Source organism: Primulina eburnea, chromosome 8 (assembly GCF_022965805.1).
Source record: "Primulina eburnea isolate SZY01 chromosome 8, ASM2296580v1, whole genome shotgun sequence".
Taxonomy (NCBI): Eukaryota; Viridiplantae; Streptophyta; class Magnoliopsida; order Lamiales; family Gesneriaceae; genus Primulina; species Primulina eburnea.
The window spans coordinates 36,443,136-36,515,224 of NC_133108.1; the positions used below are offsets into that span (position 1 = coordinate 36,443,136).

Below are 72,089 nucleotides of genomic sequence, written 5' to 3' on the forward strand. Positions count from 1 at the left end.
TCCTCTGCAGGTACTTCTGTGGAGAGGCCTCTGGTTCTCCCCAATATTTTTGGGGATAACATCAGTTCAGACTTGTTGAGGGTGATTGGGAGTTTCCTCCGTCCTGATGAGGTGGCACATCTTCAGGGGATGCACCCTAATATGCTTCTGAGCGAGGGAGCAGTCCGGACTTTCTCGGTAAGTACATTATTTTAGCTTTTTCTTTAGTATACACTCTTGAACTCTTTTATTCTCAGGGCTTACAAATGTTACTGCATGGGCATGAACGGGTGGCGAAGATGGCCAAGGGAGCTCATGCCCAAACCAAAGCTGTCCAGGAAACGTACGGAAAACTTCAGGAGGAAGTTGGCCGTATGAAAGAAGTCCACGAGAATGTTTTTGCCCGGGAGAGGGCCGTATGGCAGCAACAGATGGATCTGCTCCGGGCTGAATTATCTGATGCCCGCGCAGAGGCGCAGACGGCCAGGGCAGAGGCAGAATCCTCCCGGGCTCGTGCTGAGGATTTCGAGGCGCTAGCTGCTGAGGCTAGAGAGGGGGTGTTGGCGGCCAGAGAAGATGCAGAGTACCACCGGGTCCGGGCTGAGGACTTTCAGGCAGCTGTGACACTTTTGAAGAATACCCAAGCAGAACAACTGTCACACTTCCTGAAGTCTTCTGATTTCAAGAAAATGCTGGCCAGAAAAGCCTTCCCGTACTTCGAACAAGGTTTCAACAAGTGTTTGGAGCAGTTCGAGGAAGCCGGTCTGGTTCCAGCCGATAGTGAAGATTTCCCGGATTTGGAGAAGGCTGCTGCGTCCCTCCCAGATGATGATAAGGAAGATACAGATAGACAGACCCCCCCGCAAAATAAAGAACCTATTTTGCTTTCTTGTAATCTTTTTTCCTTTGAACTATATATGCTTGTTTTTTCCTCCGATTTTGCTTTCTTTCATGGTAAATTTTTGTGATTTCGATTGCTAAATGGGATATAGTTTCTCTGGGCTGGGGTGCAGGTCCTTCGGGCCAGGGTACGTGGCTCCTGCATTCTTTAATCCAAAAGGCATTACGACATAACAAAAAGTTCCTCCAGAAGTAATGAAACTAGCTTTGTCTTGATCTTCTGAAGCTAAAGGGATCTGATGATATCCCTGATACGTATCCAAAAAGCTTAAGAGTTCACACCCAGAGGTGGAATCGACTAGCTGATCGATCCGAGGGAGCGGGTAACAATCCTTCGGGCAAGCTTTATTCAAATCTCTGAAGTCAACGCACATTCTCCATTTCCCCGTAGACTTTGGGACGAGAACAACGTTCGATAGCCAAGAAGGGAAATGGACTTCCCTAATGTGCCCGGCCCTCAGCAATTCCTCACCTGTTTTTCAATTATTTTATCTTTTTCCGGGCCGAAATGTCGCTTTTTCTGCTTAACCGGCCGGGACCCCGGGAGGATGTTCAATTTATGCTCGGCTACTTGGGGCGAGATCCCGGACAATTCCTGTTGAGACCAAGCAAAGATATCGGCATTAGTTTTCAAACATTGCAAGAGTTTTACCCGGGTAGTCGCGCAGATGTCCCGGGCTATCCGGATGTTCTTTCCTGGCTCAATCTCCACCGCTTCCTGCTCTTCTTCCGCCACAAAGTGCACTTCCCTTTCCTGGGCCTCCTCCTGGCGTTCTTTTCCTTTCCCTTCCCTCCTTGCTTTCTTCTGATCAATCCGGACTGTTTCTCCATAGCATCTTCGAGAAGAGGGCTGATCGCCTTTAACTTCTCCGACTTGTCCTTTCACTGGGAATTTGATCTTTTGGTGGTACGTCGAGGCCACTGCTCTCATTTCATTAATGGCTGGTCTCCCTAGGATGACATTGTACGAAGATGGGGTGTCCACTACTGTGAAAGCAGTTATTACAGTTTTTCTCAAATCTCCAGTGCCCAGGGTCAGGGGTAGAGCAATTTCCCCTTCTGGATACACGGCGTGACCAGCAAACCCGAACAGGGCAGTTTCCACGGCTTCCAGCTGGTATTCATGCAGGTCCATTTGAATGAGGGCATCTTTGAAAATAACATTGACAGAGCTCCCATTATCCACGAAAACTCTTAATACATCATAGTTGGCGACGCGGGCCTGAATTACCAGAACATCATTGTGAAGTAAACTCACCCCTTGGAGATCTTCTGGTCCAAAACTTATAACCGGTTCGTCTCTTCTTCCACCATCAATTTCTAGGCACTCCCTCCTACCCTTCGCCTTCCTGGCCCGGTTAGAGTCACCATCAGTAGATCCTCCCGAAATCATTTTGATTACTCCTCGACTCGGAGAGGGATCCTCTTAGGTCGTTGATGCTCCCTTAAGGGGTGTAACATCAGACCAACTGGTGGAATGGTTTTGTCATTTGGGAAGACATTTTCATTTTCATCTCATTCGTAATCAATTGCAGAATCATCAGATTGGTAGATATAGTATAATTCAAAATTCACCTCCATATTTGACTACCCTATAACATGAGGAGAACATGTTAATATAATCTAGCGCGTACTATCCAATATGACATAAGTTTTGAAATGATACGTCCCACCCTGAATTAACTAAATAGTCAGTAAATTGATGGGAACAGTAAAGGAAAGCCTAAATAAAGATTACAAGTTAGTTTTTCTAGCGAGCATTAGTATAACATAGAGGAGACAATTAAAAGAACCGAGCTACCTCAATTCAAGCCACATATTTGTATCTGCAAATAACTTTACACCTCATTACCCTATCACGCACATAAAAACCAGGCATAACCATGATTTTAACCCGACTTGGACCTTGTGATCTTTGCCTGTCTGCAAAGATATTGTCCATGTAATGAGGGTCAAACGGCCTATTTTCAGTGACCCTGAGAATGCCCAAAGGAGGATTGAATGAAAACGCAAGCAAATGGAGCAACCAAACACACTTAGCAGCAACAAAAAATGCTTGCAGAAGCTGCTCGGGCCACGGCCTAGTCCACCCTAGAGTTGCAATTATGCCACTCATTTTATCGTCGCAGAACTTGCTAAATTCGTCACTATAATACTTCGTTCCTTTCCTCAATACCTCATTCCAACTTAGATTTCGTAGTGCAACAAAAGATTGGAACTGAGCTTGGCAATCTTGACAAGGGTCCAAGATCTTAGGCGCTCCGTTTTTTTGGAAAATACAGTTCTCAAAATCTTGGTAGAGTGATTGATTTATGATAGCCTCGATATGGTATAACACCGGTTTAGAGTACTTGGAATTGAAAGAGAGTTTGTGTGGTTGAAGATGCATGTTCATGTTATCGATCAATGAGTGGTCTGTTTCTTCGATTTGTCCAACAAGAATCTTGCAGAACTGCTTCATTGACAATCTTGTCTCTGATACAATCTGTAGGAATCCCTCTTCCATCACTTCTTCACTAACTGGCATGAAATTTTTTGCATTTTCATCACCGGGTTTCCCTCTTTTCGGAAGATTTATAAGCTTTTCTTGCCTCAAGGCCTTCTTCAGTTCTTCGCAATATGTCTCCAAGTACTCCATTTTCTGGCTTAAATCCACTAAAGATCCCTTAATTTTTGCAACTTCGATTAAGCCTGAATCTCGGGTTTCTTTAGCTTCCTCCAGTTCTTTCTTCAACATCTCAGTAGAAACAATCTCCGAGTCTTTACCACTTTCAGAAACTTCCACCGGCTTTGGTCGAGCAGGTGAACTTTCATTCTTGTTCTTCTTCTTCTTTGTACTAGAAAAAAGCCATGGAAACTTCAGAACCCTGTTTCTTGGAGGTGAATAAAAAGATGTTCTTGAACCTGATTCACTACTTATCAAACCAGGGTTGCATCTATTGCAAGATGATACTGATTTAAGCTCTCCTGCACTATTCCTTCTAGATTTGCTGGAATGAAGCCCGGGTGATTCTTCTAGAGCAGTAACATTATTTGCACAAGAACCTATGCCCGAATTTTGATCTTCTGCGGAGAATTTGGGTCCCTCTAAGCTTATGAATTCGGAGAGCAACCCTTTTCTTGGTTTTGGATTTGGAATTCGATTGAAATTTTCTGTACCTAAGGTATGCTCATCCCAACTTTCTGTGTGATTTTGTTTTTCCAGCAGATGATATGGATATCCTGGTAAAGGTTCATCTTCATAACTCTGATAAGAATTCATATTGAAGAACATTTTTGTGAATAAATGGAAGATATAGCAACTGAAAATGGCCTGATGGCCCTAAGCTGTTGACAATCACGCAAACCCAATTTCGAATTTAAATAATAATATCTGCAAAAGAAGTTTCATCCCAAGAACCATCCACCCAACTAAAATTATCGGCTATATGGAGAAAAGGGTAGCAAAAATAAACAAAGAAACAAAACTTACTGGAGTAAAAACAGGGTAATCTTGTGCGGAGAATGGCGGAGCAAGGCAAGAAACAGGGGAAGAAGCCGCGTTGAATCTCATCTTATTTCCCTGCGTCAGAACAGCATGAAGCGCTCGAAGCTCCACAGCTTTGGCAAACGCCGCTTGAATATCTTGTCTACTTACGTCATTCCCATCCCCACTTTCACTGCACCCTATTTTACTGTGCTCTGTATGAACATCCGCCATTAACAGAGGAACATATAGATAATGAAATCTAACGGTTGGATTTGGTAGTATGCAGTACAGAGAAGTAGATCATGTGATATAATATTCAGTAAAGGACTGTGGGGAGCCAACTAAAATATGGAAGAAGATGAAACAAAGAGGGATTTTGTCTGTGTTCTCAGTGAAGTTATATGGAACGAGAGACTGAGTGTGCATGTGAACCGGGAGAATTGGGAGTCAGTCCCGATCCAAACCCATTTTGCCTTAACTCCCTGGAGAGATAAAAACAATTTTAAAACCCAAAAATACCCTTAACCCTATTTAAATGTTAATTGATCCCGCGCTTTCGCAAAATGGTATCAGAGCATGGTTGATTTATTTCAAACACAAATTTTATTATTACTAGTAACTAATTGTATGAGAAGGAGAATTTCGAAAAAATTATGAATCCGAACTTTGGTTCGAGAAAAATAATTTACAAGGAATATTCCAATATTCTGGAATATAAACAAGGTCATCTAACTATTGTTAGATATCAGAACCAGAAAGGGAAGCATCAGCACCCTCAGGTAAAATCTCAGGTAAAGTTATGATTCAGAACAATAAGTTTCTGGAGATAGTACCCGATTCCTCTAAGCTCTCGTCAGATCTTAGAGAGATCCAGAACCTTTGGATCTGAAGGTTCTTAGAGAGATCTAGAACCTTTGGAGATGGTACTGAACCTTTGTTACATCAACAAGGTAAGATCAGAGTGGTGTCAAAACCTTTAACTGAAGAAGAAAAGATGATCAATCTAATTAAGTCTGTCTCAGAAAAGAAATTGATCTGATGACGACTTTAGAAAGGATTGGTTTGGAGGATCTACAAGAGCTTGCGGAATCTTTCGCAAATCTCAAAGTAGTAGATCTAAAGATGAACACAGCAGTAGGTGAAACACCACCTGCTATAACCTAGTCATCTTCTCAGGAACCATCAAGGGAAAGTATGGGATCTCATAATGTAAATATGAGAGAATCTCAAACTGATTTCCATACTGGTGGAGGATCACACCCAGCGAGAACAAGGGCAAGGAGAAATCAAATTCCTATTTGTATTCATTGCAATCAAATTATTGAATCCAAATGTTAATGGAAAACACTTGCAAGAAAAAAAATATTTAAACTCGACCAAAATGTAAATAAAAGGTTCTCTGATACATACCTTAAAATTAAATGTAAATCAAAAGTGATCGCGCAAAATATAAATCTTTTAGTTAATATATAAACTTTTAGTATTTTAACTTTGTCCCCACTTAATTAAATGACATTTTGCTCTTCGTTTTCTTGTTGCGGGAAAAAGCCAAGTTATGTCCCCATTGACTACAAATTATTCGACCATGAAATTAATGTTTTTATTTTGATAATTATAAATAATTTGAATACTTAATTTTTTTTGTATTGAAAAGTTGTAAGATTGGATGGAAATTTATTTAAGTAACAAAATAAAGCTTTTAGTTTCTTATTTATATTTCCGAATCAAGAAACACACACAATCCGGAGTTCAATTTTTAAAATATGATTTCAATTAGATGATAATGACATCTAAATATAAAATGTTGATTGTAGATTTGTATTCATAGGATTATTTAAAAAAAAAACTAGAAATATTTTGATAAGAATAAAAAAAAATTATTCTCTCGTTCACTAGAAAACATACATAATAAATGTATCGAAATATTCCTTCTTCTTCACTCAGTTATCCGGTTCTGGGAGAATTGAGAATCAGTACCCAAACCAAACTCAATTTGGCTTCAACTCCCTGGTGAGAGAAGATTTGTTAATATATACCAAAACTACCCTTATACTACCCTTATTCCTTATTTAATTTTGAATTGATCCCCGCGCTTCTCAAATGGTATCAGAGCATGGTTGATTTATTTCAAACACAAATTTTATTATTACTAGTAACTAATTGTATGAGAAGGAGAATTTTGAAAAAATTATGAATCCGAACTACGGTTCGAGAAAAATAATATACAAGGAATATTCCAAAATTTTGGAATATAAACAAGTGCATCTAACTATTGTTAGATCTCAGAAGCCGGAAGGGAAGCATCAGCACCCTCAGGTAAAGTTATGATTTAGAACAATAATTTTCTGGAGATAGTACCCGATTCCTCTAAGCTATCGTCAGATCTTAGAGAGATCCAGAAAACGGTACAAAGTTATGGTACTTTGCTATATTATGTACCACAACGAGTTGAGAAAATCCTAGAGAAACAAGAAGAAATTCTTGTGACCTTAAAGGATATTCAAACAAGAATTCAGAAACTAGAACAACAACCAAGTTCTAGTAGACGAACTTCAGGAGGATGGTTACCACCCTCATTTGGTACCGAACCTTTGTTACATCAACAAGGGAAGGCCAGAGTGGTGTCAAAACCTTTGACTGAAGAAGAAAAGATGATCAATCTAATTAAGTCTGTTTCAGAAAAGAAATTGATCTGATAACAACTTTAGAAAGAATTGGTTTGGAAGATCTACAAGAGCTTGCGGAATCTTTCGCAAATCTCAAAGTTGTAGATCTAAAAATGAATACAGCAGTAGGTGAAACACCCCCTGCTATAACCTGGTCATCTTCTCAGGAACTACCAAGGGAAAGTATGGGATCTCATAATGTAAATATGAAAGAATCTCAAACTGATTTCCATACTGGTGGAGGATCACACCCAGCGGGAACAAGGACAAGGAGAAATCAAATTCCTTTGCCCCAATCCCCCTATGAGAAAACTGTTTTGGATCCTATACATCCTTATGGGGTTATGCTTAACATTGATGTATTAGACTTCAAAAATAGAGAAGAACTCATAGACGATTGGACATCTGCTATGAGAATTGCAGCAGGAACACTCGATCTCAACAAAGAATGATTCATTAAACTTTTGGAAATGAGTCTTATGAGATCAGTAAAAATTGCTTGGGATATGACTTCATCAGACATGAAAGAGTCCGTCCTAACCGGTGAATCTCTTAGTGAGATCGCTGGAAAGATGGCTACCCTATTTAAAGCACACTTTATAGGGGTAGACTATTTCAACAGTCAAGATACGGAGAAGAAAAAGAAATATACTCAAGCTCTGTATAGTCTTGAATTATATGATATATGTTTGGTAGATGAATACATTATGTTATTCACCAAATATAGATGGAATTCAGGAGTCGACGAAGATATAGCTATGCAGCTTTTCTTCGCAAAAATGCCAAGTCTTTGGAGAGAAATGCTCATAAGGGAATATGTACCTGGAAATCAAGATACGTTGGCAAGAAGAACCTCTTTCCTTCAAGGAAAACTGGCAGAATGGTGTCACATGGCAGCATTACAAAAGAATTACAAACGATTAAGGGGTATCAACAAAAGAACTCTTTTGTGTTGTAAGGAAAATGATCTTCCAACAATTATTGGAAGTAAACCACAAAAGCATAAAAGGAAAAGTTTCAGGACTCATCCTTATGATCGAAGGGGGAGAAGTTCTTGGAAACCAAGAACTGTATGGTTTAGACAGAAAGCCAGATCTTATAAATCTGGAAAAAGAAGCGGACCATCGAGGAGTAGGATATCATCCCAAGCATCGAGTTCATCTCGAAGCACGGAAGAACACCTACAAAGAAAACTTTCAGAAGAGCTCATACTCGAGCCAATGAAAGTTTCAAGGATTGTAATTGCTGGAAATGTGGAGCAAGAGGTCATATCTCGACCAATTGTCCAGAAAATGAAAAAAGAGGTATTAAACGCTTCGATCCTACTCCGGATATTGAAGAAGCAGTTTATTACCAAGATCTTATTCAAGTATACCGATTTGAGGACATTGCCTCAGATGAAAGTATATATGAAGAAGAAGAAGTCTTAAGTCAGGAAGAATCTGATGGAACAGAATCGGAATCTGACTGAAGACGAGGTGTTTCGCCACGAAACCAATGAAGATCTGTCTGGATTTTTTAGCCAGACAACAATATCTCATAACATGGTTCAAAGAATCATGAGGAAAAATCCGAGTTTACAGAGATATCAAGGTTTCTCTGCAGGACAGGTAGAAAAGTTCTTAGGAAATCTTGGCCTAAGAAATAGAAAGCATCATCTAATCTATAAAGTTTCTAGAAGGGAAATGGCAATCCCGATGGAACTTACAGGAAATAGAATGGAGATGCAGTTAATTCCTTCTGAAGAAATTAAGGAAGAATTACAAAAACTCAAGATAGAGGTAGCAAGGACTATGTCCTCGATTCATATTGGAGCAATCCAAATTATGATAAAGGCTACTTTCAAAGAAGGGATAGATTCACCTATTGACATCGCTATATGCGATAAAAGAATCGGGAATCTACAAGATTCAGTACTGGGAACAATCTCAGGAAACCTCTGTGCAGGAAAAATTGTAGGAGTCATTTATCCAAGGATAGCCTACAATCTGGCAGATCGAGATTTCAACCGAGCCTTGACATTGCATCAGAACTTCAAGGAAAAAAGGTTGATGAAAAAAGGTAATAGACCATATTCTATTACCTATCAAATTTCATATGCTCTATCTAATACACATCATTCTGAATTGTTTATTAGAAACGAGTTTATAGAAATCCCTGAGATATTCGGAAAAGTTGCCCAGGCAATTTATCCAGAAAGAGTCGAGTTTCCTTTAATACAGGAAACAGATATCTAGATCCAAGACAAACCGATTTTGCAGAGGAATCAAAGTCTTAGATTGAAATCAAGAAGACTATCTTTTCAAGGAGATAGAATTACCAGTTATAGATGGGATAAAAAGCCTATCATCGAAACCCAACAGGAGCTAAAGAGTTTTTCCACAAACTTAGATGCCCGGAAGGGTGGAAAGAGGTAGAAATAGTATTTGATATTACAAAACAAAGGAATCAATTTCCTTGTAATACCATATACTATTTGGAACAACCTACGATAGGAACTTACCAAGGACTGATTAATATCGGAGAATTGGAAGTCCATATCCAAGAGATTCCAGGGAAAGAATCAGATCGACTGATTCTTGGACTAGAGTTTCTCGAGGAACATAAATCTTGGAAACGTCTAGAGTATGGAATGGAGTTTATGGCAGAGGATAAAATGTGGAAAGTCCAATGACAACAAGTCCATTCTCCATATACATTCCAATAGGATTGTTATATGAACAATATAATGCAGAATATTTTGCAGCTTATATTGATTCAGGTGCTGGAATCTGTACAGCAAAAAGAGGAGTTTTTCCAGACAATTTGGAAGAAGAATTACCCAAGATTGCTGGAAGAGATTTTTCCAGAAGAATCTTAATTCTATGTAAAGGAATTAAGATGACTGAAATCATGATTGGCGGAGCAGGTCAAACACCTTGGTACAAGGTAAAGACACCACCAATTTATTTTCATGATACAGGAGCTGACATATTGCTAGGAAATAATTTCCTACAGATGTTCAAGTCCTATACACAAGAAAATGAGACTAGGAGATTAGTGTTCACAACACCATGTGTTCACAAAATCATAGTCCAGAGACTTAGAGAGGCATTTTACAGAAAATTGCCAATCCAGTTTCGCATCAAGCGTGGTTATTCAGGAAAACTTCTGAACCCAAAAATGAAGGATTCTAGACGATTTGGAGAAACAATGCTCCAGTTAAGAGCAGATAAGGAACTCCAACCAGAAGATATAGAATTCCTCCAGATAACTCTACAAACAAATGAAGTAGAGTTTGAATCTAAGGTATCACTGGAAGATGTCAAGAAGAGGATCAAAGAAAATTATAATGAAGATCCCTTGGCATGGTGGGACAAAAATCAACTCAAGGCTTGCCTTAAGATTAAGGAAGGCAAAGAGTATGAATTTGTCCGTTGTAAACCTATCCCAATGAACATCATTGATCAAAGGGATATGCAGATTATAATCAAGGAACATTTGGACCTTGGTTTGATCAAAGCAGGTATGTCACCATATAGTAGTCCAGGTTTTCTGGTAAGAAATCATGGTGAGATTAAACGAGGAAAACCCAGGTTGATTATTAATTATCAAGAAATTAATAAAATTCTGGAGTTTGATGGGTATTTTATACCTAGTAGAGAACACTTGATTAGTTGCATTCGTAATGCCAAGATATTCTCTAAATTTGACTGTAAGTCCGGATTCTATCAAATTCGGATGCAGGAAGAAAGTAAGAAATTCACAGCTTTCTCCACACCTCAAGGACATTATATTTGGGAAATGTGAGAGCCCAGCCCGTTAGCCCAAGCCCAGCCCATTTAGTAATTAATATATTAAAAAAAAAATAGATATAAAATAATGTAAAAAGAAAAAGAAAAAGAAGATCAGAAGCGCTTTCTCCTTCCCGTAACTTCCGCCAGCTTCGTTTTTCATTTTTCTTCAATTTCGAAACTTTGACCTTCGATTTTAGCCGCTCCGGTCGCCGAAAAATTCAAGTAAATATACGGTTTGAAAGCTCTCGACGAGGGCTACGTTTTGGTACCCATATTGAAAGGTTTCTCGACCCGTTTCGAAAACCCGTATTCTCTTTCTCCGTCGAATTGCCGCCCGTACGTCGCCGGAATTCGGAAATTGACTGAGGGCTTTTGTTCCCTATGTCATAAGCTTCGTTTTGGTATATATATTGAGGTACAAATCATGATTCCAGCAAGGTGGTTGTATTTTTTTTGGGTTAAATTTGGTACCAATATTGATAATTGTTATATTATTGATTGTAGGTACGAGAATTGAGCCGATTTGAGGTATCTATCAGATTTTCGGAATTTATTTGGGATTAATTTCGAAAATTCAGAAATTTAAAATTGGGTTTTCGAATTTTAGTGTTCAATAATTAGGTGTTTCGATACTGTAGAATAGTCGTATATGAATTTGGAAATATGAAAGCCTAAATTATGGATTTTCGGAATTTTAGGCTAAATTAGTGAATATTGGAATAATAAATTGAAGTTGATATGAAATGTATTATTTGCCACAGGATTGGATTATTCAGAAATCCTTAAGAAATTCAGTGGTAAATTAAGGGTTCAGTTGAGGTACGCATGAACTGTTTTATTATGACGTCTATAGTGATGTGAAATGACGTTAAGTATTATGTATGAGTTGTGGCGTGCTTTATGTGCTTTTGTGAATAACGTGATTGCATTCACGCATTTATTTGAGTTGATCTCATTAGTGCATAGCATTTCGAGCCTTGACTCCGTTGATTGCTATTGTTACTGATCTATCGAGTTGTAGCGTCATCGATGGAGCGGGTGGGTAGGATTAGCACTCCTGATGACTTGCATGAGGACTGAGCGGGTCGCACCCGTACCCTCGATGCTACGTGCATGGATGAGCGGCGGCATGTTATTACGTTGCTGCAGTCCTGGCACGGGTGGCCACTGTTACTATTGTTGATGCGATTCATTTGGACTCCATTTTGGTATCCATTATTTCGTTGCTACCGACACGCATTGCATTACATTGCATTGCATCGCATTTTACTTGACTTTATTTCATGTCAGTTATATTTGTCGTAATATTACTGGTTCGTCGTACTGGGGCCCGACCCCTCGTTTCTTTTTATGCTGTGGTTGTTTTTGATGCCATAGCAGGTTATTCAGGAGGATTTGACGCGTCTGGTGGAGCGTCAGGTAGTGGTGCCCAGTCGTCGAGTCGTGGTTGAGAGTTCCCAGATATATATATATACACTATATTATGGAGTCATACATTTACCGGGGAGATGCCCCGTGTAGCTGTACTATTATTTTTACGATGTTTTGAATTGATAGTTGTGTGATCGAGCCTTGCCGGCTCTGCATGTGTTTAGTCCTGGCCAGTGCGGCTATAGGTTTGTGAATTGATGTTATGACTTTATTTCGAGTATATAAATGTTGTTGTGATATTTTGATATTTTTGGGATGTCCTATTTGCGAATAGGTCATGCCGAAATTTCTGTAGGCCCAAAATGAGAAAATTTTAATCGCTTTCGCTGTTTACATTAATAAATCCTGGTTGTTTGGTCATTAAATATTAATCAGGAGCACGGGCCCCCACAAGTATTACCAATGAGATTGCCTAATTCACCCCAGATATTTCAAAGAAAGATGGATAATCTTTTTAAAGATTATTTTAAGTTTATGTTTGTTTATATTGATGATGTTTTAATAGCATCTAAAGATATGAATGAACATGTTAAACATTTAGAGATTTTCTCTAATGTTCGCAAGAAAGAAGGATTGGTTTTATCTGAAAAGAAAGCAGTCATTGCCACAAGGAAGATTGAATTCCTCGGAATTGAAATCGATGAATCAGGAATAATTCTGCAAGAACACATAGTGGAAAAGGTGCAGAATTTACCAGAGAATCTCGAAGACAAGAAGCAAATTCAAAGTTTCTTAGGAGTCGTTAATTTTGCTGGGATATTTATCAAAAACCTAGCAAAACACAGAAAGGTGTTCAGTCCATTGTTGAAAAAATATGCTAGATTTATATGGACAGACGAACACACAAAAGGACTTATCCATTTAAAGAAGGTTTGCAAAAATCTTCCGAAAATGGCTATTCCCCAAGATGAAGATGATCTGGTATTATATACTGATGCCAGTGATCATTGGTGGGTTGCAGTATTAACAAAGCTCACACCAGATGGAGAACAACCATGCAGATATTGTAGTGGGTTATTCTCAGATGCAGAAGCCATAAGATGGCATATCAACGAAAAAGAATTTTACGCAGTAAAGAGAGCTTTTGAAAAATGACCATTATTTTTACTTGCAAAGAAATTTACTTTGAAAGTTGATAATACACAAGTAAAAGCTTTTTTAAGGAATAGAATTGAGTCTAAACCTGATAAGGCTAGATTATTACGATGACAAGCACTATGTCAGAATTATATTTTTGATATTGTGATAATTAAATCTCATGAAAATATTCTTGCAGATTTTTTAACAAGAGATGGACAGCATTGACATAGATGCTATTATCAAGATGCAGAGGCATTTGAGGGAACACCTTGAAATACTTCAAACCGAGTTCAACAAGTTAGCTGTTAACGCATAAGTTGCGGGAAGGCTACAACAAGCTGATAAGAGAATTGCCTCTGATCGAATTACAGGGTGTTTACAGGCATATACTCAGTTATGGTCTGTAATGCAAAGGCCTATCCTCCAAGAGATTGAGAAACCACTGGTTTCCCAGATGGAGAGTTTTCGAGTACAGGACTCCATACCTGTAGCGGGGGATTCAAATACCCCTTGCACAAGTGTTAAGTCGGGATCATCACGAGATGAGTCGGCTGAAACAAAAATTGAAACTCCTGATACTTATCTTGAGTCTTCAAGTCAACCCTTCACCTCGGTTATTGAAGAGGGAGAGATCAACCTTAGGCCGCGTATTGACAAAGGCAAATCTAAGGTTGGTACTAATGAAGTTACAATTTCTCCATTTCAGGTTTACCAACAGAACTGGGAGAAATTAAAAACAAGAATTGGCATTAACCCAGCTACCAATAGGGTTGATGTGTCAGGAAAATATCCAAGGGTATGGATGAAGCCAAATTCATATCCAAAAGAGGTTAAAGCATGGTATGAATTCGGGGCTATTGCCTCAGTTTATACTACATCACCCAGCTTTCCAGAAATCTCAGGTCTACCAAAGTGGATCCAGGAAGCTGTTCACGAGACTTGAGAAAACAATGATTATTTGTCCAGAGGAGATGTTTTGGAGCTATACTTCTTTAGTGCAGCACCAGAACCAGCAGGAAAAGGCTCCCATGAAGCCTTTCATTTCATCAAGTTAAGGAGGCCGGATACAAATGTTCAAAAATTTATCAAGGACCCTCCAACAAAAGAAACACCCCTGGTTGCTTCAATTTCTGAAGATGATATGTCTACCAGAAGAGCTTGGGGTCTATGGGTCTGTCTCCCTGAGATGGACAAAGTCAAGATTCCGTTCAAATTTTATAATCATTCAGTGAACGGATCATTCCTGTTAAATACCATGACAGGAAAAACTACAAATTTTGCAGAAGATTTATTCGAGAAAAAGAGAAATCTTTTGTGGAACAGCAAGCTGCCGGCCAGTAAAGAGACTCGCCGAAAATTCTGTAACATGGCACATATAGGAAGATGGTCAGAAAACATCTGCCTTGAATGCCAAAACCAAAAGGAACCTGAATTCGGTAAAGGATTCAAGCCGAGATCTGATCGGAAACACTTTACCGACACAAGTACAAGTGGGGATGGACCACAATCACGTTTTCCTCGAGGACAGCGAAAGCCAAAGATTCCTCGACAAAATTAATAATGGACATGTGACTCACCCACTAGCTAAAAGAAGGACCACCATGTGAAAATTCATGTGAGTGGAAGGACAGGACCACCAATAATCGGTGGAAAAGGACAAGGATCATTGAATACCTAATTTATAGGATCCAATGAACAAAATCAAGACAACTGGTCCCGAAATCTTATCTATAAATAAGAACGAATGAAACCAGTTAATACACCAGAATCAAAACTTGAAAATGTATCGTGCATATTTGAAAGTTTTGAAAAAGAGATTAACACACAAGGGGAAACAAGCTGAAGCTCTAAAATCCATAATCAAAATGTACCAAGAAGATGGAAAAGAGATCTCAGCTGATATTTTTCAAACTCATCGTCAATGGTATCTTCAAGAGATAAAAGAAGATGAGAAACTGATGTCTAGATTAATAATCTAGAAAATGACAAGACAAGAAGGGACCACTCAACCACTACATGGTCCATATGAAAGCTGTAAAGACTTATGAAGATTTGAAGTCCGGGTTTCAAATCCGAAGGAGCCTTCTATAAATAAGGCAGGAGGAAGGAAGTGAAGATCATCGAACATTTTCCTCATTTCTTTCATAATAAAGGTGTAATATTTTTCTTTCAAGTTTATGTGTGTAGTAAGTTCAGCTACTGTTACTAGCTAAACAAGTTTCTCCTCCTCTACAGGAGGTTACTATGTATTAATAAATGTTTGGTGTTTGAATAAAAGAGATCTTTGCTCTTAGTCCCTCTCATGCATTATTTTCAAAATTTTATTTTTTACTGTACGCTCTAAGGTAGGAAACGAATTAGAGTTGTGCTAAGTGTTGTTGAAGGAATCTGCTTAGTAACCATCGGTTGCGATCGTGTGGTTGGACTGTGAGGAGCAGTTCGTAAAATACGGTGTATATAACCCGGTGGCACTCCGGTCAAAAAAAATATAAGATTTAGTTTGTTTTACGGAAGCATGATGGGCCATTATTTAAAAGAAAATCAATTATTTAAAATAAAGAATTAAGGGTATTTGGGGAAATGGGGAGTAAAAAGAAAGATGGTGGGGCTTTAGGTACTGAACAACAATTTCCCCTAAATTTTAGGGAGATATAAGATTATTAGATTAATTTCTCTATTTAATTTTTTATTTAGTTTTTTCAATTAATGGTATTATATGGAAAATATAGTTTAGGGAAAATAATTATGGCACTATATTAAAACAATAGAACCCAAAGATAGTGGAAAAAAACTTGTCACAAGTCTCACGGGTGGTATTTTGTGAAATCGATATCTTATTTGGGTAATCCATGAAAAAATATTACATTGATGCTAAGAGTATTACTTTTTATTGTAAATATCGATAAAATTGACCCGTCTCACAGATAAAGATTCGTGAGACCGTCTCATAATGGACCTACTCAAGATAGTTATTATTTTAGCTTCTAACATTTTAAAAAATCTACCTTTTATAATATAATATAATATAATAAGACATAGCTTGATACATGAGATAAGAGAGAGATTGATAAATAATCCTCCTTATCCCATGTTTGGTACCTTTTTAAAAAGCTCATGATAATATGATGAGCCCATGATAAATAAATTTTTAGAAAGATAAAATATCCCTAATAGAATGTGTGATAATTTTAATTTAATGATAAAATACACTACAAATGACTTAAATGCCCTCAATTTATAAATGATTTTTTTATAAGTCTATGCTAGTAGGTAGAAATTAAAATCAAAGAAATATTTTATTTACTTTTATATATTATATAATATGATAATTATATAAATGAATTCGAGATAATTATATAAATAATTTTTATAAATCTCAATAAAATTATTAATATCATTCGATTAACCTTAAAAATTGATATTTGACTTGACTCATAAATTCAAGGACTCAATTATCATATTATATAATATATAAAATTAGGTAAAAATAATTAAATCATGCAAGTACTATCGGCATATTAACAGATAAAAAATATGAACTCAAGCAACAACTTTGAAATTATAAAATTTATTATGATAAGGTTAATTTTGTCATTACAATCTAATATATAAATTTAATCACTGTTATTAAAATCATACCAAATATTAAATATAATATCCTACATCTTATTTATCCTTAACTTATCTTTATACCAAACTATACCTAAATGTACAAAGCGCGTTAAAATTTTAATTAGAAGTAGTTGTAAAAAATGCAAAAGAGACAAATTCTCCTAATATCGATACACAGGTTTAAACCTATATAATATCAGTATACTATATTATCTACTCTTGTTTATTTTAAAATGTAATATTTTAAAGAATTAGTTTATTTATATATTTTAATATAATTTAGAGGATTCTTTTTCGCGTGTTTGAAGTGACGTCTTTTCTTTAACAGAAAATGTTTGCGTCATTTCAATAAAGCAGTGATGACTTTAAACATTATTATTTTTTAAATAATAATGTTTTTGGAAATTTCATTTAAAGACACATAATGCATGCATTGTATTACTAGTTTTATTATCGAATAATAAATATGAAAATCATTTGAGAGCACAAACAAAAGTATTCTAATTAAAATGGTAATGGGATTGGAGCTTTGAGGAAGCCATTTCGATCAAGAAAAGAATAAAAGTGTAAAAAAGAACTAAAATCACCATCTCACTTTTATTTATTTTTAGTATCTCCTTCACTTTTTCAATTTTCTAGAAATATTTACGTAGATTCCAAAGGCAATTACTTTAGAATTTAGATGACAGAATTATGGGCGAGTTTGCTTTAAATCTTTAAAACCAAACTTAATTTTGTATTCAGTCTCTATCAGAAAAATATGTATTTATACTATTGGGTTCAAAAGTTCTGCACCCCTTAGGTTCACATGTAATTCACGGATGAAATTGGTACAAAAGATTGAAATATAGTACTGATATATAATATTTGATACCAATTGTTTTATATCTGGTATAAAAAAAAATATTTTGACTATAAAATTAGAATAGTTTTATTAATATCAAAATTTGCGACTGACGTTTGATAACTCAACAAGATCTGAAACAATTAGTACTCAAATATCATATATTAATATAATGTTTTCAATATTTTGTACCGATTTTTATCTGAAATACGAAATATGTCATTAATACTAGTACATGTTATACACGTTTGAATACTCATTAATCATATATTAGTACCAGATTTGAAATAATTGATACTCAAATATTATATATTAATATCATATTTTTAATTCTTTGTATCAATTTTTATCCGAGAAAAAACATGTGGGTCCAGATAGTGCAGAAACATTATTTTTGTAGATCAGGGAATATAAACATATAATTTTTCTGACAGAGACCGAATGAACATTTATGTTTGGGTGTGGATATATATACTGCCTTTTCCCTTAAAATTTTGTATTTTCCACTTAAAAAAACACATTTGCTTAAATAAAAGTTATTGACTTATTTTCCACTTGAAAAAAAACATTTGCTTAAATAAAAGTTATTCACTCATCTGATATAAATGTTCTAAGTTTATAATACTTGTCCTACTCAAAACAAAAACAAAAAAAAACTATTATTTTTCATTGATCAAATCTTTGAAGTAAAATTAATTAGGTAACTTAACGTCCCACTCATATCTTATATTCCAAATTGATGTACTTAATGAGTAATGTAGTTTCAAAAAATCTTAACATTCAAATAATCTCGCGACTTTTTGATTGTTAAGACAGGTCGATCCGATCCATATTTGAGTGAAAAATAATATTTTTTCATGATTTGAATAAGAGATCTGTCTCATAAAATTGACTCGTGAGACAAGAAAGTTAGACATCAGTCATGCTAAATTACATTCTGGATGCATAATCAAATCGTATTTTTATCGTTAGTATCCAATTTCAAATTCGTAATTATCAATGGACTTGATATGAGGAATTTGATCCTAAAAATAATAATATTCTGGTCTTAAGTTGAACTTGGGCTTTCCCAAATTTAAGAAAATGTATGTGACTAACCAAAATTTGAACTCACGCTTTAATTCAAACCCGAATTCAAATGAGCTCTAAATTATTTAATAAGTTTAGCCCAATTTATTTTCTTGTCGGGTCGGGCAAATCGAGCATGGGCTAGCTCGACCCAATTGGGAGTCTTAATTCCTAACAACAAAGGAGTTCTCCGACAATAATACCGACACAAAGCTTGTGTCGGGTCGAACTCAAGTCGAGCCATATTCGAGCATGCATGGCTCATTCATCACGCGCCACTCGTTTAGCAAGTGTTTGGTTTCTTTCTAAATCCTGTTATTTGCACCAAAAGGTGAAATCGCTCACCTTAGGCGCCCCTTACCTCCGGCCCGACAGGATTGTGAGAGGAGGTAAATCATGGTGACTTAGCCAACCAGCAGCAGCTAGACCTTATGCTACGCCGCGCACAAGGAGCTCCCCTCATTAGAGGGAATTTAACTCTCACACTGCCGCTTGCGAGACTCGGTCCCTGGTCATTGCTCCAAGATTACCAACTGAGCTAAGCCCATACGGGCTAAATCCTGTTAATTTCTTCTATTTGAACACGAAATCTTGTCCTAAATTGAGATTCTGGATGCACTTGGCCAAGAGTCATCACGAAATTTAAATCACCATTTAACTATATAAAAAAAGTGATGCCCGCGATTCATAATCATCAATAATGATAATCAATTATCCGTTGCTCAAACATTACCAGATCAAAAAACTTTATATATGACCAATCTCAGAACAATAGCTTCGAATACAGATGGTCCGAATCGAAAAACATATTTTTCTGGTTCGACTACCATGCCATTAGTTCAGATTCAGTTGGGGAGAAATCTTCGATGCTACAGCGATTAATAACGTCTCTTAGAGCCATCACCACCTGTAGTGAGAGCATGATCAGTCAAGAAGGTAACCAGCTAAAGCATTTGTAAAAAATTTCTTGTCATGATAGTTTTTGTTCATTACAACTGAGACTAATTTCTTACCTTCTTTATCGAGTATCTGCTCTTGGGATCCCAATTTAGACATTTTTCGGCCACACGAATTATCCAATATAGCTGGTAAAGATCCACAGAATCTTGCAGGATTGGATCAATCAGTTCCATGTATTTCTTTTTCCTTACCAATGGTCTAGCCTAAATTAAAATAAATAATTTCCATATGTTAGTTAGTCCATCCTTCCTTCCTTCCATCCATCCATCCATTCTTTTTTTGGGTATAAATAGGTCTTAGAATAAAGATTTTGCATGATGATATTCAAATAAAATCCTATATTCATTACCCATCTCAAGAAAGTTTGCCCATCAGTATCTTCAATAGTCTTTCTACCGGTTATCAGCTCCAAAAGAACGACACCGAAAGAAAATACATCAGCTTTACTCAAGTCTATCCCGGTTTCTTGAAATTCTGGTGCCAGGTATTCGAAAGTTTTTAACACCGTTGTCTCAGAGGACTGGCCCAAGGCTTCATATTGGTTTATGGCGAGTCCGTAGTAAGAAATCTGATATATATATCAAACGATCAATGGCCTTATAAGAGGTGCATTCATCCTGAAATAAATAATAATTTTAACTGTTGGGGTGCAACAGCAGCCTCCTCCGCCGTCGATAGTTGCTTATCTGCCTTTGTGTATGATGATCAAAATATGTTGTCCAAGGTGTTGTGCAGTGTAAAATATTCGATTTATACTGTCATCACCAACTACAAATATAACAGTAGATACTGTGTCTTTTTATTACTCATTTGCATTTCTGTGTGATAATAATATTTCTATACGAATTTATGTTTACCAGTGGTTGAAAATCATGAGTAACGAGGATGTTACTAGGCCTCATGCTTCCATAAATTCTTGCTCTGTTCAAAGCTTCTAAACCTTTTGCTGCTCCAAGGGCAATATCTAGTCTTCTTTCCCATGTAAATTTCTTACTCTTTTCTGCACAAAAGACCGTATACTAATAAGCTCCCAAAATCATATAGTTCAATGAATTAGAAAAAATAAGGGTTCTTCCATTCACCCGATAGATGTCTGTTGAGAGAGCCATTGCAAACAAACTCGTAAACCAGAAACCTCTGGCGCCCTTCAGTACACAATCCTAGGAACAAAGTCACGTTTTCGTGTCGGATATCTTGGAGAGTCCGAACCTCTGTAATAAACTCAGCATCTTTAATTGTTGCTGAAGGGTGCTCCCAGATCAAAACTTTGCTCTGATCGTTCAACAGTCCTAGGTAGATTTTCCGTCCATGGTCGGACAACAAATTTTCAGGGCAAAATCCATTAGTCGCGAGCTGCAACTCTGCGTAAGTGAACCGTTTCTTTATTCCATTCAAAGGGTTTCGGTTCACACACAACGAACAGAGGCTCCCTGGTGATCGTTTTTCCCCATCCGTTAGACTTAGAATCAAAATGAATAACCAGAATTTTATGCATGAAAAGCTGAGGCCATAACCACTTACTGGATTCCGGATTTGAGGTTGACTCCAGCACTAGGCCTGGGGGCAACGCGCTAGCTTCGTTTTCTTGAGGCTCTCTGATAACTTTAATAGTGCCATTAGATTTCATCTTAGAGATTCCACAAGACAGGTTTTTCACAAAGTAATTCCATTCTTTCTTAACTTTCCTGGAATTGACAGGTTCAGAAATCATCTAACGGATTTTAGGTCCAATCTTTCTCAAGTTCGATTCGATCAAGTTCAAAAGAATGATGGATAGAAACCTGTGAAGAATCACATTTGTTGCCTGAACACTCTTGACATATTCTACAGCAATCTCTTTCAGCAAGCCCGCAACCACCTTTATCTCGAACTCTATCTATTTGTGGCAGATTCAAGAATTTAGTCAGGATGTTACCATGTATAAATATTTTGTTATTATCAGGACAAAAAAATAAACTAGACCATCAATCACCTGTAACGATTTGGCCATTCTAAGTATCTGTTTATGCTCGTCGCAGCTAATATACTGATCAAATTTCTTCTGAATTTCTTCTCCAAGGTCCTCTTTGTGCTTATTTATTGTCGCACTCGAATGTAACCGAGTTTTATTTTCTGCACAAGAATATGAAAAATATTAGTTACATAGAATGCTAAAATATGAATCCAATAATCAAATCCTTTTTTCACCACAAGTACGAAATCTTTACTCAGTAATTTTCCACAGAACATAGGATGAAATATCGAGTCGTCTCTAAAAGCCTCAATTATTCCAAGAAGCATGACTTTGTCACCACACTTGAGTTCCAAGCCGTGCAGAACATTTTTTACTGTACTAAGTTCCCTTGACGCATCTTGAATTACTACAACCTTTTGTACGTTACTCGACATTGTTCTTGCGACGAATGAAGTATACTGCAACAGATGAGGCTGTTATCCAAGATTATGCCGAAAAAACAGAAGCGAGATTAGCAATAACGCAATAGTTCAGGAAGTCTCAACCTCAATATTCCTGGAATGCAACTCTTGTTGGGATTTGTCCAATTTGAGGGAATTTATGCAGCTTCCTATGCATTTACATCTTTATTTCTTGAACTCGAAACTAAGTAAATATGGAACAATGCCTTGTATTTGTGTTTTGTAATCTGATATTCTCTATATTACGAGTAAAAAAGGGACAAAAAATGTGCTTTGTTTCCTAAGAAATATTCTTTAAAGCAAGAAAATATTTGCTTTCTCGATGCGATTTGACTCTATTTTCTGTTGCATGTCTTAGTGTGTCTTGTTCTGATTGCTCTATGCTTGGTTTTACAATTAATCGCGCATATTCGATGAGTCGGGACAAGAACATTTAATGTTCGCCACATTCTTCTTGTACAATGTCACGTTTTTCTGCTGTTAGTTTATTGTCGTTTGGGGAAGTTTCCTAGTTCATTGTCCTTTTTAACGGTGCCCAAGTTTGGCTTTTGGTTGATTTCTCAAACTTATCCATCTTATAATTATATATCAAATTTTCATTTTAAAATTGGAACAAATGTAGTGTTGGGAAATCGTGTTCTCGTACTCAAGATGTATAATTAATATATAATGTATTTATTAATCTTTAATAATACATGATATAATAATATCATATACACATATTTTATATCACCATATAAAATATATACATGTATATGTATATTATATTAAATTAAATAACAATTATTTAATTTATAAACTAACTCCTTGATTAATTTATTCTAGACTCCTCTAGAATATATTTATGACAATTTGTGTATGTTAATAGTCATCACTACTAGCACAATCATTTAATTAGTAAATTCACAAAAATTTAATAAATAAATGATTTCGAATGCATTATATCCTTGATCGACGAATCGAGAGCGCCGATGTATCAAAGATACAAATTTTCATATAATGAAAATAAAAAATTTCAAAGATCAAAATTTTTATTTACCAAATTTTGAAAATAAATTGTGATTTGGTTATCAAATAATTCAATTCCATTCATTTCTCTTCTCTTTTGAGATAAATAATATGAATCAAATAAACATACCATTCCAAATTTGATCCTCTTTCATTTTTGCCTTATTTAATTTCAGCCAACCAATGATGGCCTTGTAATCACGATAAGACATTGTTGTAACCGGCCTCGCCTAAAATGCCATTATCAAATTTGGCCTAATATAAAGTCGTTGTTATTATTATTATTATTGTTATTTTATCCAAGTAGATTTTTATTTATGCAAGTTCCAAATATTTTCTTTAAACATTTTTGCTTCTATAAGATCAAATACTGATCATTTTGCCAAAAAACTATATTGATAGTTACGGTATAACTTGAATCTTTTAAAGATTACAATATATCAAACACCATGTTTCGATTGCAATAACTAGCAGAAATAATTTTTGAACCAAACAATTTCTCTATCGATAATTGTACTTCTTGTCATCAATGCGAATCGAACTCGTGAACTTAACTTCGATACAATTATAGGGCTGAATGCTTGTCGTTTTACCAAAAATATTTTTAACATTAATGCAGTTCAAACACCACGTTTCGATTGTTCTAACCAGCAAAAACAATTATCGTTGTCCGCCATTAATTTCTCGTTAGGTTGCTTCACAACTCCTTTTAATATAATTTCTCTAAAAGATTTTCTCGTCTCTCTCATTTCTTAATCGTTTTTCTCTGTGTTTCTATAAAAAAATTTCCTCTACATATATATAGAGCCCGGTAAATCATTCTTGTTTCTTAAATTGTATTTGGGAATAGTTCGAGTTTTGGTTCAAGCTGTTTTCCTTGCTTTTTCGTAGTCATCAAAATACCGCTCAATTTCATATTTTACTGTCTCAAAGGAGCGTGGAGATAAATTATTATGTGCGCCAATGGTTCGTGCTGATATGGGAGATGGGGGCGTAGCTGTTTTATATAAATATATTGATATTAAAAGATTTATCGTACATGTGTGTTTTATTGTCATATATTTATGTGTATTTTTCAAGTTATTAAGTTTTACCTTGGTTATTTGTTACTTTTTTCTTTTTTCTTTTGCATGCATGAACTCATAAATATAATTACAAGAGTAGTATCAAAATTAAAGATTGCACTTAGAGTCGACAAATTCATAATAGTATAATTAATTTATTAAGTTGTAGAATGGATTGAGATGGAGAAATGTTAATAAAATATGTACATTCGGCAACCTAGTCCAATATAAGTTCCTGTCGTTTGAAATATAACATACTTTGATGCTCGGAAATTTCAGGGTTTTGTTGATGCTTTGGTTGTGTTTCCCCTCAGCCTTTGGCCACTATTTATAGGTGAAAATGATCAGTTGAATAAGCAGCTATTACCACTCAAAAAATTTGTGTTAATGAACGTTAAATCAGCTGTTACAACTCCTCCAAACCAGCTGCATGTGTCCCATTTAAATTTTCGAATTTGAAGCTTGCATGCTTCTATTTTTTTTTCTCTGTTATAAGGCTGCTGAACAATGGGTCAAATGGTCTTTAATCATATTTTATTGTACTGTTACAACTTGACCAATTCAATTTTGAATAATGGTGATTAAATGGAGAGAGCAAATTCTGGAAATTTATTCGAAAAGTGGATCTTATGTGAGACTATCTCACGGATCTTACTATGTGAGATAGGTCAACCCTACGGATATTCACAATAAAAATTAATACTTTTTCATGGATAATCCTAATAAGAAATCCGTCTCACAAATACGACCTGTGAGATCACACAAGTTTTTGCCTTATTCGAAATGCATGAATGCAAGACTGAATTGATTCGAGTTTTCACAAATTCTGCATAATCCAGTGAACAAAGAGTCTAGAATATTTTTAACTGAGAATTATGCTTTCTAATTTAAAAGACACACACTGAATGAAAGTTTATCCTTGTTATTGGCTTAGAATCGGTGCTAGACATTTGATATAAAATCAAAAGATATACACCCGTTTTAATAGAAATCGTCGTGCAAGCCTGTGCACTGTCATACTAATATTTTGAAATCTGGAATTGATCGTGTGAGAACTCAATTTGTGGGTATGTAATAATTTATTTAATTATATACATGTATAAGATTGTATTTTGGAAATTTTGGTATTATTGTAATAATAAATTCAAAAATATTAAATAATACATGATATTCAGAATTTCAAGACAATAAATATATTAAATTTGAAATTCAATGCACATATTCAAGAATTTCAAAATTTAGGGATATAATATCAATCAAATTTGGAAGAAAATATAACTTTTACCCAACAAAGAAGTTACTAAAATCAATGGAGTCTAATTACATCATAAACATTTACAAGAAAGCTATCTACGTTCAGCCACCCAGTCCAATATAAATTTCAAAAATTATATAAACTTGGGGACCAAGTTTTCGAAATTGGCAATATGTATGGTGGGAACATATGGAAATACACAAACCCACATTCTTGAAAATCACACCAAAATTTTACTCTCTCCCGAAGTCTTGTCAAATTTTTGAGTCAAAGTTCTACCAAGCATCAAAGTGTGAGAACCCGAATTTTCAGCAGCATTATTCAGTAGCAATGAAAAATTTCAGTAGAAGCTAAAAATTCCAGCAGCAGTCAATAATTCAGAAGATGATATTTTTCCAGCAGACACAATTCCAGCAGACAGAATTCCAGCATATAGAATCCAGCAGCGCAAGATTCCAGCAGACAGTTACTGATTCAGCTTAGACTTGTAACTGAAGCATTAACATGGAATAAAGGCTGTTAATGGCAGATTATGGCCATTAATTGAGAGTCTAACAGTCAGAAACATTGCCTATAAATATCATCCTCAAACACCTGAATTGGTTTACCAAAATCTTGAGTTGTCACTTGAAATATTTGAGCTAAGAGAGTGCTGATTTTCGAGCAGCAGAAACCAGTAGCAAGAACAAGCAGACTTCAGATTTCAACCGAAATACTTTTAGCAAATTACGGTAAGTGGGCTTATGTATAAATATCTTGAAATCCGTTTGATAATTCTGTTTTAAAGTTCAGTTTCTGTATGATTTCTGATATATGATTTTGAAGCACTGAAACTCCCTAGTGAACTAATGGTAGGAATATATATTCTGAACATTTTTGAATTCTGATTCTGATTCTGGCCTCACCCCTTAGAGGAGAGAACATATAGGGGACTGATATCAGTTTAGCCATGAAATTCACTAACATGTTCAGTGCTTACTAATTCTGAATTCTGTTCTGAAACCTGCAAATTCTGAATTCCGATTTCTGTTATGAAATACGAGTTTTCAGTATATTATTGTATTTCTGTTTCTGTTGAAAACGATTTCGAAAACTGGGAGTTATTCCCGCCCCTGCTTACTGAGTGACAATCATATCACTCACCCACCAAACCCATCTCAGATAAGAACGAGGAAGAGTCGATAGGAGAAGAGGAGCAACGTCAGTTTTGGGGCTGGTGATGAAGATCATTGTTCTTAGTTCTGATTTATGTTTTATATTCCGTCAGACATTGTAATTTTATGGTTTTACATTTCCGCTATAAAACATTTATCCTTGAGTTGTAACAGACAACGATTATTATGAATAAAAGACTGGTTTTCTGAAATTCTGTACTTCTGAGGCTTGTTGTTTTCGAATGAATATTTGAGAGCAACGCCGGTGTCAACTAACCCCCGTCTCGGGGCGTGACATTGAAGTGGTATCAGAGCATAACCGGGTTTCATAATCTGGGGAGGAGGAACTAGAAATAATAAGTTCTTATAGACTTCTGAGAATAAGTTCTGAAGGTTACTAAAATAGACTACTGAAAATAAGCTACTGTAATAGACTACTGAAACGAGTTTTTTTTTTTTAAAAAAAAAAAAATTCAGTAGGCCAAAACCAGTAGACGAAAAACAGTAGGATAAGACCAGTAGTCTGAAACCCGAACCAGTAGAAGGAAACCAGTAGATCTGAATGCAGAAGACTGGGTCAGTAGACTCGGAATGCAGCAGACAATGCTGGAAAAGCAGCAGACTGAATGCAATAGCATCAGAATTGCAGTAGCAAGTGTATTACAGCAAGGGAATGCAGTAGACCTTGCAAATGGCATAGAAGTTGAGGTGTTTTTCGTGCAAACTTCAAACGGCCATAACTTTTGATCCAGGAGGAGTTTTTACCATTAAAAGTAGGCGTTGGAAAGCTCTCGACGAGGAGAACCTAACCTAGAACCATTCATCGTTCTAGCACCACCGACGAAGCCCAAAATCCATCGTTTAGATAGGGATATCATCATTTCCGTAAAATTTTCCAACTTTTCGAAACTTTGAGGAATTTTCATTTCCAAATGGCTTAGTATTTTTGCACCTAACTTGGTACCATTCATATTCTTGATGTGAACGATTTTTAGTAAATTTTTCACGCCATTCTGAGACCGAAAATTTTTGAGCTATTTTTCTGCTATTGAATGTTATAGGCTTACTGACTCTATTCATTCCAGTATTTGTCTATAACTCGACCTATATTCTTGAGATCATTTCTGAACCTTTACCCTTATGCTTTTGGATGTAGGATATGGCGGACCAAAGTAGCTACATTAAGAGCTTAGAAAGGAAACTAGAAAAGCTCAAGGGGAATAACTACTGTTTAAAGTTGGACAAAGATGAGTTAGAGCGTCGAGCAGAGCACTTAGAGGGTGATGTTCAACGTTATGCTCACTATCTGCATGAAGCAGAAGAGAGGAATAGGAAGATTCAAGAGGAGTTTGAAATATCCCAAGAGACTGTGGCAGAGTTCATCGAGCTACGTGATACACTTGTTGACAAGATCCAAATACTCAAGGATCAGAATCACCAACTTGTGCACCAGCATAATCAGTATAGTGAGCAGACTGATGCTCAAATTCATGAGTTGCAGAGTACTGTTGAAGTTCTTAGCGACCAGAATGCAGTTCTGCATGGTCATATAGAACATCTACAAACAGTAATAGCCAACCAAGATGAACCTGAAGAAGAACCAGAAGAGGAAGAAGAAGTTGGAGAGGATCTTATGGATTTGGGATTAGGAGAAGTAGTAGATTAGTTTATCAGTAGTTGTTTTCTTTGTAATAACACTTGTTCCATTTATCTTCTTGTTAACAATTTCGATATTTCGTTGTAATTGCAATTTCTTGGGAAATCAATAAAATCTCTTTCGATCAATTGGTTTCATATTTAATTCTCGGGCAATTACATAAACATTGTGTTTCTTTTGTTTAGTCTCTATTCTGCCATCAATCTTAGAACTTTCATAACTGTAGGAAATGGACGGAAGACCAGTTAGAAACAATCGCAATCCTCGTTACGGCAACCGCAACAATAACCGCAACGATGAGGAAGCACAACAACAACAACCACCTCAACCACCACCAGCAGTTGGCCTCAGTCAGGCCGATTTGATGGCCATAGCCACGATCGTGGCAACTACGCTGCAAGGGTTTGTCAACCCAAATGCTAATCAACCACCGCCACCACCTCCAGCTCAGAATGGAACGAAGCAGCACTATGAGGCTCTCCAAAGAGCAAGAGTCCCTAACTTCGATGGAAGCACCGATCCAGAAGTGGGACATAATTGGATGAAAGAGGTAGAAAACCATCTTCGACTACTTGAGGTTCCCCAAAGGGTCAGAGTAGAGGTGATTACACCTTTCCTTGTGGATAAAGCTGCCAAATTGTGGGAAGGAGTCTCACCAGCTATGATAGAGGCGGGACCTATCACTTGGCAAAGGTTCCGAGAAGCATTCCTGAGGCAGTACTTTCCAACAGCAGTTCGAGTGCAAAAACTGTCAGAATTTGAAAGCTTGGTTCAAGAACCAAACATGACAGTGGTGGAGTATTCATCCAAGTTCCACTCATTGGGAACTTACTCCCCAACCATAATGGGAGACGAGGCCTTGAAGATGCATCGCTTCAAGAAGGGATTGAACAGCCGTATTCAATCTGCCCTTGCCGTTATCGAGCCCAATAGTTTTGATGAATTGATGGGAGCCGCCATCAGGGCTGAGAATGACATCAAGAGGCCTGAAGGCGAGAACAAACTCAAACGTCCTCAGCCAAGCCAGTACCAATCGGGCCAGCAATTCAAGAGGCCTAGGTTTTCGAGCAACCAATTTACCAGTACTCCATCCAAAGGAACCACTTCTTCTCAATCAAACAAAGAAGGAGTCAAGTGCCAAACTTGCGGATTCACACACACTGGTGAATGTCGTAGGAATTCTGGAGCTTGTTTCCGTTGTGGAAAGATGGACCATCGCATTGCTCAATGTCCTATGCCAGATCCAAGGAATAATCCAGCAGGTGGAACAACTCCAAATAAACCAAAGGAGAACAAGCCCAATGCTCGAGTCTATGCTATCACTCAAGAAGAGGCGGACAACTCGAATGATGTCGTAGCTGGTACCATTCTAATCGATAATATACCTGCCTATGTGTTATTTGATTGTGGTGCTACGCATTCATTCATGTCTAAGAGATTTGCCAAGAGGTTAGGAGCTAAGCCTGATAACTTAGAAGAACCATATAGAGTAGCAACTCCTGCCAATCGAATTTTAGAAACTCGCACTCTATATCGGAATATTGGTGTTCTCATAGAAGATCAGAATTTCAAGGCAAACCTGATTCAACTAAACATGGTGGAATTCGACGTATTTCTTGGAATGGATTGGTTAGCCAAGAATCATGCCGTAGTAGACTGTCATGGAAAGACGGTAACTATCCAAACTCCACACCAAGAGAAACTGTTATTTCATGGCAAGACCAAAGAACGAAAGACTCTTCTTTCTGCTTCTCAAGCTTGGGCAGCCATGAAAAGTGGAGAAGAAGTTTACCTAGCTATGCTAAGCGAGGTAAAGAAAGAAACCACACTCACGCTTGAAGAGATTCCAGTAGTACAAGAATTTCCAGATGTCTTTCCAGAAGAACTCCCTGGCGAACTTCCTGATCGCGAAGTGGAATTTGACATTAACCTAGTGCCCAATGCTACACCAATCTCAAAAGCACCATACCGAATGGCTCCAGCAGAGTTAAAAGAACTCAAAGAGCAACTTCAAGAGTTGTTGGACAAGAACCAAATCCGACCAAGCGCATCTCCGTGGGGAGCTCCTGTCCTATTTGTAAAGAAGAAGGACGGAAGCATGAGGATGTGTATCGATTACAGAGAGCTGAACAAGATCACAATAAAAAACAAGTATCCGCTTCCACGGATAGATGACTTGTTTGACCAACTCAAAGGAGCTTCAGTCTTTTCCAAGCTCGATTTAAGGTCAGGCTATCACCAACTCAAGGTTAAGACAGACGACATTCCGAAGACAGCCTTCAGAACAAGGTATGGACACTATGAGTTCACAGTGATGCCGTTCGGATTAACAAACGCTCCGGCAGTATTCATGGATCTCATGAACAGAGTGTTTAAACCATTTTTAGACAAGTTTGTTGTGGTATTCATCGACGATATTCTAGTATATTCGTCAAGTGAAGAAGACCACAAAGAACATCTTCGTCTTACCCTACAGAAGTTGAGAGAAAAAGAACTATACGCTAAGTTCAAGAAATGCGAATTCTGGCTAGAGAGCGTCGCATTCTTGGGACACATAATATCAGCAGCAGGAGTATCTGTGGACCCTAAGAAAGTGGAGGCAATCTCGGATTGGCCTACACCAAAGAATGTGACAGAGGTACGAAGCTTCTTGGGACTAGCAGGCTATTACTGAAAATTTGTTGAAGGATTTTCCTCAATAGCCATACCTCTCACCAAGCTCACACAGAAGAACTCTAAGTTTCAATGGAGTGAAAAATGTGAGTAAAGCTTCGAGACCTTGAAGAAGAAGCTTACATCCACACCAGAGCTAGTATTACTTATGGAAGGTAAGGACTACACCGTCTATAGTGATGCATCCAAAGAAGGTTTAGGATGTGTACTCATGCAAGAGGGAAGGGTGATTGCATACGCGTCAAGACAGTTGAAGCCGTATGAACAGAATTACCCAACACATGACCTTGAATTAGCTGCAGTGGTGTTCGCACTAAAGATTTGGAGACATTATCTTTATGGAGCCAAGTGTGAGATTTTTACCGATCACCAAAGTCTCAAATATTTGTTCACTCAAAAGGAACTAAATATGAGACAAAGACGATGGATCGAACTCATGAAGGATTACGACTTGACAATAAGCTACCATCCAGGCAAAGCCAACAAAGTAGCAGATGCTTTAAGTCGAAAGAATATGAGTAAGGTGAACCTGACATCACTTTCAGCACAACCATGTCTTCGAGAGACAATCAAGATGAGTCAAGATAGAGATCCCGCTTTGGTGAAACTAAAAGAGCAAGTTAAAGAAGGGAAATCACCAGATTTCGAGACGGATAACAAAGGAACATTGTGGATGAAAGGACGATTGTGCGTACCAGACATCGATAATCTTCGACAAGAAGTAATATGAGGCACATAAGTCGAAATTTTCAGTCCATCCGGGCAGTACCAAGATGTACAGAGATTTGAAGAAAATTTTTTGGTGGAGTGGAATGAAGAAAGACGTGGCAATATTTGTTTCCAAGTGTCACGTGTGTCAGCAAGTCAAGGCAGAGCACCAAAGACCTGGTGGACTTCTTCAACCATTAGAAATCCCGGAATGGAAATGGGAACATATTTCCATGGATTTTGTAGTTGGTTTACCAAAGTCGAGACAAAGTCATGACGGAATATGGGTAATCGTGGATAGACTCACAAAATCTGCACATTTCTTACATGTCCGCATGAATTATGATTTGGACAAGCTAGCCACATTGTACATGAATGAGATCGTACGATTGCATGGAGTTCCAGCTAGCATACTGTCAGACAGAGATCCTAGATTTACATCCCGATTTTGGAAGAGCTTTCAACAAGCTATGGGGACTAAGGTTACTCTTAGCACGGCCTACCATCCGCAGACTGATGGCCAAACTGAGAGGACAATACAAACTCTAGGAGATATGCTGAGAGCATGTGCCTTGGACTTCAGTGGTAATTGGAGCGAACATCTGCCCTTAATCGAGTTCGCATACAATAATAGTTACCACAGCAGCATTGAAATGACACCATACGAAGCTCTGTATGGACGAAAATGTCGATCACCACTGTATTGGGATGAAGTAGGAGAAAAAGCCATGGTTGGACCTAAACTGATCCAAGAAACAGTGGATAAAGTTGCTATGATCAAAGAGCGACTAAAAGCTACACAAGATCGACAGAAAAGTTGGGCTGACTTGAAAAGAAGACCTGTTGAATTCGAAGTTGGAGAGAAGGCATATGTGAAAGTGTCACCCATGAAGGGTGTAATCCGATTCAATAAGGCTGGGAAATTGAATCCTAGATACGTCGGACCATTTGAAATTCTTGAGAAAGTGGGAACGCTTGCTTATAGATTAGCACTTCCACCCGACATGTCAAGAATTCATAATGTATTCCACGTATCGCAGCTGAGGAGATATATTCCTGATCCAAGTCACATACTGGAAGCTGGACCACTTCTGGTTGAGAGCAATCTAAATGAAGAGCTGAAGTATGAAGAAATTTCGATTCGAATTGTGGATTTCAAAGACCAAGTACTGAGACGAAGAACTATTCCATATGTCAAAGTACAATGGTCCAATCACACCGAAAGAGAAGCTACTTGGGAATTGGAAGAAAAGATGCGAGCTCAATACCCTCATATCTTTGAGAATCATGTATAGCCAAGTTTCGAGGACGAAACTTCTCATAAGGAGGGAGGGATGTGAGAACCCGAATTTCCAGCAGCATTATTCAGTAGCAATGGAAAATTTCAGTAGAAGCTAACAATTCTAGCAGCAGTCAATAATTCAGAAGATGATATTTTTCCAGCAGACACAATTCCAGCAGACATAATTCCAGCATATAGAATCCAGCAGCAGAAGAATTCAGCAGCGCAAGATTCCAGTAGACAGTTACTGATTCAGCTTAGACTTGTAACTGAAGCCTTAACATGGAATAAAGGCTGTTAATGGCAGATTATGGCCATTAATTGAGAGTCTAACAGTCAGAAACATTGCCTATAAATATCACCCTCAAACACCTGAATTGGTTTACCAAAATCTTGAGTTGTCACTTGAAATATTTGAGCTAAGAGAGTGCTGATTTTCGAGCAGCAGAAACCAGTAGCAAGAACAAGCAGACTTCAGATTTCAACCGAAATACTTTTAGCAAATTACGGTAAGTGGGCTTATGTATAAATATCTTGAAATCCGTTTGATAATTCTGTTTTAAAGTTCAGTTTCTGTATGATTTCTGATATATGATTTTGATGCACTGAAACTCCCTAGTGAACTAATGGTAGGAATATATATTCTGAACATTTCTGAATTCTGATTCTGGCCTCACCCCTTAGAGGAGAGAACATATAGGGGACTGATATCAGTTTAGCCATGAAATTCACTAACATGTTCAGTGCTTACTAATTCTGAATTCTGTTCTGAAACCTGCAAATTCTGAATTCTGATTTCTGTTATGAAATACGAGTTTTCAGTATATTATTGTATTTCTGTTTCTGTTGAAAACGATTTCGAAAACTGGGAGTTATTCCCGCCCCTGCTTACTGAGTGACAATCATATCAATCACCCACCAAACCCATCTCAGATAAGAACGAGGAAGAGTCGATAGGAGAAGAGGAGCAACGTCAGTTTTGGGGCTGGTGATGAAGATCATTGTTCTTAGTTCTGATTTATGTTTTATATTCCGTCAGACATTGTAATTTTATGGTTTTACATTTCCGCTGTAAAACATTTATCCTTGAGTTGTAACAAACAACGATTATTATGAATAAAAGACTGGTTTTCTGAAATTTTGTACTTCTGAGGCTTGTTGTTTTCGAATGAATATTTGAGAGCAACGCCGGTGTCAACTAACCCCCGTCTCGGGGCGTGACACAAAGTGCTGCCCATATGCTGTCTGAATACCTGCATCGGTTCTTCAAGGATTTCGAACCCAGCCATCCCTCTACACTTTTTTTTAAGTTTGAGGTAAGTGGGCTTGTTTTAAAACTATAAATTTATTTGATGGCTTAGTTCATTTTTGAAATTTTCAATCGAGAATTATTGTTAGTCTTCTTCCCCTTCTTGTGATATGATACCTAATGTTTTGGCACTGTTAGAATTCCACTGGATATGTGTTTGAATCCCAATATATGATAAGTTTATAGTATTTACATAGTGAGTTTGTAACCGTTACATGGTCTCACCCTTTTAGAGGTGTAAAATTTAGAAATTGATATCAGCAAACATTGTAAAGGAGAGAAATCTTAATACTGTAGGACCAAATGCTTACCGCTTTACCAAAAGTTATAGCTGGTGATAATGGTGCAATTCAAATATTTTAAACCGTATTATAGCAGTTCAAACACCACGGTTCGATTGCTCTACCAAGTAGGGACAATTATTGCACTCAACAATATTCCTCCCAATAATTTCACTCCTTGCACTGTGATCTTGGCTCTGATACCAATTGTAGGACTGAATGCTTACCGTTTTACCAAAAGCTATAGCTGGTGATAATGGCGCAATTCAAATCTTTTAAACAACACGACAGTTCAAGCACCATAGTTCGATCGCTCTACCAAGCATGAACAATTATTGCATTCAATAAGTACCTATGCCAATTTAATGCCATGTCTATGCTCATGATATATGTTATACGAACTATGTTGTACATGATATGTTGTTTTTCCAAAATCATGTATGTTATGTATTTGCTCGAACTATCCCCACTTACTAAAAGACGACCATATCACTCACCTCTTACTTACTCTTTCTAAATAAGTCAGAAGAGGAAATCAAGGAAGAGAAGCAAGACTAGTTTTGGGTATCGGGGCGTGACAGATCGGAAATAACTCGAAGTTGAGGTTCAAATAAATCTTGTAGATAATTGAGTTTTCTTTAATTTTCTACCCGTTACAGATCATTTGTATGTGAAATGAAATTCATATGAATTTTCCACGGGAAATGCTCTAATATGCGGAAAACAGAACACCCGAATGTGATGCATGTACTTACACACGGATTCACACATGATAGTTTTTTTATTTGGCTAATCTTTGTAAACATGAAATGTAGAAAAATGGTTTATCTTTCATTTCCAATATAAAAAACTGTTTTGGAGTAAAAAAAAATGAATCAGATTTGAATTTTATACTAACAAGTGACGAACCTGGAATTTTGTGGTGACCTTGCTGCATTATGTATTGTTATGGAGCTATTTAGCCCAAGTAAACAAAAAATTTCAGTTCAGTGTTTTATGATGAAACGTGGAGACCGAGCTAGGTTTCCAACCACATATGACATTAATAATTTCAATGAGTATGAGGTGAGCTATGAGCTTGAGACATACTACAAGTACAAAATGAAAATTTTAATTTAATGTAAATATTTGATGTTGTGACAGAAATCCAAAGCAAGTTGCTCTGTTTTGGATCCCAACTTAGTTTGATTAACATTTTAGGTTCGTTCTAGCTGTTAGTTTGATATCCGAGCTCGTTTCTCCTTCACTCACATGTTAGAGATTTTCTCTAAAAATCATGTTTCTGCACGTATATAAACATGATAAACAAATATGCGGAAGCTAAATCGAGCGTTACCTCCAGCCATTGAATCATCTTTAAGTCTTCTGATTTTCCTCCGATTGAAGCCTTCTAAACACTCCAATCTCTCTATAGATGGTGTATTATTCTGTATGATATTGTATGTTTAGGGACCTCAATCGTCTTTATTTATAGGCGTTTTCTCATACCATCAACGAGAGCAAAAAGAAAATCGTGTACGCATCTAAATTTTCTTGGCGTCGCCAATTTCAATTTGTACACGCTACTTCTTTTAATATGTGTCACGTTTTTCTTACATTCTCCCACTTGACACATATATCTCATTTATCATAGGAGAAAACAAAATACATGAATCATGTCGATAAGTCATCTAAAAACGATTATTATCTTCCATGTATCTCAATGCATTATGTCTCTCAAATCTGTATAACTTAATGAATAAACCCAATGTTTATTCGAGGTCAAACTTTATTGATATTTTTCTCAAGATAACTGAATATGTACATAACTGAATATGAGAAATATCATAACTGAATGTGTTTCATTATCAAACCCCAAATGTATGTAACATAAATTTATTGTGGAATCAAATCCATCAGTAATTACCATATGATTCTTTAACATCTGAAATTTACATGTCTTTAGATTAAAAGATCATCAATTCAATGCTAACGTGTTTAATGACCACTTTATTGACACGTTCTCCAAAGGTTTAAAATACATTATGTCGATATACTTAATTCGACCACCGCTTTAGTCACAAAGACCATAAATGAATTGCAGTAATATAATCTTAATGGCTTAGACATAGAATCCATAATTCTAAGCCCATAATGAAACTCCTTAAAATACACCACACAATAGTACTTCAATGACGAATTTTGACTCATAGTGGAAGTAGCAAATCACTTTCCAAATTGTCAATTCGTCTCATGTAAGCATGTAAAACTTTAATACCATAAAGGTATCCCAAAATATTTTGCAGCTTTTTAGTTGTCAAATATTTATATTACTCTGATAATAATTAAGCTCCCACTAACCTTCTGGTATTCATAATGACCCACAATATTCTCAACAAACTTAATGAATATATAACATTGTAAAACCTGAAATACCACTAATGTGAGACATGTTTCAATCCATATTGTTTTCTTAATCTTGAAATATTAAATATTCATATCATTAGAGAATAATTATTTATGTTGTTCGATGTTGCCTAATGAGACTTTTATTTGTTTTGAAGACTCATCTAAAAATGAATGTCAATTGAACCAACTTTTTATGGAATTTATAAATATGATTGGTTTCACAACACACTTTTTAAATGGAGGATGTTGTGAATATCAATCAATACATATAACTTGTGGGATGAATGAGCATCATAATGATCAATATTCTGAATTTGATCGCTCCCACTAATCAAGTCATTTTCAAGAAATTAATATCAGAGTAATAGAAATATATTGCAAAATTAATGAATACATGCTAATGTTATTAAATGAAGCAATAAACCATATATCATGTTTTACACATGTAAATCATGATCTACATATGAATCACTGACATAAAAATTGTATGTGGACTGAATTTTTAATTCAATTAGATTCATACAACTTAATGATATAACGATTAAAATATATTCAATTCTTAATCCATGTAGATAAATTAAGAAAATAATTCAATATTGTATTCTAATTAATTATATTTAACATAACAAAATTTCTTGTGGGATAAATTTCAATGTTATAATATAATTAATTACAATTTATATCCCTTATAAACAAATGTGATCCTCATAATTTATGTATAATTTTAATTCAATCAAATATGCTGTGGCTACTCTTCAATTAATTGAAATCATACGAATCACTAGGATATTAAATTCTTTATGCATAAAATATTTATTATTCATAATTATTCATCTCAAAATATTACCAAAATGATGAATAATTTTATGTAATTTATGTATGTTACAACTAAATGTGATTAAAAAATTAATGTATAATTTTAACTTAATTAAAGATGCTATAGGTATTCTTTAATAAATTAAAATTATACGAATCACTTAGACATTAAATCACAAATTTTTAAATATTTATTCTCTTAATAAATGTCTTTCATGTGATCCGCAGCCAACTTAATGTATAATTTTGCATAACTAAGGGTGCTGTAGCAAAATCTTAATTATTTAAAATTATGCGGTTCACTAGACATAAATTTTGGTTTTATAAATGTCCTTTATGTGATCTTTAACCGATTTAATATATAATTTCTATAACTAAGAGTGTTGTGGCTAAACCTTAATTATTTAAAATTATACGGATCACTAGATAAATGTTCTTTATGTGATCCTTAACCGACTTAATGCATAATTTCTCATAATTAAGGGTGTTGTGGCTAAACCTTAATTATTTAAAATTATACTGATCACCAAACAAAATTTTTGGCTTTATTTAAATCTTTATATAATAATATTTAGTAACACAATCAACACTTTCCAAGAGTGCTCCCAGGAAAGATAGGTAGTACTAATGTCCTTTAAATACCTAACTCCTAGTCAGAACAACATTCGTCATGGAGACCAGTGGCTAGTCAAGGCAGTTTAAACCGATCTATGAACAACTCCCTCAGATCATGTTTTCTTACGTTACCTTATTATTATTCAACTTAATTATCCACATTTATGTGAATCTTTATAAGCCAAATTTTTTTATTAAATAACTTAATATGAACAAATACGTTCCTCATCAATTTTTCTCTTCAATCAGAGTAGTGATAAAGTGAGGCTCACATTTACGTGAAAATGTGGGCTCCTCATCAGTTTTTTTCTTTTATCAGAGTAGTGATAAAGCGAGGATTATTTGTTCATTTGTGAACATCTGAAATATTTTATAATATTATATTCACATCTTACTTTATATGTTCATTTTAAATTATAAACAACTCAATATAATTTAATATGAACATAATGTGAATATTGGTATACCAAAATATTTTTAAATACAATTTGCATTTTAAATTTCAAGAATAAATGCAAATATGATATTAAATTTGCATATACATATCAAACACTTATCCATAATATTTTACATTATATCTAACATGCAAAAATAATTTCTAAACATGATTGAAAATTGTACTGGATATAATTGAATTCATGAGTCTCATGCATTTACCGACAAGAATAATTTAATTCGTGGGTCTCATTTCATTTAATATATATTGAAGGCTTCACGTGATTTCTGTGAAATGTTGCCTTCACGAAGACATCTCATTATATCACGTAGGCATCTCATTATATCATCATCTCTTCATCTTCTCCGAAAAATTTTCAGAACCCTTCATCTTAAAAATTTCTTTCCTCAAATTTTTTTTCAAAATTCAGAAAACTGTATATTTTTATCAAAGTGCAACCGAGAACAAATTCTCAGGTAAGTTTCTTATGATTATTATGTTCGAACTTCAAGTTTCAAATTCTTACGTAAAACTTCAAAAAATTTCTTAAAGTTCTTGATCTTCGATCTTTAGAAAATAAAATATTTTCAAGGAAGAGGTATCACGGCTCTGATACCAAATGTTAGAGATTTTCTCTGAAAATCATGTTTATGCACATATATAAACATGATAAACAAATATGCAGAAGCTAAATCGAGCGTTACCTCCAGCCATTGAATCATCTTTAAGTCTTCTGATTTTCCTCCGATTGAAGCCTTCTAAACACTTCAATCTCTCTATAGATGGTGTATTATTCTGTATGAGATTGTATGTTTAGGGACCTCAATCGTCTCTATTTATAGGCGTTTTCTCATACCATCAACGAGAAAAGTCGGGAGCCGAGAGTAAAAAGAAAATTCATGTACGCATCTAAATTTTCTTGGCCGTCGTCAATTTCAATTTGTACACGCTACTTCTTTTAATATGTGTCACGTTTTTCTTACATCGCAAGTTCATTTGAATTAGTTTGGTTGCAGCTTATTTTTTCACTTATACTGTATATTTTATATTCAGGAAGCTTTGAGATATATATTGATTGTATTTGCAAAGTTGAACACTAGAATAAGATAGATGCAAGGGATGAATGAAATCTTAGCAACATTATATTATGTGTTCACAAATGACCCGAATAAAGAAAACACGGTATATAGGTTATTTCTTTCAAATTTTTTATAGTTTTATGTAAAGCATAAAACACTCTTAATTACCTTGAAATATTTGTTTAGTTTACTCAATATTTGTATTTCCATCAACCCATTTCATGTGTTTGCGTCCATTTTCTAAACTAGCGTTGCAACTTATATTTTCTATGAAGTTTATGTCCCATCACTCTTAAGTACTTCTGGCATAGTTTGGTATATGAGATATGAGAGAGATTAATAAATAATCCTCGTTATCTTATGTTTGGTACTTTTTTTAAAAAACCTGGGATATGGGAGGGATTAATAAATAATTCTCGTTATCTCATGTTTAATACTTTTTTAAAAAAAACCATGATATTATCATGTGTCTTTGATAAATAATTTTTTTGAAGGATAAAATCTCTCTTCTATTATATGTGATAACTTTAATTTAATGATAAAATACACTACAAATGACTTAATTACCCTCAATTATAAATGATTTTTATAAATCTATGCTAGTAGGTAGAAATTAAAATCAAATAAATATTTTTATTTATTTTTATATATTATATAATATGATAATTATATAAATGAATTCGAGATAATTATATAAATGAATTCGAGATAATTATATAAATAATTTTTATAAATCTCAATAAAATTATTAGTATCACTTGATTAACCTTAAAAATTGATATTTGAAATATATAAAATTAGGTAAAAATAAATAAATTATGCAAGCACTATCGGCGCATGAACAGATAAAAAATATGAACTCAAGCAACAACTTTGAAATTATAAAATTTATTATGATAAGGTTAATTTTGTCATTACAATATAATATATAAATTTAATTACTCTTATTAAAATTGTTGGGTGCAATAATTGTCTCTGTTTGGTAAAGCGATCGAACCGTGGTGCTTGAGCTGCTGTGCGGTTTAAAAGATTTGAGTTGCACCATTACTATTAGCTATAGTTTTCGGTAAAGCGAGAAACACTCGGTCCTACAATTGGTATCAGAGCCAAGGTCATGGGTTCGATTCCCATTGATTGCAAGGAGTGCAATTATTGGGAGAGAGATTGTTGGGTGCAATAATTGTCCCTGCTTGGTAAAACGATCGAACCGTGGTGCTTGAGCTGAAGTGCGATTTAAAAGATTTGATTTGCAACATTACTACTAGCTATAGCTTTTGGTAAATCGGGAAATACTCGATCCTACAAAAATCATACCAAAAATTAAATATAATATCCTACATCTTATTTATCATTAAGTTATCCTTATATTATATATCACATGTTTATCTTATCATGTATACCAAACTATGCCCTAAAGTTTATGTCCCTTTAATTGAGGAATATCTATAGTTGCTACTTAGATTGTCTAAACTAGTTTGAGTTTGAGAATTGTTGTTAATTTCTTTTTAAATTTAATTCTAGAGCTTATTTTTCTATTTTTTTTATAAAAAAAATTTAATTCTAGAGCTTATTTGTGGGTTTGTGGAATTGGTGAGTTTCTTTCCCGGCTGAGTGATGCCCTGATTGAGAGAAAATCCCAATGAAACAATGCTGTGGCCGTGTTGTAGTTAGTGAGCTTTTCTCCTGTGAGTGGTCCTCCAGTTGAGAATGGTTCTTAATTTTTTTCCCATTTAATTCTAGAGTTTATTTCTCTAATTTTTTAAATTTAATTCTAAATCGTATTTATTGGATTGTGGAATTGGTGGGTTTCAAATCTGACAGCGGATGAAACTTCTATGTTTGATGAGGTCATTGAACATCTAAAGACATTTCAACTTCAAATATATATAAGGTGAAGTTATTAAATTTTCCTGTGTAGTTGTTATTTTCCCAAATATTATGCTTCTATACTAACAAGACTTTTGTAGGTCATTAATTAATTAGTTTTTCTGGGGCTTTGGAGATATTGAATCGTAGGAGGTTGAAGATTTTATTTGTCATATTATATTTATTTAAGTATGAGTTTGAAGATATTAGTTGTCATGTATTTTATTTGATTCATTACTTGAATTGTGTTAATGATTTTGATTTTTTTTTTCAAATTAAAAGAAAAGAGATCGTTGCAGCTTCAAAAAAAAATCTCGGGTCAAGAAAATATGGTTGTGAAATCAATACTAGATCGAGTCGGGTGCTAATTTATGTTGAAGGGAGGATTCCAAATTTATCAAGATTAATGTATAGCTCTTTTTTCTAGTACACATCGAATTAGGATTCGAATTTTGAGTGATTTATAATTTTGGAAAATTGAACATTAAAATTTATTTTCGAATTTTGAATGATTTATAATACTAGAAATTCTAAGTTAAATTTGAATTTTTTTGTTTTGTTTTTTTATCTGGAAAAACAATAAATTTTTTTCCGTTGTTGCTGAATTAAAACTGTTGTTAAAACTTATTTTGTTAAGTAACACGCTCAAAGATAACAATTTAAAATCTCTGTCTTTGCCTTCAAAAACAACTTTTCACCATTGTAAAACATTTGACTTCTCCTTTAAAGACAGCGGGTTGACTGCACTTTTAACAACATGGATTTTAACAGCAGTTTTAAACTAAATAGGACAACGGTAAAAAAACATTGTTGTTAGACATTTTTCCTGTAGTGAATGATATTTTTGTTGTGAAAAATAATACTATGGATATAAAATATAATACTTTTCATGGATGAGTCGGAGATCCATTTCAAAAGGTTGATATATAAGACGGTCTCCCATGAACTTATGTATTTTGAATTTACATGCAATCCACCATTATCCCTTCATATCTCCATATCCTAGAATCTTCAAATATTAAAACTTTGGGGTAAAAGATCACTTACAAGTTAAAGCACCGAAACTCTACTTTGAAAACATATTAGTAAACCAAAATTAAACAAATTAACAGATCAAAAAACTAGTTTCTCTTCATATTATTTCGATTATTCCATTCCAATATTGCAAATTCTCAATATATTATTGATAATGACATTTTAAAAATTTTGAGAGACTATATCGGCTCAGGCAAGTTTCAATTATTTTTTATTTCTCAAAATAAAAATATATCAAACATTTCAATAATTAAATTTAATTTAGAGGAACTTTTTAATGCCGGTTTCGATTCAGATAGTTAATTCAATTAGTTCAAGTATTTTAATTCAATCTTGGCTAGCTATAATATTCTAGCTCTTCTCAATTTAATTTCTCTTTAGTTTTTATAGAAAACAAGTTTGTATGCAAAGTTTAATTTCAATGCATAACGTAATACTTCAATTAGTTAAATTTATGTATAGCATGGTTGCATATAGATGGTCTTTCTTTCTTCTTTTGCCTTGGACTATGTCAACCAGTACATGTCAAAAAGAAATTTTTTTTTTATTTATTGTGTTCTATCTAAAACAATTATCAACAGTTTGGAAGTATTTATTAAAAGTATTAACATATATTGTAGTATATGTTAGAAACAGTTGTTAGGCAACACATTAGAACAAAAATGTCATTGCTATCACAACTCTTTGATCTAACCTTCTCTGTACTGTACAGTATCCTAACAGAGAGTTGATTATTGTTGCTTACAGTGCATAGATGATATCTTCATTTGCAGGATGATCTTCATCTTCTGCACTCATCCAAGGTTGTTTGTGACCCTGGCCAACACAAAGTTGAAAAAAAAATTATAAGGCAAATGGGCCAATAGAAACAAGGATAACTTCACTATCCAATCGTGTAGAAAAAACACTTTCAAGTAAACCTTTCCAGGAGTAAAACAGAGGGGTGAAATAATGGGGGGGCCTCTTTCAGGTGTCACATACAGTACATCCACAGAGGACCTAGTTGACTTTCCGATTAGGATCACACCTCATTTAGTTCTCTATAATTATCATTCTTCTCGACTCATGGCTTAGTTATTGTTAAAGTGCGCAGAACATTGAGTCCAAGAACTTAGTCTCTATAAAATCGAACCAACTGAAATCAATGAAGTACAAAAAGAACTTGTATACAAGTCAATGAAGCTAACTAAAGAAACTTAAAAGCATGAGTAAAAACATGAAACATAAAACGTGTTTTGCTATAACTAATGCTAACTATTAAAACATTCCCTCAAGGTCAATTGACACCAAGCTTCACTCAAGAGCGCATCTTCTTTGTATTTACATTGAACGTAACTCATATTTGTGTCTAATTCTTGGCTTTTAACTTTTATTTTGTTCCATTACTGTGTCAAATGGTTGTGGCCACAACTTTAACCTTCGCTATAAGTCCAAGAGCACACTTTCCCCGATATTTAAGTGGAAGAGAAGAATGAAAAAACAAGCACCTGGCTATATCAAGGATATGCTTACTCTTTTTTTCAACTAGCCCATTTTGTTTGGTGTGTAAAGACAAGAACTTTGATGAATGACATCAAGGGTTGAAGAATAGGCTGCACTCGCATTATTTGTTCAAACGACCTTAATCATTTGTAAGAATTGTTTTGGACCATAGCAAAAAAATTTCTCAGAATTCCAAACACATCCAGTTTTGAATGCACATACACCCAAGTTCCTTTTTAAAAAAACGTATTTTTCCCCATTATAAGTGGGTGTGTTGAATGAACCCCAAATGATCAATATAGATTAATTGAAATGGACATGATGATTTAAATATATTTAACTTGAGAAAACTTATACAAGTTTGCTCGATATTTACAAGTTTGCTCGATTGAGGACAAATACTGTAGTGAGACAAAGAAATTTTATTCGACATAAAAGGTGGAAAAAGCATTCTCAAAAGTGACAAATGACACAACCTTTTATGCCAAACATCATCAATAATAAATGTACAAATAACTACATTATAATGAGGAACTATAGAAGAAGAATTGATTACATGACTCGACTTTGACTTTCTGAAAGGATTAAGGTTCTAAAATTCGTTAGGCGCTAATCAGGCACTAGAACAACGCTTAGAGCCTAGACCACCAGGCGGGGACTAGGCGTCGCTAAGCGGATTCCACGGTATCAAGAGATTTATAATGGTTTTAATAATGAATTTCAGCTCAAACTTTGTTAAAATCCAATTGATACTTAGTTCATTCCTCTTACTTTTTCTGCTTAAGGCAGGTTGGGATAATAGGCAAATGCAAGATAAATCAAAATACAGAAAAAATTACATTTAGGGTCTGGTTCGATTTTCTTATATGCAGGTAAGCAGACAAAGAAGATGAGAGTGGTGTGTTAGGACAAGCGCAAGCCAACAAATCATGGTTTTAATTGAACTTTCGATCTCAAAGAAATTCCAAAAAAAACTCTAAAAGGCCGCCTAGCACCTTTTCGGTGTGGTCAATCAGTGCCTAGAGCCTAGGTGGCCGCCTAGCACAAATTTTAAAACACTGGAAATGAGTTTTTTTTTAATATAAAACGAAATTATATTAAAATAGGAAAAGAATTATAGGGAAGGGGGTAAGATATCCGCAAAAACATAATACAGGAAAGACTACACAGTCGTCAATAACATAAAAAATTTCAATCTGTGACTAGATATGAGACAGAGAAATGATTAAACTCTATAAGTTTTCCCATCCAACTAGCAACCCTAAATCTTAGCTTTTCTCAAACTTCGTCTATAAACTCTGCTACATTGTTGAAGATTCTTCTGTTCCACTCCAACCAGATTGACCAAAAAAGACAATGAACTACCACATTCCAAAAGTCAGACATTTCCATCCGTTAGGTAATCTCGGGTCCACAAGAAACATATCATGCGCCGCTCTTGGAAATATCCACTTCATACCCAATTCCTGCAATACTCTGTACCAAATTCCACTAATAAACAAACAATGCAAAAGTAGGTGATCTTGATTCTCCTCTTTGTTCAAGCAAAGTGTACACCAGTGACCAGTTCAGACATAATGCACAGTTAGGCCATCTTCTTTACAAAGGATCGCAAGCTGGCAATTTTCCCAAAACCACAGTCACGAGAAAACTTGAACCTTATATGGGATAGGTTATTTCTAGATATTACAAAAATAAGTAAAATTAGGAACATTACTGACCGAAAAATGCTATTAAGAACATTACTGACCAGATAAATTTCCAAGGATTTCAAAAAGTCTTACTCCTTGCCAACCCCATGTCCCAACCATTATATTGCAATCCATAAATGCTATTATTAACTATTTTCCACAAAGGTTCCTTCTCCACATAACATCTCCACCAATATTTCCCTAAAATTGTCTTATTCCTCAAGTAACTTTGTCTCATGCTATCTTTTATCTCCTGCATATCGAGAATAGTCCACCAATCGATGAAGGAACATATCAAAGGTTAATGGGAAAGTTGATATATCTATCTCACATAAGACCTGACATTGGATTTGTAGTAAGCGTCTTGCGTCAGTTCATGAACAAGCAGTGTTCTAAATGGCGGTCGAGGCGGCCGCCTAGGCGGTAGGCGGCCCTCGACCGCACCGCCTTAGCATGAGGCGGCTGTCGAGGCGGGTCGAGGGGTGCCGAGGCGGGTTGAGGCGGCGTCGAGGCGGGCGAGGCGGTGAAATTCAATGCTAATCTTTTGAAGAAGAAGAGTAAAAGAGAAATGGGTGGAGATTTGCTTCTATCCTCTCAAGCTAGTGAAGCTCAAGGTTGGCTTGTCGATGATGGTGATGAAGATGAGGTCGAGCCGGGTTCAGGACTTACTTGGAGAATGGTAGCGGAGGCCTCGGGAGCGGATGAAGTGCTACATCCAAGGAGGAGTGCAAGGAACATCCCCATTAGAGAACTTAATGATGATTTAGAAACATCGGAGGAGGAGAATGAAGAAAATGTTGATTTTGAGTCCGATGATGAGAGGATCATGGATGTAGTAGATGGTGCAGATGTAGATGATTTAGAAAATTAGTTATATTTAGTCTACTACTTGTTCTAATGATGGATAATTGATTGAAACTTTGAACATTTGAACTTAGTTTTTTGGTAAGAAAAATTATATTACTTCGTTAGCATAATAACATTAATATGATGATGAATCTTTATTAATTGCACATTATCTAGATGATATTATATTTTGTGCTTAAACATTATTTAATTGCACATTTTACATAAAAATAATTATATTGCATGATTATCTATAAAAAATTACTTAAAAAATTTCAACCGCCTGGGCACCGCCTAGGCGGCCGAGGCGGTAGGCGGTCACCGACCGCCCCGCCACCGCCTCCCGCCATTTACAACCTTGTGAACAAGGGACAATGTTTTCGAAGAACCAACACAAGAAATATACAGCTATACAGTGATGTTGACTGAGCAGGATTTTCTACCACACATGTGTATTGCTCATTTGTTTGGGGTAACCTAGTAACATGGTGTAGCTAAAAGCAAATTGTGGTGGCAAGATGTAATGCTGAAGCAGAATTTCAATTCTTGGCCAATGGGAGTTGCGACTGATATGGCTTCAAAGATTGTTGACTGAATTGAAATGGGAAGGTCATCAAACAATGGAACTAAAGTGTGACAATCAAGTTGCGATAAGTATTGTCAATAATCCAGCTCAACATGATCGTACCAAACATCTTGAGGTAAATTGTCATTTCATAAGTAAAAAAATTAAGAAGGGAATCTTGAAACTCAACTACGCTCCAAGTCATTCACAAGTAGTAGATATCCTAACAAAGGCCCTATTTCGAGTTACATTTGAAGGGTTGGTGTCCAAGTTGGGCATGATCGACAAATACCACACAACTTGAGGGGAAGCGTTGAATATCCGAAACGAGATTAGGATCGGCATTTAAATTGTTAGATGAACATTCATCTACTGTTTTATGTTATAAAACATCCATCTATTGTTTTATGTTTTAAACTATGGATAGATTAGATTAGATTACGTTATTATTTTTTGATTTAGTATGTACAAGTAAAGGTTGTATTTCTCGGTTAATGGCATGAATAAGAATTCATCTTTTCAGCATATAATTTTCCGTACATCAAACTACAACATTCATTTGCTTAGTCATCTCTTGATTCATCCTTTTATTAACAACCTTGTTTTGTGGCTTATGTAACAAGTACCCGGAGGATAACCAATAAGTCGATAACATTTATCTGTTGTATGTCCATTTCTATTACGATGTTCGCACTTCAATGGCTCATTTCTTTGTCCGGCACTCTTACAGGAGTTAAACATCAGGATTTAATGCCCAAACACTTAAAAATATTTCTTATCACGCACACATGAAGACTGTGAAGATGAATAAGAATAGGTTCATGACGTTGAGATCAATATTCACAATTCATGACATCAATTTCTTATTTCTTAGAGCACTGGTGCACTTGTTCTGGTCACCGCCAGGAGAAATTGTTACAGTGCCATAGAACTTGAGATAAGGTGAGTTAAACCAAAAAGTGACCAGTGCAGCTCTTACCTTTCCATGTCGTATAATTTGAGGCGAACTCCCAGTCATGTCCACTACAGTCGATGGATCAGATATCCTCATACCAGCATCGACAACAAAATCAAGGCCCTGGATTATATAACTCAGAAGTTACCATAAAGAGCACAGTCACGGCATTTATTTAATTTGTCCACTACTATAATTTTCAATGATATGGAATGAAATGAAGTTCCACTCTATTGTGTTAAATTGTGTAACTTCGTTTCTTTCTGTTTCTTATAAATTTTATTTGGTGTTTTTAAGAAAATTAATTCTGCATATCTTATTGGTCAAACAGAGGAACGGAAAAAATACATGCAGTCACAGAGCCTTGGTAATTCCAGTTCGTATCAGAAGTAAGAACAGTAAAACTTCCATAATGAAGAAGAGACCACGACAAATGAAAAAGCGGACAGGCAAAGGTTCCTATAGAGATGCCTTTACAAGTACTACCCAATTAATGTGAAAGCAGCAGTACCTCTGCTCCATATACGTCTGCTATCACAACAGGATCTAATATCCACTCGTTGTCCTTTGGCGATTTGACACTAAAAAGTAAGAAGTATGGTGTATGAATTTTCCAAAAAACATATGTAGAGACAGGATATCAATGCTGAAAGTCCTTATTAACAACTTAATACATCAGATTCAATACCACGGTCATCCAGAAACAAACAGAAACAATGAACTTGTGGCTTGTACCATATATGCCAAACAATTAGGAGTCAATATGATGTCTAGCCTACCTCGTGGATATCAAAGGTTCATCAATCTTCTCCAGTATAGCCTGACACACAGGATCATCAGGTATACGAACTCCAACGTTTTTCTTGATGCATACTTGGATTGAGCCCCGTGTCTTATACATTGTTTTGGCAATTCTTTGCTTGCAGTTAAAATGAAAGTATACTGTACCACAAATAAAACTTGGTTGTTGTTACAGACTTCATGTAAGAAAGAGAAAGAGACCATTAGTTGCAGTTATATTAGAATGAACAATATGGACCATTGAAAAAGTAAATAAAAGGAAATATGTTTCAGTAGCAAATTAGGTAAGAGCCATGAACGAACAGCAACAAGAAAACCACAAAGACATACATACTAATTTTTTTCCTGGATAAATCCAACAAAAAAGTAATAAAGTTTCTTTTAAGTTTTAACTGGATGAAGATCCACACACTCAAAATAATGCAACATGCTCGTGCTCTGATATAAACCTACAGAGGAAACTATACAATAACTAGTTGCACTTACTGGGCCTGGAAGACAATGTTTAACTGCTCGAAAAATGTTTGTAAGACCCTGGCCATTGCCTTGAGGAAATCCTGTGGTATATGTATCTATGTCTCTAAAAGAGCGACATAAAATACTAAGAGGCTGCAAAAGGGAATAAAAAATAACGATAATAATCAAAGTGAAATGAATTCAAATGCAAGGAAGGCAACTTTATAATTGGATAGCAATGGGGAAAAAAATCAGGTATTTCATTCAGTAACTTGTGTGAGCAAAGGTGATGCCAAGCTTAAGATCCAGAAAGTAAACAGCAGCTTGCCTTAGCAGGCTGTATATCCTTTATTCTGAACAAATAAAATAAAAATCTTAGTCCCCTAAATAATGAACCAAAAGGTTTAGTCGCGAGTGCGACAGATGATAAGGTGAACATCACATACCTCCGCAGTCGTTCAATGGCTGAATTGTTTCTCAGATCACAAACTAGAGCATACCTTAGAACAAAAACAGAGAAAATAACATCAATCATTTGACAAGATCCCTTCAATCCAACAAAAAAGTCAAAATGGTGAAACAACTGAGAGTTAAAAATACATAAAATCCCAAAAGAAGTAAACTACACTACATTAGTATTAAAGATGCGTATCTGCCAATTTTAGCTTGCCTTTGATAAAGGACGTGGTGTAAAACCATTTAAGTAGACAAAATATTGAAACAATATCTGACAAGCATGAAACAGCTATAAAGTTATCGGATTCCAAATACATTTCTGAGTGCAGACTCATCAGCATACAGATACAGATGAGCTTTTACTTCAATAAAACAACAAAAAAGAAGTAGAAACAGTATACACGGTGTCAGTAGGTATAACTCCAACAGCTCCCTCCTTCAAAAGCTCGATCATCGGGTCTAGTTTCCATGAGTCCGACCCAGCAGGATCAACTTTAACATAAAGTAGCCCGTCCTCCTGAAAGGAATCAATAATAAAAAAAGTTTTCCCTCACACATAAATACCCCGCTGTAATGGATAAGATGATGGACCTTAGCAAAGCGAGGAGTGGAGTATTTGAGTCGTTTGGGGCTCCTCTTCAGTACTGCATATGTAATGAATCGGCGGGTGATTTTCTGAGGTGGTTGGTAGGATAAATTCTGAGAGCGTCGGAGTGAAAACGTTAGTACGGCGGAGCCGCCGCAACATCTGACATCAACCGCCATTCTTCAATATTCTGGTGAAAGAAATGGACACAAATCCGCGGGCCCAATTATTTGTTTTCTTGCCATATTTTTCGTGATATCGTTTATACAGAATGTTTTTTATTATTATTATCTTCTAGATCTCTTATAATTAAGGGTAATTTGTAAATAAATATTTAAAATCAATTTCAACTTTGTCCTAACTCTTTACACTCAAAAAAATTTGTTTAAACCCCTTAAATCATTATAAAAAACCATGTTACCCTTGCATATGTTAATTTCAAATGATTGATTTTCCCGGGCCGAGGTAAAATTATTTCAAACATACAAATTTATTATTATTATGTAATTAAATGTTTGAGAAGGAAAAATTTTCTCAATTATCATGAATCTGAACTCAAGTTCGAGATTAATTATTTGCAGAACTTATTACAGAGCTCTGGAATATTTGAAACAAGAAGATCTAATCAAGGTTAGATATAAAAACTACCAGATGAAGTCAGAGCCATAGGTGCAACGAAAGAAGAGATTACAGAAAGTGACTTAGGAAAAAATGCAGTATCTAAAGTTAGTTAGCAAAGAGAGTCTAAGACTGCATGCTCCAATTCCATTACTAGCAACTCGAGAGTCGACCAAAGACAGCAAAATAATGGGGTATGACATTGCATCTGGCACGCAAGTTATCGTCAATTCTTGGGGGATAGGACGAGAAACGTCGTCGTGGGAACAACCCGAAGAATTTCGTCCAAAGAGGTTCTTGGACAGCAATGCCGATTACAAAGGGCTAGATTTTCGAGTTGATACCGTTTGGTGCCAGTCGAAGAGGGTGTCCTGGAATTACATTCGCCACGCCGGTCTATGAACTTGCGTTGGCGAAATTGGTGCATAACTTTGACATAGTGTTTCCTTATGGAGAAAGTGGGGAGAATTTAGACATGAGTGAAGTCAATGGAATCGCAATGCATAGAAAATTTCCTTTAATGATAATAGCCACTCCACCAGCTTCATAGTTCTTCTTGCTAAGTAATCAAGCAACCTAAATTGAATTCAAAGAACACCATTTTGGAATTCAACTACACAATTAACACATGTGTTGATTAGTCAAAAATTATGAGGTAAGCCATGAGGTTTTATTTTTTGTTTTTTCCCTAAACTTTTCCTATAAATACCCATCCATTCTTCATTTAAAAAACACACCAAAAACATAAAATCCTCTCATCTACAATCATAAGTGTAGAAGTGAGATAAATGATTTAGTGTGAGATTTCTTAAGGAGTGTTTATCCTTGGAAGGAATAGGATTATTGGAGAGAAAGTGAGTGTTAAAATCAGAGTGTTCTGAGTGAAATACTTTGTATTCTCAATTCTCTTGTCTTCTTTGTTATTAATAAAGAAGTAATCTCCTTGAGAGGTTCAGAGTGGACGTAGCCCAATCTTGGGGTGAACCACTATAAATATTGGTGTCCATCTTATTCATTGTTGATATCACTTATGATGTTCCGCTGCGATGTTACATCGTTTATTTTCCTGGTATCCCAACACTTCTACCTCAACGTTTTGTGGTAAGTATTTGATTTCCGTGTATTTTGAATTATAAATGACCAAAATTGTGAGATTGCACTTTCACGGCACAAAACCTCCAATTTGGATCTGCGAACGTTTGTCTGAGACAATATGGTTCTACGAAAATCTGATGGACCTTGCAGAATCCCCGTCAAGTCCCACGATCAAACAATTGTTTATATCCAAAAGGCATATAATTCTTTATTTTGGGTAACAATTTCCCCTTTGTTTGAATTATTATATCAGTCGGACAGTGATATAAGAAGAAATTATATTTTTTGGTCTTATATCTTTTTTTATCTATATAATTATCGGTTTATTTACGTTCTTAGTTATCAACACTTCGATAAAAAAAGTGTCACGCCCCGAGACCGGGGTTAGTCGACACCGGCGTTGTTCAACAATCACATAATCGTCAAACAACAAGCCTCGTAGTTCAGTATAAACCAAAACCAGGCTATTTCATAAATAACTCAAAATAATCTTGTCTTACAGTGGTAAATTCCAAAACGAAATAAAATGTGCGGAAGCAGTGTACAACTTGAATCGAAACTTAGGAAGAACATAAGCGAGAAATCTTCATATCTCAAAACTTCCTCACCAACTCCAAAGCATGTCTTATTTCATCCTCGTCTACTTGATCTTCATTCTTATCTGGGGAGAAATATAAGGGGTGAGTGTTTGGGAAACACTCAGCAAGTGGGGGCCGATCGATTACCACAAATACATATAAATATAATTTAAAACCCATATTGCAAACTGATTTTTCAAAACATAGTGTCTTATATCATATCAGAATCGGAATCGAAGTGCGAAACAGAGATTATCAGACAATTCAGAACAGAACGAATCAGAACAAACGAAAACACTGTTACTCATCTCGTTTTCCATGGTCAAATTGTCCCCAATATGTTAGTCCTCTAAGGGGTGAGGCCAAAACACAGTTTTATACCCACTGATGGAGGCCGGAACACAGTTTTATACCCACTGATGGGGGCCGAAACACAGTTTTATACCCACTGATGAGGGCCATATAAATTTAGAATCGTCGTTCCATATCCCACTCGAATCATAACAGTGCACCACAGAATCAGATGTATCAAACGACACTTATCGGAATTTTTGAATGAACTCAGCAGAATCAAAGAACTTCGGAAATAGAAGAAACATATCGTACATCGATCGAGATTTTATGAAATATATAATAGCATCTTCGAAAATGGTTTGACACACATATAGGTATGCCATGAAATACTTATACAAATTTTAAGTTACAAAGAAATACATAGCAAAAGCCCACTTACCTGATTTTGTTTGGATTAAGGCGCTAGAAGGACATGCTAAAAGAACTTCGTTCGAACAAGGTTGCGGTAGAGCTTCGACTAGGCTGCTGCAAAATGCTAAATTTCGAATTCTTGAAGTTATGGGGAGGGAGTTTGCTTCTTATATAGGCTTGAATAATCAACTATAAAGGTAAGCCCGTATCACTCCAAGAATGTCGCTGATTGCTTAATCAACGCGATGATTGCACTTTTCTCTCCCGAATGAACGTGGCCTCTTCTTGATTCAAGATACACACCCGAGATTCATGAGTGATTTTGGTTTTCCTTTAGTGCAAATGGAGAGTGATTTTGGCTGCATTAATTTCTTCCAAGATTGGTGCACTTCCATATAGTGATAAATGGTCAGTAATGAAGGGACAATGATTATTCAAATTTTCATGATTATGATTGTATGGAACTAAAAAAATGTTGTGTCAAAATGATCTGAAATTTCCTATGACATATATAGATTTTCTCGTTGCAAGATTTCGGGTCTTCACATCCCTCCCTCCTTATTAGAAGTTTCGTCCTCGAAACTTGAGCTAACTCGATGATTGATAAATTCGAAATTTAAATTCATGTTGAATAATCTATGGTTCGAGTTCAATTGATTCAAGGAAAAATTTAAACTTGAATTCTATAATACGAATACGATCGGTTTCAAAACACAAGTAGTGAGATGTAAAAAGAAATAATACGGACAGGAGTGTCCTTATTCCAAAATACTTATGGGAGCTTAATCTAATCAATAATGTTTCCGTCTCCTAAATCCTCGTTATCGTCTTCTCCTTGTGCATTTAGTGGTTGTTGCATATGCTCGAGTGCAATTTGTTGGTTGGCGATTTCTACACTCAAGTTTTGGTTGTTGAGCTCAAGTTGTTGCACATAGTTTTCCATTTCCAGACGATAGGCATTGAACTCCTGTTCAAGTTGGTCACAAAACCATTTCTTAGCGTGATAGTGGTTGTACCAAGCTTCGGAGGTGGCAAACATTTGTTGACCATACTTTTGCGACTCTTGCAACTCTTCTTTGTAATCTTTGAGTTGCTTCTCCGCAAATTTCTTGTCGAAAGTGAGTTGTCTCACTTCTACTTGAAGGTGATCCCTAGCTTTCTTCAACTCCTCTTTGTCAAAAAGTAAACCCGTAATGGTACTCCTTGTCACGCCCCGGGACGGGGGTTGGTGGACACCGGCGTTGCTCTCAAATATTACATTCGAAAACAACAAGCCTCAGAAGTACATAATCTCATAAACCAGTCTTTTATTCATAATACGAAATAAATCAATTGTCTGTTACAACTCGAATGCTAATGTTTTACAGCGGAAATGTAAAACCAAATATTACAGTATCTTAACAGATGCAGCGGAATGAAAATAAACATAAAATGAGAACAACAGTCTTCTTCACCAGCCCCAGAACTGGATCTGTTCCTCTTCTTCTAACATTTCTTCAGTACTCTTATCTGAGATGGGTTTGGTGGGTGAGTGATATGATTGTCACTCAGTAAGCAGGGGCGGGAATAACTCCCAGTTTTCGAAATCGTTTTCAAAAGAAACACAAATACAATAATATATAGAGAACTCTTGTTTTCAGAACAGTAATCAGAATTCAGAAATTACAGAACAGAATTCAGAATTAGTAAGCACTGAGCACGTTAGTGAATTTCATGGCTAAACTGATATCAGTCCCCTATATGTTCTCTCCTCTAAGGGGTGAGGCCAGAATCAGAATCAGAATCAGAATCAGAATTCAGAAATGTTCAGAATATATATTCCTACCATTAGTTCACTAGGGAGTTTCAGTGCTTCAAAATCATATATCAGAAATCATGCAGAAACTGAACTTTAAAACAGAATTATCAAACAGATTTCAAGATATTTATATATAAGCCCACTTACAGTAAATTGCTAGAGTTTCGGTTGAAGTCTACTGAAATCTGCTTGCCTCGCTACTGGATTTTACAGCTTCGAAAATGCACTCTCTTAGCTCTAATTTCAGGTAATACTCTCAAGATTTGTGTAACCCAATTCAGAGGTTTGAGAGTGTTATTTATAGGCCGAAATCTGACTGTTAGGCCCCCTATTAATGGTCATGATCTGCATTTAACAGCCTTGATTCCATTTTAATGCTTCAGTTACAAGTCTAAGCTGAATCAGTAACTGTCTGCTGCTTCTTCGCTCTTCTGCTGCTGCTGTTTTCTCGCTCTTCTGCTGCTGGATTCTGTCTGCTGGAAAATACATGTCTGCTGGAAAATACCCACTTCTGAAATATTATCTTGATACTAGAATTGCTAGCTTCTGCTGGAATTTTCATTTGCTACTGAAATTGCTAGCTGCTGAAAAGTCGAGTTCTCACATCCCTCCCTCCTTATGAGAAGTTTCGTCCTCGAAACTTGGCTAAACATGATTTTCAAAGAGGTAAGGATATTGTACTCGCATCTTTTCTTCCAACTCCCAAGTGGCTTCTCTTTCGGTGTGGTTGGACCATTGTACTTTGACATATGGAATAGTTCGTCGTCTCAGTACTTGGTTTTTGAAATCCACAATTCGAATCGGAATTTCTTCATACTTCAATTCTTCATTTATATTGCTCTCAACCAAAAGTGGTCCAGCTTCCAGAATATGACTAGGATCGGAAATATATCTCCTCAGCTGCGATACATGGAATACATTGTGAATTCTTGACATGTCGGGTGGAAGTGCTAATCTATAAGCAAGTGTTCCCACTTTCTCAAGAATTTCAAATGGTCCGACGTATCTGGGATTTAGTTTCCCAGCCTTGTTGAATCGGATTACACCCTTCATGGGTGACACTTTCACATATGTCTTCTCTCCAACTTCAAATTCCACGGGCCTTCTTTTCATGTCCGCCCAGCTTTTCTGTCGATCTTGTGCAGATTTTAGTCTCTCCTTGATCACAGCAACTTTATCCACTGTTTCTTGGATTAGTTCGGGTCCGACGATGGATTTTCCCCCTACTTCATCCCAATACAGTGGTGATCGACATTTTCGTCCATACAAAGCTTCGTATGGTGCCATTCCAATGCTGCTGTGGTAACTATTGTTGTATGCGAACTCAATTAAGGGCAGATGTTCGCTCCAATTACCACTGAAGTCCAAGGCACATGTTCTCAGCATATCTTCTAGAGTTTGAATTGTCCGCTCTGTTTGGCCATCGGTCTGAGGATGATAGGCCGTGCTAAGAGTAATTTTGGTCCCCATAACTTGTTGAAAGCTCTTCCAAAAGCGGGATGTAAACCTCGGATCTCTGTCTGACAGTATGCTAGCTGGAACTCCATGCAATCGTACGATCTCATTCATGTACAATGTGGCTAGCTTGTCCAAACTATAATTCATGCGGACAGGTAAGAAATGTGCAGATTTTGTGAGTCTATCCACGATTACCCATATTCTGTCATGACTTTGTCTCGACTTTGGTAACCCAACTACAAAATCCATGGAAATATGTTCCCATTTCCATTCCGGGATTTCTAATGGTTGAAGAAGTCCACCAGGTCTTTGGTGCTCTGCCTTGACTTGCTGGCACATGTGACACTTGGAAACAAATAGTGCCACGTCTTTCTTCATTCCACTCCACCAAAAATTTTTCTTCAAATCTCTGTACATCTTGGTACTGCCCGGATGGACTGAAAATTTCGACTTATGTACCTCAGACATTACTTCTTGTCGAAGATTATCGATGTCTGGTACGCACAATCGTCCTTTCATCCACAAGGTTCCTTTGTTATCCGTCTCGAAATCTGGTGATTTCCCTTCTTTAACTTGCTCTTTTAGTTTCACCAAAGCGGGATCTCTATTTTGACTCATCTTGATTGTCTCTCGAAGACATGGTTGTGCTGAAAGTGATGTCAGGATCACCTTACTCATATTCTTTCGACTTAAAGCATCTGCTACTTTGTTGGCTTTGCCTGGATGGTAGCTTATTGTCAAGTCGTAATCCTTCATGAGTTCGATCCATCGTCTTTGTCTCATATTTAATTCTTTTTGTGTGAACAAATATTTGAGACTTTGGTGATCGGTGAAAATCTCACACTTGGCTCCATAAAGATAGTGTCTCCAAATCTTTAGTGCGAACACCACTGCAGCTAATTCAAGGTCATGTGTTGGGTAATTCTGTTCATACGGCTTCAATTGTCTTGACGCGTATGCAATCACCCTTCCCTCTTGCATGAGCACACATCCTAAACCTTCTTTGGATGCATCACTGTAGACGGTGTAGTCCTTACCTTCCATAGGTAATACTAGCACTGGTGTGGATGTAAGCTTCTTCTTCAAAGTCTCGAAGCTTTGCTCATATTTTTAACTCCATTGAAACTTAGAGTTCTTCTGTGTGAGCTTGGTGAGAGGTATGGCTATTGAGGAAAATCCTTCAACAAATTTTCGGTAATAGCCTGCTAGTCCCAAGAAGCTTCGTACCTCTGTCACATTCTTTGGTCTAGGCCAATCCGAAATTGCCTCCACTTTCTTAGGGTCCACAGATACTCCTGCTGCTGATATTATGTGTCCCAAGAATGCGATGCTCTCTAGCCAGAATTCGCATTTCTTGAACTTGGCGTATAGTTCCTTTTCTCTCAGCTTCTGGAGGGTGAGACGAAGATGTTCTTTGTGGTCTTCTTCACTTGACGAATATACTAGAATATCGTCGATGAATACCACAACAAATTTGTCAAGAAATGGTTTAAACACTCTGTTCATGAGATCCATGAATACTGCCGGAGCGTTTGTTAATCCGAACGGCATCACTGTGAACTCATAGTGTCCGTACCTTGTCCTGAAGGCTGTCTTTGGGATATCGTCTGATTTGACCTTCAGTTGGTGGTATCCTGACCTTAAGTCGAGCTTGGAAAAGACTGAAGCTCCTTTGAGTTGGTCAAACAAGTCATCTATCCTTGGAAGCGGATACTTTTTTTTTATTGTGATCTTGTTCAGCTCTCGGTAGTCGATACACATCCTCATGCTTCCGTCCTTCTTCTTTACAAATAGGACAGGAGCTCCCCACGGAGATACGCTTGGTCGGATTTGCTTCTTGTCCAACAACTCTTGAAGTTGCTCTTTGAGTTCTTTCAACTCTGCTGGAGCCATTCGGTATGGTGCTTTTGAGATTGGTGTAGCATTGGGTACTAGGTTAATCTCAAATTCCACTTCGCGATCGGAAGTTCGCCCGGGAGTTCTTCAGGAAAGACATCCGGGAATTCTTGCACTACCGGAATCTCTTCTAGTGTTGGTGCAGTTTCTTGTTTTACCTCGCTTAACATGGCTAGGTAAATTCTTCTCCACTTTTCATGGCTTTCCAAGTTTGAGAAGCAGAAAGAAGAGTCTTTCGTTCTTTGGTCTTGCCATGAAATAAAATTTTCTCTTGGTGTGGAGCTTGGATGGTTACCTTCTTTCCATGACAGTCTACTATGGCATGATTCTTGGCTAGCCAACCCATTCCAAGAATTACGTCGAATTCCACCATGTTTAGTTGAATCAGGTTTGCCTTGAATTTCTGATCTTCTATGAGAACACTAATATCCCGATATAGAGTGCGAGTTTCTAAAATTCGGTTTGCAGGAGTGGCTACTTTATATGGTTCTTCTAAGTTATCAGGCTTAGCTCCTAGCCTCTTGGCAAATCTCTTAGACATGAATGAATGCGTAGCACCACAATCAAATAACACATAAGCATGTATATTATCGATTAGAATGGTACAAACTACGACATCATTTGAGTTGTCAGCCTCCTCTTGGGTGATAGCATAAACTCGAGCATTTGGCTTGTTTTCCTTAGGCTTGTTTGGAGTTGTTCCTCCTTCTGGTCCGTTCCTTGGATCTGGAAGAGGACATTGAGCAATGCGATGATCCATCTTTCCACAACGGAAACAAGCTCCAGAATTCCTACGACATTCACCAGTGTGTGTGAATCCGCAAGTTTGGCACTTGACTCCTTCTTTGTTTGATTGAGAAGAAGTGGTTCCTTTGGATGGAGTACTGGTAAATTGGTTGCTCGAAAACCTAGGCCTCTTGAATTGTTGGCCCGATTGGTACTGACTTGGCTGAGGACGTTTGAGTTTGTTTTCTCCTTCACGCCTCTTAATGTCGTTTTCAGCCCTAATGGCGGCTCCCATCAATTCCTCAAAGCTGTTGGGTTCTATAACGGCAAGGGCAGATTGAATACGGCTGTTCAATCCCTTCTTGAAGCGATGCATCTTCAAGGCTTCATCTCCCATGATGGTTGGGGAATAAGTTCCCAACGAGTGGAACTTGGACGAATACTCCACCACTGTCATGTTTGGTTCTTGAACCAAGCTTTCAAATTCTGACAGCTTCTGCACTCGAACTGCTGTTGGGAAGTACTGCCTCAGGAATGCCTCTCGGAACCTTTGCCAAGTGATAGGTCCCGCCTCTAACATGGCCGGTGAGACTCCTTCCCACCATTTGGCAGCTTGATCGACAAGAAAAGCTATAATCACCTCTACTCTGATCCTTTGGGGGACCTCAAGTAGCCGAAGATGATTTTCCACCTCTTTCATCCAATTTTGTCCGACCTCTGGATCGGTGCTTCCATCGAAGTTAGGGACTCTTGCTCTTCGGAGAGCCTCGTAGTGCTGCTTAGTCCCATTCTGAGCTGGAGGTGGTGGCGGTGGTGGCTGATTAGTATTAGAGTTCACCAACCCTTGTAGCGTGGTTGCCACAATTGTGGCTATAGCCATCAAATCCACTTGACTGAGGCCGACTGCTGGTGGTTGTTGTTGGGGTTGTTGCTGTGCGTCCTCATCATTTTGGTTGTTGCAGTTTCCATAACGGGGGTTGCGATTGTTTCTTACTGGTCTTCTGTCCATTTCCTACAAGTACGAAAGTTCTAAGGTTGATGACAAAATATGGACTCAAGAAAAGAAACAAAATGATTGAGTAATTGCTCGTATTTTAAATATGAAGCAAATGGATAAAAATAACTTTTATTGATTTCCCAAGAAAGTGCAATTACAACTGAATTTCGAGATGAAAACAGAAATGCAAGTGGAACAAGTGTTATTACAACTACTACTACTGGTATTCTAATCTATCACTTCTCCCAAATCTAAATCCATAAGATCCTCTCCAACTTCTTTTTCCTCTTCTGGTTCTTCTTCAGGCTCATCTTGGTTTGCTATTACTGCTTGTAGATGTTCAATTTGACCATGCAGAACTGCATTCTGGTCGCTAAGAACTTCAACAGTACTCTGCAACTCATGAATTTGAGCATCAGTCTGCTCACTATACTGATTGTGCTGGTGCACGAGTTGATGATTTTGATCCTTAAGAATTTGGATTTTGTCAACTAGTGTGTCACGTAGCTCGATGAATTCTGCTACAGTCTCTTGGGATATTTCAAACTCCTCTTGAGTCTTCCTATTCCTCTCTTCTGCTTCATGCAGATAGTGAGCATAACGTTGAACATCACCCTCTAAGTGCTCTGCTCGACGCTCTAACTCATCTTTGTCCAACTTTAGGCAGTAGTTATTCTCCTTGAGTTTTTCTAGCTTCCTCTCTAAGCTCTTAATGTAGCTAATTTGGTCAGCCATATCCTACATCCACAAACATAAGGGTAAAGGTTCAGAATTGATAACAAGAATATGGATTAAGTTATAGACAAGTACTGGAATGAATAGAATCAGTAAGCCTATAACATTCAATAGCAGAAAATAGCTCAAAAATTTTCGGTCTCAGAATGGCGTGAAAAATTTACTAAAAATCCTTGACATCAAGAACATGAATGATACCAAGTTTGGTGTAAAAATACTAAGCCATTTCAAAATGAAAATTCCTCAAAGTTTAAAAATTTTGGGAAATTTTACGGAAATGATTATATCCCTATCTAAACGATGGATTTTGGGCTTCGTCGGTGGTGCTAGAACGATGAATTCTTCTAGGTTAGGTTCTCCTCGTCGAGAGCTTTCCAACGCCTACTTTTAATGGTAAAAATTCCTCCTGGATCAAAAGTTATGGCCGTTTGAAGTTTGCGCGAAAAACACCTCAACTTCTATGCCCTTTTGCGAGGTCTACTGCATTTGCTTGCTAGAATACATTGTCTACTGCAATTCTGATGCTACTGCAATCAGTCTGCTGCATTTCCAGCATTGTCTGCTGCATTCCGAGTCTACTGACCCAGTCTTCTGCATTCAGACCTACTGGTTTCCTTCTACTGGTTCTGGTTTCAGGCTACTGGTCTTATCCTACTGTTTTTCGTCTACTGGTTTTGGCCTGCTGAATTTTTTTTTTTTTTTTTAAACTCGTTTCAGTAGTCTATTACAGTAGCTTATTTTCAGTAGTCTATTTTAGTAACCTTCAGAACTTATTCTCAGAAGTCTATAAGAACTTATTATTTCTAGTTCCTCCTCCCCAGATTATGAAACCCGGTTCTGCTCTGATACCACTTCAATGTCACGCCCCGGGACGAGGGTTGGTGGACACCGGCGTTGCTCTCAAATATTACATTCGAAAACAACAAGCCTCAGAAGTACAGAATCTCATAAACCAGTCTTTTATTCATAATACGAAATAAATCAATTGTCTGTTACAACTCGAATGCTAATGTTTTACAGCGGAAATGTAAAACCAAATATTAAAGTATCTTAACAGATGCAGCGGAATGAAAATAAACATAAAATGAGAACAACAGTCTTCTTCACCAGCCCCAGAACTGGATCTGTTCCTCTTCTTCTAACATTTCTTCAGTACTCTTATCTGAGATGGGTTTGGTGGGTGAGTGATATGATTGTCACTCAGTAAGCAGGGGCGGGAATAACTCCCAGTTTTCGAAATCGTTTTCAAAAGAAACACAAATACAATAATATACAGAGAACTCTTGTTTTCAGAACAGTAATCAGAATTCAGAAATTACAGAACAGAATTCAGAATTAGTAAGCACTGAGCACGTTAGTGAATTTCATGGCTAAACTGATATCAGTCCCCTATATGTTCTCTCCTCTAAGGGGTGAGGCCAGAATCAGAATAAGAATTCAGAAATGTTCAGAATATATATTCCTACCATTAGTTCACTAGGGAGTTTCAGTGCTTCAAAATCATATATCAGAAATCATGCAGAAACTGAACTTTAAAACAGAATTATCAAACAGATTTCAAGATATTTATATATAAGCCCACTTACAGTAAATTGCTAGAGTTTCGGTTGAAGTCTACTGAAATCTGCTTGCCTCGCTACTGGATTTTACAGCTTCGAAAATGCACTCTCTTAGCTCTAATTTCAGGTAATACTCTCAAGATTTGTGTAACCCAATTCAGAGGTTTGAGAGTGTTATTTATAGGCCGAAATCTGACTGTTAGGCCCCTTATTAATGGTCATGATCTGCATTTAACAGTTTTGATTCCATTTTAATGCTTCAGTTACAAGTCTAAGCTGAATCAGTAACTGTCTGCTGCTTCTTCGCTCTTCTGCTGCTGCTGCTTTCTCGCTCTTCTGCTGCTGGATTCTGTCTGCTGGAAAATACATGTCTGCTGGAAAATACCCACTTCTGAAATATTATCTTGATACTGGAATTGCTAGCTTCTGCTGGAATTTTCATTTGCTACTGAAATTGCTAGCTGCTGAAAAGTCGAGTTCTCACACTCCTAAGTTGCTCGATTTCGAGCTCGAGTTCCCTAACGGTCTTGGCTTGCGTCGTCATTTGCGAACACGAAATCGAGAATCTTGCTTGAAGGGGGCACGAAAGTATGAGGGGATTGTGATTTTTGTGTGTGTTTGAGTGACATCCTTCATTTATATAATTACTTTCGGTGAGATGCATGGTAACAAAAATTTTGGCCATTAATTCATTTAATTGTTATAATTTGTACTAATTGAGTGCTAAATTTTGGGTCAATGTTTCTAAATTTAAACAATAAGAAGCCTTAAATCACAAGTTAATTATAGGACACGATTTTTGGGAAATAAGGCTACGGTGGATTCAAATTTATTTACCCTTTTTTTTATTATTTATTTATTTATTTATTTATTTATTATTATTATTATTATTATTTTTATCAAACAAAACTTTAATACTAGTTTAGGACCATTTTTAAACAAATGAAAATTTTGTTATTTGACATTAAAAATAGAATTGGGAATGATGTTTCAAATCAAGACCATATATTTTCAAGTCAAGAAATTTATATGTTCACATATATTTGCTTAAAATCCTAAATATAAATTTTTTTTTAACTCTATTAAAATTAAGTCATGAGTATCACCTCCACACTTAAAAGTCAATCTAACTTAAACCCAAAAAATTAGGACTTAAAACTTTCTATCGATGATTTAACATAGATATTAGTCCCAAAATTAATCTAACTTAAATCCCAAAATAAAAATCTCAAATTTTCTATTGATCAATTAATATAAAGACTACTCCAAAAATCGATTCCATATAAATCTAAAAAATCATATCTTAAATTTTTTTTTTAAAACATACTTATGCATATGGATAGCAAATTTCGGTGCAGAATCAATGAAATATTCAAAAAGAAAAGTCAGAATATTCTCATATGAATTTAAAATAATTCATGAGGATCAAGGAACGATTGGATTTCGATTCTCCTATGCGGAATTATAAGTTCTACGAGAATTTCCCAAAATGGCAAAAACTGAGCGTGGTTACGATGGGCGTACGAAGCCATTTCCTGAAAAACACTGGTAGGCTTACAAAATGATAAGGTCATCAAACAATAATTTTCAGAGTCATCTCGTTCGAGTTTTAATTCAGAAAGGGTTCAAAGATGGAAAATTCGATAATTGACGTATGGTTTGAAGATTATACGTCGAGAGAAATAATTAATGGAATCGAAATCTTGAGTTTCCTATGGGAAGTCACAATTTTCAAATCAAAATTGGGGTGTATATGTATGACTAAGTTTTTACTAAAATCTAACTTCGTCAAAATTTCATCTATCGAGATCCCTAGCCGGATTATGAACCTGGCGGCTCTGATACCACTTAAATGTCACGCCCCGAGACCGGGGTTAGTCGACACCGGCGTTGTTCAACAATCACATAATCGTCAAACAACAAGCCTCGTAGTTCAGTATAAACCAAAACCAGTCTATTTCATAAATAACTCAAAATAATCTTATCTTACAGTGATAAATTCCAAAACGAAATAAAATGTGCGGAAGCAGTGTACAACTTGAATCGAAACTTAGGAAGAACATAAGCGAGAAATCTTCATATCTCAAAACTTCCTCACCAACTCCAAAGCATGTCTTATTTCATCCTCGTCTACTTGATCTTCATTCTTATCTGGGGAGAAATGTAAGGGGTGAGTGTTTGGGAAACACTCAGCAAGTGGGGGCCGATCGATTACCACAAATACATATAAATATAATTTAAAACCCATATTGCAAACTGATTTTTCAAAACATAGTGTCTTATATCATATCAGAATCGGAATCGAAGTGCGAAACAGAGATTATCAGACAATTCAGAACAGAACAAATCAGAACAAACGAAAACACTGTTACTCATCTCGTTTTCCATGGTCAAATTGTCCCCAATATGTTAGTCCTCTAAGGGGTGAGGCCAAAACACAGTTTTATACCCACTGATGGGGGCCGGAACACAGTTTTATACCCACTGATGGGGGCCGAAACACAGTTTTATACCCTCTGATGAGGGCCATATAAATTTACAATCGTCGTTTCATATCCCACTCGAATCATAACAGTGCACCACAGAATCAGATGTATCAAATGACACTTATCGCAATTTTTGAATGAACTCAGCAGAATCAAAGAACTTCGGAAATAGAAGAAACATATCGTACATCGATCGAGATTTTATGAAATATATAATAGCATCTTAGAAAATGGTTTGACACACATACAGGTATGCCATGAAATACTTATACAAATTTTAAGTTACAAAGAAATACATAGCAAAAGCCCACTTACCTGATTTCGTTTGGATTAAGGCGCTAGAAGGACATGCTAAAAGAACTTCGTTCGAACAAGGTTGCGGTAGAGCTTCGACTAGGCTGCTGCAAAATGCTAAATTTCGAATTATTGAAGTTATGGGGAGGGAGTTTGCTTCTTATATAGGCTTGAATAATCAACTATAAAGGTAAGCCCGTATCACTCCAAGAATGTCGCTGATTGCTTAATCAACGCGATGATTGCACTTTTCTCTCCCGAATGAACGTGGCCTCTTCTTGATTCAAGATACACACCCGAGATTCATGAGTGATTTTAGTTTTCCTTAAGTGCAAATGGAGAGTGATTTTGGCTGCATTAATTTCTTCCAAGATTGGTGCACTTCCATATAGTGATAAATGGTCAGTAATGAAGGGACAATGATTATTCAAATTTTCATGATTATGATTGTATGGAACTAAAAAAATGTTGTGTCAAAAATGATCTGAAATTTCCTATGACATATATAGATTTTCTCGTTGCAAGATTTCGGGTCTTCACAAAAAGAATTAAATTGAAAATAAATATAAATTAATGGACTAAGATTTAAAATTGACTGTCATAGTACCGTACCAAAAATAGAAAATATTTAAGTTATATGACAGCAAGCATATATTCCCATATTCCATCTTTTCATACAAATTATGTGGTTTGTGCTTTTTTTTTTAAATCTCTTCCACGTTAAGGCTGAAATCGAACTTATCAATATTCGTTCTTGTGACATTCGTCTATTTATCGTTTTTAGGTTCTCAAGGACAGGTTCATGAGTTTAAGTTTCGTTGTGTCGTTGTACAACCGTCGTTTGGTTCCTATCTCGTTTATAGATAACGAGTCAAAATACACCAATTGGGAAACTACCTTTGAGTTCTTTGCTTTGTTTCGATTTGAAGATCGGGCTTCGACCAGAATTGCCCGAGTTCATATCATTAGTTTTGTCACGCCCCGAGACCAGGATTAGTCGACGTCATCGTTGTTTTACAACCACATAATTGAAAACAACAAGTCTCATTGTACATTATAAACCAAAAATCAGTTTATTACTCACAATAAATCATAAAATTTTCTTTACAACGTAGATTCTTAAAACGATAAAAATATTACAGAAGCATTTTACAACTTTAATTAAACGTAAGCTTAAATTAAACGTCTTTGTGCGTCCATCACCAGCCCCAAAACTGGTCTGACTCTTTTTCCTCGATCTGTTCTTCGGACTTATCTAGGATGGTAGAGTAAAGGGTAAGTGATATGATCGTCATCCAGCAAGTGAGGGCCGTTCGAGCATATATATAACAAATACACATGATTTTCGAAAACCACATATCATATCATGCATAACAAGCTTCTCATAACATGTCATCATCATAACCATAAATATAATTTTAGCAAAGGCACTGAGATTCCTCTACTTTCCATGATTTATTGATATCAATACCTAATTTTTATTCCTCTAAGGGGGCGAGACCATATAACAGTTACAATCTCCACTATGTAAGGGTCATACTTATCATGTTTTGGGAGTCTCACCCATATCCAGTTGAATCTTCACTGTGTCAAAACATATAACGTACGATAATCGTATCAAGAAGGGGTAGAAACAGAATAACAATGCTTGACCAAAACTTTCAAAAACGAAATAATTGTTCACAACATATTTTAAAACAACCCCACTTATCTTATGATTGCTTGGAAATTCGAAACCACAGATGAATCATGCAAACGGCATTTCCAAAATACAGCAGCACTTCAACCAGAAAATCAGTTGTCTTGCAAAATTATTTGCGACTTATTACACCGTTGGATCGAGCATAAACTTGGACATTATGTTTATAAATAAGTCAAATAAATTTTGAACAGTGAAGACCTGATTTGGATGTCGTTTTACCTGTTTATAGACAACAAAACATAGGTATGCAGTTTCATCTAAAATCTGAGAAGTTTTCTTGCGAAGACTGTATATTGAAAACGATACGTTGGATTTGGCTGAATTTTGGATATAATGTTCAAAACATATGATAGTGTATTCTGAACTGTGGAGATCGGATTTTGGATAGAACCTTAACTTGAATGTGTCACTCGAAAAATGGATAGAATTTCACCCTGCAAAATAATCGAAAATGCTACAGCACTTTGGAGAGGATTTTCGAAATTTAGAGTGGATTTGAAGGTGTGATTTTTGAGAATGAGGTGGTGGTATTTATAGGGGTAAGGTGAAAATCTTACCATAATTCATTGATAATCCTTCTATAATTTCGAGATGCTCCTTCTATAAATTTCGAGATATTCTTTCCATAAATTCCGAGATACTCTTTCCATAATTTCGTGATGCTTCGCTGTTGAGAAAAATTTTTTTGTATGAATATTTTCTTCCAAATTTTTGGATATCTCATCATTAATTTTTGAAATTAATAAATGTCTTGCACTGGATTTTAAATTTCATGCATTTATTGTCTTTGAATTTCCAATACCATGTATTATTTAATATTTTCGAATTTATTATTTTTACAATAATACCATAATTATAAAATATATTTTTATACATGTCTATATTTAAATAAATAATTGCATGGCCAAAAATTGGGGTTATGACATCCCTCCCTCCTTATTGGAAGTTTCATCCTCGAAAGTTGAGGCGGCTTGACCTTTGAAAATGTAGAGATATTGCTTGCACATTTTCTCTTTAAACTCCCAAGTAGTTTCTCGTTCTGTGTGGTTTGACCATTGCACCTTGACGCAGAGAATGATATGTCGTCTCAGTACTTGGTCCTTAATGTCCACAATCCTACCCATGTTACTTTTGATCATAAGAGGTTCAATTTCCACAACATGGTTTGAATTCGGGATGTATTTCCTTAGTTGGACACGTGAAAGATATTGTGAATCCTTTATATATCTAGTGGCAATGCTAGCCTATAAGCCAACGTGCCTACTCTCTCCAAGATTTTGAATGGTCCTACGTGCAGATGATTCAATTTTCCTGTTTTATTAAATCGAACAACTCCTTTCATTAATGAGACCTTTATATAAGCTTTTTCATCTGCGGTGAATTCCATTTGTCTACTTTTAAAATCGGACTAACTCTTTTATCGGGCTTGTGCAGCCTAGAGTCTGTCTTTGATGATGACCATTTTGTCCATTCTCGCTTGGATTAGTTCAGGCCTAGTTATGGTTGTCTCCTCTGTTTCGTCCCAATATAGTGGTGACCGATACTTTTGTCCTTAAAGGGATTCATATAGAGTCATTTCAATGCTGTTGTGATAACTGTTATTGTAGGCGAACTCTAGCAGGTTCAATTACTACTGAAGTTTATTGCACATGCCCTTTTCATATCCTCGAAGGTTTGAATAATTCTCTCTGTTTGGCCATCAGTTTGAGGGTGATAAGCCGTACTTAGAGTAACTTTTGTTCTCATGGCTTCTTGAAAGTTCTATCACAAGCGTAGCACAAATCTTGTATCTCTATCCGAAAATATGATTGATGGTACTTCATGTAGCCACATAATGTTATCCATGTATATAGTAGCCAGCTTGTCGAGATTGTGATTCCTTCGGACGGTAGAAAGTGCACAGATTTTTGTGAGTTTATCTACAATTATTAATATCCTGTCGTGACTCTGTATTGACTTTGGAAAATCTACTACGAAATCCATAGAAATGTGTTTTCATTTTCATTTTCATTTTGGTACCCTAACGATTGCAGTAATTCTCCATGTTGTTGATGCTCGGCCTTCACTTGTTGGCATACTTGTCACTTAGATATAAACTCGGCGACATCTCTTTTCATTTTGCTTCACTATAAACTTTCTTTCAAGTCCCTATACATCTTTGTACTGCCTGGATGGATCGTGAATGTTGACTTATGTGTCTCTTAAATCACTTCTTAATAGAAGATTGTCGATGTCTGGGTCCACCTGAAAATCTGACGACTTTGTTTCATTGGCTTGTCATTTGAACTTCTCTAACGTCGTGTCTCGACTCTGATTTAACTTGACTGTTTTCCAAAGACATGGTTGCTCGGAGAGTGGTTATAGAGTTATCTGACCCATGTTTTTCCGACTTAAAGCATCGAGTACTTTATTTTCCTTGCCGGTTGATAACTTATTATCAAGTCATAGTCATGGAATAACTCTATTCATCATCTTTTCCTCATTTTTAATTCTTTTTGAATGAACAAATACTTGAGGTTTTAGTGGTCTGCGAAGATTTCACATTTGACACCATCAGTCTCTGGATTTTCAAAGCAAAGGAAATTGTTGCCAACTTGAGATCGTGAGTTGGATAATTTTGCTCATGCGGCTTCAGCTGACTCGTCTGTCTTGTATGAGTACGCATATGAGACCTTTGAAGTTTCGATGTAGATGGAAAAATCTTTGCCATATGTAGACAATACCAACACTAGTGTAGATGCTAGCTTCTCCTTTAACGTTCGAAAGTTCTTATCACATCCCATGCTCCAGATGAATTTGGATTTCTTTTGTATGAGTCTCGTCAATGATATGAATATTGAAGAGAAGCTCTCGATGAATTTTCGATAATATCCTGCTAATCCTAGAAATTTCCTAATGTCGGTTGCATTCTTATGCTTCAGACAATCTAGAATCGCCTATACTTTCTTTTGATTCACTGATACTCTTGATTTTGATCTCACATGACCTAACAAAGTCACATTTCTTCGTCAGAATTCACATTTCTTGAATTTGGCGTAAAGTTCTTTCTCCTTTATTTTTTGTAAAGCGATGCGGAGGTGTTATTAATGGGTTTTTTTCTCTTGGAGAATAGACAAGGATATCAACGTTGAACACCGTTATGAATTTGTCAAGGGACGTCTCGAACATTTTGTTCATAAGGTCCATGAAGACTGTTGGAGTATTTTTCGATCCAAATGGCATTACCATGAACTCGTAATGCATGTATCTAGTTCTGAAGAATGTCTTTGAGATGTCTTATGCTCTGACCTTTAGCTGATGATAACTTGTCATCTCGAGCTTGGAGAAGACTGTAGCTCTTTTAAGTTGATCGAAAAATCATTAGAAAAAGATATTTATTCTTGATTGTGATATGATTGAGTTCTTTGATTTCTATAGCACAATCTTATACTTTCATCATTCTTCTTTATAAATAGGACTGGAGCTTCCCAAGAGGATACACTTGGCCTAATCTGCTTTTTTTCTAACAACTATTGGAAGTATTTTTTTAACTCCTTGAGTTTAGCTGGAGTCATGCGGTATAGTTCATTGGGGATTGATGCAATACCAGGTACCAAATTTATCTCAAACTCTACTTCATGGTCTGGGACTATTCCAAGAAACCTTTATGGAAAAACGTCAAAAATTCTGTTATTGAATATATTCCAACTTCAGCTCAAATCCTTCCTCACTTTGTTCACCATTGCTCGATAGCATTGTCTATCAACTTTATTGGGCTCAAGTCAAAGTGAGGGGTCATTATAATTTTTGTTAATATGGTAAATTTATGGGAATAGTGAATGATATGATGACGTATGTTGTGCAATATCTTCAAAAAAAAATGTTTCAATTATATTCTAGTGAATCAGGATCGGAGAAGGAGCCAGAGTGGGAAGAAAGTTCAGTTGAGAAATCAATAGGAATTAACTTTCTACGGACTTTAGGACACCAGAAATATAAAGAAAAACTAGTGTCCACAAGCTCATGAAATGAATTACAATTCTTTTTTAATCAAAAATTTTAAATGAAAGATAACTTCGATCTTTTACAAGGTTGCAAGTAAAATCCAATATAGTATGTAATCTTATCATTAATTGCAAGAGACGTATTTGCAAGTGCTCAAAGGTATCATCCGATTCGGCCTTCTCAACAGTCGGCCGACTAATTGGAGGTGATATATAAAATCTTTGTTCAGAGTCCATTAACATGCTTCTATTAGTGCAAGATTATTTTAGCATTGAAAAAAAATAGTATGATATGCTCTATCAATTAATTTGCGAGTCAAAACTATGAAGTAAAAGAAGAATATTCTAGAATTTTTTTTAACAATTAAATTTTTTTAACTAAACGAGTTGAAATATCAATAAATGAATATTTATTTTTTGATATTATTTGCAATTTTTAATATAATTGTTGGGGTTAATAAATTGAAATTAAGCATTCGCCCTGCCCCTTTGTTTCTGTCTGGGAAATTCCTGAATAAAAATGGAGTGCGGGTGTGCCATAAAGTGGGTGTCCATGCGCTCCAGCTTATGTTTAGGAATTTCATGTACATATCATAAAGTGTGAGTGCGCTTCAAGCCCTGTTTCATAGCACATGAGCTCGGAATCTGTCCAATGATACCGAATTAGACTTCCGATTCGAATTTATTCCATCTTGAAATCGGAACCGAATTGATTTTCAACCGGTTTCGTCTGATTTCTGAACCTCCGGCAAGAGGATCGGTCGGAACCGGACCAGAACCAGAACCGGTGAACCT

At 36.1% G+C, this 72,089-nt stretch overlaps 4 protein-coding genes and 1 long non-coding RNA gene across 5 annotated transcripts; 1 reads left to right on the plus strand and 4 right to left on the minus strand.

Moving 5' to 3' along the window:
• Positions 1-956: 956 nt before the first annotated feature.
• Positions 957-2,272, minus strand: LOC140839221 (uncharacterized). Its single transcript, XM_073205858.1, has 3 exons — positions 1,532-2,272; positions 1,352-1,474; positions 957-1,127 (listed from the first exon to the last, which is right to left on the minus strand). Exons 1-3 carry the CDS (start codon positions 2,270-2,272, stop codon positions 957-959), a joined length of 1,035 nt encoding a protein of 344 aa, XP_073061959.1.
• A 218-nt stretch (positions 2,273-2,490) lies between these two features.
• Positions 2,491-4,762, minus strand: LOC140839477 (IRK-interacting protein-like). The gene is made up of 2 exons (XM_073206200.1): positions 4,352-4,762; positions 2,491-4,126 (listed from the first exon to the last, which is right to left on the minus strand). Exons 1-2 carry the CDS (start codon positions 4,577-4,579, stop codon positions 2,687-2,689), a joined length of 1,668 nt encoding a protein of 555 aa, XP_073062301.1. The 5' UTR covers positions 4,580-4,762; the 3' UTR covers positions 2,491-2,686.
• A 14,745-nt stretch (positions 4,763-19,507) lies between these two features.
• LOC140837926 (probable serine/threonine-protein kinase PBL7) lies at positions 19,508-22,691 on the minus strand. The gene is made up of 10 exons (XM_073204007.1): positions 22,285-22,691; positions 21,993-22,197; positions 21,758-21,897; positions 21,567-21,661; positions 21,307-21,470; positions 20,868-21,215; positions 20,643-20,785; positions 20,135-20,353; positions 19,839-19,988; positions 19,508-19,732 (listed from the first exon to the last, which is right to left on the minus strand). The coding sequence occupies exons 2-10, from the start codon at positions 22,171-22,173 to the stop codon at positions 19,649-19,651; spliced, it is 1,524 nt and encodes a 507-aa protein (XP_073060108.1). The 5' UTR covers positions 22,174-22,197; positions 22,285-22,691; the 3' UTR covers positions 19,508-19,648.
• A 16,529-nt stretch (positions 22,692-39,220) lies between these two features.
• On the plus strand, positions 39,221-39,822 carry LOC140838118 (uncharacterized). Its single transcript, XR_012119534.1, has 2 exons — positions 39,221-39,322; positions 39,689-39,822. It is a non-coding gene; the product is annotated as an uncharacterized lncRNA (long non-coding RNA).
• A 3,526-nt stretch (positions 39,823-43,348) lies between these two features.
• Positions 43,349-50,902, minus strand: LOC140839478 (uncharacterized). Its single transcript, XM_073206202.1, is given in 9 exon segments — positions 43,349-43,642; positions 48,390-48,488; positions 48,877-48,946; positions 49,145-49,223; positions 49,226-49,307; positions 49,653-49,775; positions 50,044-50,122; positions 50,480-50,595; positions 50,670-50,902. Coding segments are annotated over 9 exon segments (897 nt in total). The 5' UTR covers positions 50,844-50,902; the 3' UTR covers positions 43,349-43,567.
• Positions 50,903-72,089: the final 21,187 nt, after the last annotated feature.

Excerpts from the sequence above, each read along its gene's own strand:
- LOC140839477 (XM_073206200.1), bottom strand. The coding sequence starts at position 4,579 with ATGGCGGATGTTCATACAGAGCACAGTAAAATAGGGTGCAGTGAAAGT. Across the intron at positions 4,127-4,351 it reads ATTACCCTGTTTTTACTCCA|AGTTATGAAGATGAACCTTT; the intron begins GTAAGTTTTGTT and ends AATTCTTATCAG.
- LOC140837926 (XM_073204007.1), bottom strand. The coding sequence starts at position 22,173 with ATGTCGAGTAACGTACAAAAGGTTGTAGTAATTCAAGATGCGTCAAGG. Across the intron at positions 21,662-21,757 it reads GAATGGCCAAATCGTTACAG|ATAGAGTTCGAGATAAAGGT; the intron begins GTGATTGATGGT and ends TGCCACAAATAG. Across the intron at positions 19,733-19,838 it reads GCAGATACTCGATAAAGAAG|GTGGTGATGGCTCTAAGAGA; the intron begins GTAAGAAATTAG and ends CTCTCACTACAG.
- LOC140839221 (XM_073205858.1), bottom strand. The coding sequence starts at position 2,272 with ATGATTTCGGGAGGATCTACTGATGGTGACTCTAACCGGGCCAGGAAG. Across the intron at positions 1,475-1,531 it reads ACATCTGCGCGACTACCCGG|GAATTGTCCGGGATCTCGCC; the intron begins GTAAAACTCTTG and ends TGGTCTCAACAG. Across the intron at positions 1,128-1,351 it reads ATAAAATAATTGAAAAACAG|GGATATCATCAGATCCCTTT; the intron begins GTGAGGAATTGC and ends GATACGTATCAG.